The 60948-nt window shown below is 46.3% G+C and overlaps 1 long non-coding RNA gene across 9 annotated transcripts; it reads right to left on the bottom strand.

The window, feature by feature from the left end:
- Nucleotides 1-32561: 32561 nt before the first annotated feature.
- On the bottom strand, nt 32562-60572 carry LOC114214248 (uncharacterized). Of its 9 annotated transcripts, none has more exons than XR_003610381.2 (6): nt 60507-60564; nt 58646-58708; nt 52888-53932; nt 52064-52137; nt 41603-41699; nt 37562-40562 (listed from the first exon to the last, which is right to left on the bottom strand). It is a non-coding gene; the product is annotated as an uncharacterized LOC114214248 (long non-coding RNA). The 9 variants fall into 9 exon arrangements; XR_003610378.2 differs by having other exon boundaries at nt 58624-58708; XR_015768105.1 differs by having other exon boundaries at nt 57504-58708.
- Nucleotides 60573-60948: the final 376 nt, after the last annotated feature.

Below are 60948 nucleotides of genomic sequence, written 5' to 3' on the forward strand. Positions count from 1 at the left end.
CCTCACACAAGTTCAGTGTCTTACCTACAAGTTCATTGACTCTTTCTTTTGCCTGCTCAAATCTTTTTTTTTTTTAAGATTTTATTTATTTATTTGACATGGGGCGGTGGGGAGAGAGCAAGCACAAGCAGGGGGAGTGGCAGGCAGAGGGAGAAGCAGGCTCCCCACTGAGCAAGGAGCCCAATGTGGGGCTTGATCCCAAGACTCTGGGATCATGACCTGAGCTGGAGGCAGCCACTTAACTGACTGAGTCACCCAGGCGCCCCAAGCCTGTTCAAATCTTCTGTTTAACCTCTCTAGTGAGTTTTTCATTTCAGTTGTAGTACTTGCCTCCAAAATTTGTTTGGTTCCTTTATTTAATTTCTATATCTTTGTTGATATTCTCATTTTGTTCATACATTGTTTTCCTGAGTGAGTTTAGTTCTCACTGAACATATTGAAGACAGTAAATTTAATGTCTTTTACTAATCTTTCCAATGTCAGGGATTCCTCAGGGATGATTTCTATCAAATTCGTTTTCTCCTGTGAGTGGGCAATATTTTCGTGGTGTTTCTTTAGATTTTGTCTGTTTGTTTGTTTGTTTTTTAGGGGGGTTGTTTATTTGTTTGTTTTGGTAGATTTTGTATGTTGTTGTGAGAACTGAACACTGAGTATTAAGTTATGGTAATTCTAGAGATTTAACCCTCCTACACCTCTGGAATCTTACTTGTTGAAAGCTAAAGCCAACTGTTTGTTACTTTTCCAAACTATTTTTGCAACATGTTGTATTCCTTCCTTTGTGTGGTCCCTGATGTTTCTGTTCTGTTCTATGTAATCAGCCAGTAACCTGACAAAGACTTCCTTAAATGTCCACCTTGCAAAAGGGGTGTAGGGAAGAAAAAAAGTAGTTCCTGTCTGTTTAAATCCCTTCAGAAGCTGCTTTGGTCCATGAATGGGCTGACAGTTCCTGCCAATTCAATCATTGTTTTGGTGAAGGGACAGATTCCTAGAGCTTCCTACTCTGCCATCTTTTTGTGATGTCATCCAGTAGTGATTGATTTTAATTTAGAAACAAGAGAGAGAAAATAATAATTAACTCAAAGTTCCCAAACATGAAAAAACATTTCATCAATGTGGATCTTGACTGTCTCATGGTCTCTCATGAGAGATCAAACAACACAGTGATTTTTGTCTGCCATCTTTAAGTCATAGATATTCTAAACTTTTTTTTAAGATTTTATTTATTATTTATTTATTTATTTATTTATTTATTTATTTATTTATCTATTTGAGAGAGAGAAACAGCATGAGAGGGGAAAGGGTCAGAGGGAGAAGCAGGCTCCTGGCTGAGCTGGGAGCCCGATGTGGGACTCGATTCCAGGATTCCGGGATCATGACCTGAGCCGAAGGCAGTCGCTTAACCAACTGAGCCACCCAGGCGCCCTAAGTCATATATATTCTAAAAATCCCTTTAGGAAGCAGGCAAGTATAAAATTTGCTGGAAGCATGATGTAGAAAAATCTTTGACCTAGAAGAGTCTAGGAGGGTCAGAATTGAGAGATCAAAGTGATATTGCTAAATAAAAGAGGCATCTTCTGGAGCATGAAGAGGAAAGCCAGTTCTCAGGATCAAGGAATGTTTGATGAAGAGAAACGTTGAGTCTGACCACCAAAGAGTCCCTGACCTCCCTGTCCTTACATGCACTCTACACGTAACACTCAGCCACCTGGTGGCTTCTGGCATCCCCGTCTGACGGTCCTGTTTGGTCACTTGACTTGGATGTCATATGCTCTCACACAATTAGACCTCTCTTGAGAAGAAGAAGAATTTCTTAAACGTTATAATTAAGCTAAAGGAGGAAGAAGGAAGAGGGTATGGGGAAGGGTGTATTCATTTCCTGGGGCTGCCATAACACACTACCACAAACTTGATGGTTCAAAACAACAAAAATTTATTCTCTCATGGTTCTGGAGACTAGAAGTCAAAAATCAAGGTCAGGGCTCCCTCCAAAAGCTCTGAATCTCTCTTTGCCTCTTCCAACCTGGGGCCTGGTGACTCTAAGCATTTCTTTTCCCATGGTAGCATAACTCCTCTGCTGTCTCTTGTCTTCGCATGGCCTTCTCCTCTGTGCGCCTCTCTCCATGCTGGACCTCTCATACAAATACCAATCACTGGATTTAAAACCTCCCCTAAATCTCAGATAATCTTATCTCAAGATCTTTAACTTAATTGCATCTGCAAAAACCTATTTCCCCAAATAGAATCACAAGCACAGGTATCATGGGTGTGGTATAATATGAAATATATTTGGTCTTTGTCCCAGGTTCCTGACACAGGGCTGTTAAAACCCTTGGGTTTTCCTGAGTGATAGGAGTGTCTTTTGTTATTCATAATGTGCCCCTTTCAATGACACTGGAGTTTATGCTAATGAGGTAACTTAGGAAATCTTGATACCCTCAGGAGAGGGCTGGTCACCAGGAAGACAAAGTAATTAGAGGGTTGGAAGTTTCAGCCTCACCCACCAATCTCTGGGAAGGGGAGGGTAGGAAGCTGGAGATCCGAGCTCTGTAAAAACCCTTGACCAATGCAATTCAGAGTTTCGGGTTGCTGAACACACTGAGGTGATGGGAGGGTGGTGCTGCTAGGGAGAGCATGGAAGCTCCATGCCCCTGCCCCATACTGCCCTGTGCATCTCTTTCATCTGGCTATTCCTGAATTCTATCCTTTCTAATAATCCAATAGACATAGGTAAACTGTTCTCCTGAGTTCTGTGAGCCATTCTAGCAAATTATCAAACTTGAGGAGCGGGTTGTGAGTACCCTTAATTTACACCTGGTCAGTCAGAAGTCTGGGTGGCCTGAGACTCATGACCAGCATCCAAAGTGGGGCAGTCTTGCGGGACTGAACCCTTAACCTGTGGGGTCTGGGAGTGCCTGGGGGGCTTAGCTGGTTAAGTGTCTGCCTCAGGTCATGACCCCAGGGCCCTAGGATCGATTCCCCGATCCCCAAGTCCGGCTCCCTGCTCAGCAGGGAGTCTGCTTCTCCCTTTCCCTCTGCCTCTCCCCTTGCTTGTGCACTCTCTCTCTCTCTCTCTCAAATGAATAAATAAAATCTTTAAAAAAAAAAAAAGAAAAAAGCCTGTGGGGTCTGCACTAACTTTGGATAATCCATATCAGAATGTAACTGAATTGTTAGACAACCAGTTTTGGTGTTGAAGAATTAGAGAATTGGCTGGTGCCAGAGAAAACACCCCACAAAGGTTATGATTTGGATGTGGCCTTTGACGGGGTTACATAATTCAACTCCCTGTAAAGGGGAAGGGAAAGAAGCAAGATTCTCGTATTCTCACAAAATCTGTAGTACTGAGTATATATTAATTAAATGTATAAAGGTGTTACTTATGGAATCAACTTAAGAAGGCAGAGCGGTTAATGGTGCTTCATGACAGAGACTTCTTTTGCCCCTAGTTAGACATGAGGTCTTTGCACAAACTTTACAGAAAAGATTATAAGCCTCCTTCAGTATCTACTCCCCCTGCCCACTAATCCTGAGTTTACATTACAGGTGGTCTTTTGGGAGGATAGGCAGGAAATACAGATAACATTTAATGAGGGTGAAATCTGTGAGCTCATCACTGGAATTATGACCACTGATAGAGTGAAGGAAGCATTCAAAGATTTGGAGCCCAAATTTAGGTACCTTTGACTCCTTTCCTGGAATGTCCCCGACAGTTAACTCACCATTAAAAAGGAAGTGATTTCAATTCACGCCAAGTCCAACCACCAGTGGAAGGGATACCATCCATTGTTCTCAATCTTACAAATTTTTCTTTTCTTTCATGTCACTTCTCTTCCTTTTCTAGCACTATATTTTCTCTCTTTTTTTTTAAAAAAAAGTAACAAACATTTGCTTTCACAAGCATGCAGTTTCGTCTTACTTCAATGCCATGAGGCAGGTATCATTATTGCTACTTTATAGAGAGTGAAATGGGGCCTCAAAGAGGTAATATAAGGTTAGGCAGGCACTAAAACCCTACGATGACTCCCTTTCTACTCCTATTTCCTTTTCCTCCTTTTCCCCATTCCAAAGGGCCTCAAAGGCTTAGCACAGGCACCCAGTATTCTAAGATCCATGGTTTTCAGCCCTCTGAGTATCAGAACCACCTGGGGAGCTTTTACAAAAGCTGATGACTGGCCCCATCCCAGGTCATAGGAATCATAGCATCTGGTGGTGCAGCCTGGACATCAGCATTTTGTCGAAGCCCCCCAGGCGATCCTAATGTGCGGCCAAGATTGAGAATCACTGCTATTACGTTTGCACCTCTTATGAGCCAGAGAAAAGAAAATAGTCACTCTCAGGCAGAAGCAAATCTTCGGAGCATGTCCCAGTAAACCTGGTTGATAAAAACCAAGGACAAAGTGACCAGTGAGACTTACAGATGACAATCCGAGCGGACACATTTAATGCCCCTCCCTTCCCCAATCCCACTGGAAGAATCATAGAATCATCCTGAGCAGGGAGAAAAGTCTTTAACATTCATGTAAAATAAGGAAGAATGGTATTGACACGCTAGAAACTTTGAGGAGGTAGGCGCGACTTGGTGGAGGTGAAAGCAGAGGGGTCAAAGTACTAAGAAGACCTATGCAGCACTGACAAAGGCCACGTTGGGAGTAAGTGAGTGAAATTTCCCGCAAAGACCCGGGAAATTCTCACCCGTGAACTACAAGAGAATAGGACTGTGAGACGGTCGGTGGGTGGAACTTAGGGCAGTTTGAAAATTACACCAGTGCCTCACACACAGAACTGCTGGCCACCTGGAGGGATTTGGGGAAGGCCCCCATCAGTTACCAGAGAAATAAAAACTTAAAATTTTCCCTCTGGGACTCAGAGAACAGAACAGGAACAAACACAATCACTGACAAAATCATCTCAAATTTCCAAGCCAGGTAAATATAGATCTCCTTTTGAAAGAAAAAGCAAATCAAAACAAAATAAAAATCCCAGAATACAGGAAAAGAATTGGTACACAAAAAAGGAAAGAAAACTACTTTGAAGAATCAGAGCAAATGGCTCTGATTTGGAGTAGCGTGGAAGCTCCAAAAAGCAGGGATTTTTGATTTGGATTTTCAACATGTTGGAAGGACATTATGGAGAAGGTCTACAAAGAAGAAACAATTGATAAATATTTCTATTGGCGAAAATCATGCTCACTAGAATTTTGTTCAAAACGACTTTAATCTGGGCAGGGTGGCAGGTTAAAACTTCCAAAGATGGCAAATTTCCCAACCCACAAGCTCATATACAATGTGACCTGCCTCTTTCATCAGGAAGAGGGGTCTATTGCTCCACATCTTTGAATCTAGGCAGGAGGCAGGAGGATCAGTGTGACTTCACTGACCAATAGACTATGCTGGAAATGACACTATGCCGGGTCCGGTCACAGCTGGCCTGAAAGCTTTTGCTCCTGCGTATTGGAAGTCAGCAGCCATGTAAAAGGTAGGACCACCTAAGACAACCAAGCTGGGAGAAGCCCAAGCCATGCAGAGAGACCCCAGAGAGTGAGACACCATGGAGAGAGAGAGAAAGAGAAATTGAGAGAGGCTATGCCTGGGGAGTGAGAAGACAGAATGGAAGTGGGCCACCCATCTCAGCTCCACCAGCTAAGGCCATGTGATCAGAGATACACCACCCAGCCAAGCTACCAAATTCCTGACCCTCAATATTATAAGCAAAATAAAATGGTGGCTCCAAGCCACAAAGTTTCAGGTGGTTTGTTAAAAAGAAATCAAGAGCAGCAAAGGCAACCCACAGCAGCCTGGAGGGCATCACAGAGACAGCAGGGTTTGGTGAATGTTGAAATCCCAAGCCATCTTCCCCAGCTCAGCTCCCAGAATTCTGGCAGCCAGGACATGACCCTAAAGGCAAGACATGGGCAGATTTCCTCTGCGAATTCTGACCAGCTCTAGGGGAAAGACCTAAAGCAACTCACTGGAGAGCTCCCCACAGTAGCCCTACGGAGAAGTTGCCTTTCATTAGGACCCTGCCCACAGGCAGCCTCCAATCACCTTTCGGTCCCCTGTCCTAAACACACACAACCAACCCAGGATTCCTAGGCCTGTGACAACACCTTTAATATGAAACACACAGAGGAAAGGAGATTTAGAGGAAACATTATGAGGGGAGGAGAAAACTAAAAAGCAAAATGATCATTTTTGTCCATAAGGAAGGAGATATAGGAGAAAACATTGCATCCATAAAACAAGAACAGGATGCTGTTAAAAAGAACGAGTAGTCCAAAAACAAAAAAAGAGCTTTTGGAAATTAAATAAATGACAGCATGAGTGAATAACTCAGCAAAAGGGTGGGACGATAAGTTGGGGAAACTTTCTGGAAAAGAAAGCAAACGTCAGAGATGAAAAATAAAAGAGGAAAGACAAGAAAACCAGAGGACCAGTACAGACCAAAAATGAGCTGTTCCCTCCAAATAACAAAGAGTTCCAAAGAGAAGGAACAGAGAAAATGAAGTGGAGGAAATCACCAATAATGTAATTCAAGGGAACTTCCCACACTTGAAGGGTATGACACACACCAAGTCACATCATCACGAAACCTCCTAACATTACTTAGAAAAAGAAGATTCTGCAAGGAGGGGGAGGGAGGAAAGAGAGGGACAGAGTTTGAGAGAGAGAAAGGTCCCATACAAACGAGAAATCGTGGAATGACTTAGAACTTCGCCATAGCAACACAGGGCACGAAAAGACAATGGTGCAAGGCCTTCCAAATTCTGAAAAATCATCTCCACGCTGAACTTATCCCACCAAATTATGAACATGTGCAAAATGAAGACATTTTCAGACATATGAAACATGACTCTCCCACACACTTTTTTTTAGGAACCCCTGGGAGAGTGTGCCTCATAAAACAAAGGAATGAATCAAGAAGGAAGAAAATATGAAATCCGGGACACAGGCTTCAACCCAGTCGAACAATAAAGGGAATTCCCAGAACATTAGTGAAGGGGGTTCTCAGAACGACAGCTGCCAGTTCAGACAAGAGCTGGTCAGAGGACTTCAGTAAAGATTCCCCCAGACTACTGAAGAGACAGAATGTCTGATGTGAATGCACACCTCAAGAGGCGATCTAGAACACTGGGAGAGAATCGGGGCTGACACGTGTAATGCAGATCCAAGAAAGACACAAAACAACTATAATCCAGAGCAGCACTCTCCAGTAGAAACAAAGTGTGCACCCCACATGTAATTTTACATTTATTGCTAGTCACATTTTAAAAAGAAATAGCTGGGGCACCTGGGTGGCTCAGTTGGTTAAGCGACTGCCTTCAGCTCAGGTCATGATCCTGGAGTCCTGGGATCGAGTCCCGCATCGGGCTCCTTGCTCAGCAGGGAGTCTGCTTCTCTCTCTGACCCTCTTCCCTCCCGTGCTCTCTATCTCTCATTCTCTCTCTCTCTCTCTCACAAATAAATAAATAAAATCTTTAAAAAATAAATTAATTAATTAAATTAAATTAAATTAAAAGAAATAGCTGAAGGGCACCTGGTGGACTCAGTCAGTAGAGCATGTGGCTCTTGATCTCGGGGTTGTGAGTTCGAGCCCCACATTGGGAGTAGAGTTTACATAAATAAATAAACAAACAAACAAATAAATGAGTTGAAATTCATTAATTAGTATCAATAATTATTTTATTTAACCCAATATATCTAAAATATTATTTCACCATAAATCAATACAGAATTATTAATGAGACGTTTTACATTCGTTTTTCATACTAATTCTTGGACATCCAGTGTGTATTTTGCATTTACAGCCCACCTCAATTTGCTCACTAAAATTTCTCAGAAATACTTGATTTTCATCTGAATTTAGTTTTCATTAAATTTGCAGCTGAAAAGGTTATTCACATACCAAATGTGTTCCAAACATACTTAAAATTTTTCCAAAAGCCATCAGTTATTAAAATCAGATGTAAAATTAAATAATATTAAAAATTGATTCCTTAGTTACACTAGTCACATTTCAAGTACTCAGTAGCCACATGTCCCTATTGGCGAGCATATTGGACAGCTGAGATCCAGAGAGATCAAAAAGTTACTTGGAAAAGGAAAAGTAATCATTGTCACTATATAGCTCAGCTTCACATAACATACTCTGAGTATTCATTTAATCAAAATTATCATATGAACTCCATTGGGAAGATGGGGATGGGAAACATCCATTGTGTCAAGAAGGAAGAAGAAAGAAAGCTAAATCTTAAAACGTCTGAAACTGAAAAACAGTAGCAATATAAATCTATTAAATAGAAACAGAAGTAACACAATAGGAATCTATCAACATCACTCCAGGTGAATGCCTCTGGGTAAGGAGAACCGAGGGAAAATGGGCTTGGGACTTGTGTTTCTCTGAAACATTACAGTATTGGTTAACTCTTTAAACTCATGCATGCGGGGCGCCTGGGTGGCTCAGCTGGTTAAGCAACTGCCTTCGGCTCAGGTCATGATCCCAGGGTCCTGGGATCGAGCCCTGCATCAGGCTCCCTGCTCAGCCAGAAGCCTGCTTCTCCCTCTCCCACTCCCACTGCTTGTGTTCCCTCTCACGCTATCTCTCTCTCTCTCTCTCTCTCTCTCTGTCAATTAAATAAATAAATAAAAATCTTTAAAAAATTAAAAAAATAAACTCATGCATGCATGATTTTGATTTTTGAAAAGATCTTGACAAATGATCAGTGGACAGTCTGTCCACAAGTGTGTGGGTTAAGAATTTTCTATCTAATATTCTCGCTCTCTCACTCTCTCCTTCTCTCTATAAAATAAATAAATCTTAAAAAAAACGGGGGGAGGGTGCCTAGGTGGCTCAGTCAGTTGAGCATCTGACTCTTGATTTCGGCTCAAGTCATGGTCTCAGGGTCATGGGATTGAGCCCCATGTTGGGCTCCACACTCAGTGGGGAGTCTCCTTCTCTCCCTGCCCCTCTCCCTCTGCCCCTCCCGCTACTCTCACATGCTCATTATCTCTCTGTCTCTCTCTCTTTCTCTCTATAAAATAAATAAATAAACCTTAAAAAAAGTTTTTTCTTTGTAATATTGCCCATGTAAGATTGTCACTTTAAAACAGGCCCCCTTCCCATCGTCCTCTGTAAGGAGGCGAAGCTAGGAGGCAGCCCCAAGTGTCAGATGGAAAAGAAAGCTGACAGAGAATGCAGTGCAACACATGCGTCCCTGTGGCCAAATCTCAAGTCCCACTCTCAAGGCACAAGAGAGGCTCTGAGGAAGTCACACAAAATGGCCTCCTGAGGACCCCAAGGGGACAGAAGAGCCAGGGGAAAGGAAGCACAACTCTCAAGAGATGAATGCCTGAAGACAGGGTAAGGGTGCAGCACTTCCCACCTTCTCCACACCTCAAACCTTCCCCTTTCAGGGGGGTCTAGCTACACCACTTGTGGTTCCATTGGCACCTCCTCCAAGCCAAAGTCTACCGTCCTTCATGGCCCAGGGCAGAGGTTCTCCCTCCTTTAAATGTTCCCTGACTATTCTTGGCCTCACTTTTTTTTTTTTTTTTTTAACTCACATGGTAGGTCTCAAACACCTTGGGCCTTAATTATAAACTGTGGAATTGCACACTATAATTTCATGCATAATTTCCAAGCTGCATGATAAGAACAAGGACAATACCATATGCTTCCGCATGCCCCATCATACTGAGCATAGGATTAAACCCATAGTATAGGTTTGAAGACTATTTGATGATTGATTGTTGACAGTGATATTGAAATGTGTTTATGCATTTCTGTAGTACCTGTTATGTCAGAAGCTATGGTATTTTATAGGTAGGTAAGAGAGGATTTTTAGACATAGGAACTCAGGTACAGAGCTGAGTTCATTTCCCCTTCAGTTCATGACACAAGATTGTAATTGGTCAATACAAAACCTCTCCCTTCAGAAGAGATACGTAACCTACAATGGTAGAAACATTAGATGGGCAACAGACCTGTCCACAGAGACCTGGCAGGCCAGAAAGGACTGGCATGATACCTTCAGAGCACTAAATGAGAAAAATATGCAGCCAAGAATACTCTATCCACCTAGGCTGTCATTGAAAATAGAAGGAGAGATAAAAAGCTTCCAGGACAAACAAAAACTAAAGGAATTTGCAAACACGAAACCAGCCCTACAAGAAATCTTGAAAGGGGTCCTCTAAGCAAAGAGAGAGCCTAAAAGTGGCATAGACCAGAAAGGAACACAGACAACATACAGTAACAGTCACCTTACAGGCAATACAATGGCACTAAATTCATATCTTTCAATAGTTACCCTGAATGTAAATGGGCTAAATGCCCCAATCAAAAGACACAGGCTATCAGATTGGATTAAAAAACAAGACCCATCGATATGCTGTCTGCAAGAGACTCATTTTAGACCCAAAGACACCCCTACATTGCAAGTGAGGGGGTGGAAAACCAGTTACCATGCTAACGGACACCAAAAGAAAGCTGGGGTGGCAATCCTTCTATCAGACAAATTAGATTTTAAAACAAAGACTGTAATAAGAGATGAGGAAGGACACTATATCCTACTTAAAGGCTCTATCCACCAAGATCTAACAATTGTAAATATCTATGCCCCTAACATGGGAGCAGCCAATTATATAAGGCAATTAATAACAAAAGCAAAGACACACATTGACAACAATACAATAATAGTGGGGGTCTTTAACACCCCCCTCACTGAAATGGACAGATCATCTAAGCAAAAGATCAACAAGGAAATAAAGACTTTAAATGACACACTGGACCAAATGGACTTCACAGACATATTCAGAACACTCCATCCCAAAGCGACGGAGTACACACTCTTCTCTAGTGCCCATGGAACATTCTCCAGAAGAGATCACATCCTAGGTCACAAATCAGGTCTCAACCGGTACCAAAAGATTGGGATTATTCCCTGCATATTTTCAGACCACAATGCTTTGAAACTAGAACTCAATCACAAGAGGAAAGTCGGAAAGAATTCAAATACATGGAGGCTAAAGAGCATCCTACTAAAGAATGAATGGGTCAACCAGGAAATTAAAGAAGAATTTTAAAAATTCATGGAAACCAATGAAAATGAAAGCACAACTGTTTAAAATCTTTGGGATACAGCAAAGGCAGTCCTAAGAGGAAAGTACATAGCAATACAAGCCTTTCTCAAGAAACAAGAAAGGTCTCAAATACACAACCTAACCCCACACATAAAGGAGCTAGAGAAAAAACAGCAAATAAAGCCTAAACCCAGCAGGAGAAGAGAAATAATAAAGATCAGAGCAAAAATCAATGAACTAGAAACCAAAAGAACAGTAGAGCAGATCAACGAAACTAGGAGCTGGTTCTTTGAAAGAATTAACAAGATTGATAAACCCCTGCCCAGACTTACAAAAAGAAAAGAGAAATGACCCAAATCAACAAAATCATGAATGAAAGAGGAGAGATCACAACCAATACAATACAAACAATTGTAAGAACATATTATGAGCAACTCTATGCCAGCAAATTAGATAACCTGGAAGAAATGAATGCATTCCTAGAGATGTATCAACTACCAAAATTGAACCAGGAAGAAATAGAAAACCTGAACAGACCTATAACCACTAAGGAAATTGAAGCAGTCATCAAAAATCTCCCAACAAACAAAAGCCCAGGGCCAGATGGCTTCGCAGGGGAATTCTATCAGACATTTAAAGAAGAATTAATACCTATTCTCCTGAAACTGTTCCAAAAAATAGAAATGGAAGGAAAACTTCCGAACTCATTTTATGAGGCCAGCATTACCTTGATCCCAAAACCAGACAAAGACCCCATCAAAAAGGAGAATTACAGACCAATATCCTTGATGAACATGGATGCAAAAATTCTCACCAAAATACTAGCCAATAGGATCCAACAGTACATTAAAAGGATTGTTCACCATGACCAACTGTGATTTATCCCCTGGGCTGCAAGGTTGGTTCAACATCCACAAATCAATCAACGTGATACAATACATTAACAAAAGAAAGAACAAGAATCATATGATCCTCTCAATAGATGCAGAAAAAGCATTTGACAAAGTACAGCATCCTTTCTTGATCAAAACTCTTCAGAGTATAGGGATAGAGGGTACATACCTCAATATCATAAAAGCCATCTATGAAAAACCTACAGTGAATATCATTCTCAATGGGGAAAAACTGAGAGCTTTCCCCCAAGGTCAGGAACGCAGCAGGGATGTCCACTCTCACCACTGCTATTCAACATAGTATTAGAAGTCCTAGCCACAGCAATCAGACAGCAAAAAGAAATCAAAGGCATCCAAATCGGCAAAGAGGAAGTCCAACTCTCACTCTTTGCAGATGATATGATACTTTATGTGGAAAACCCAAAAGACTCCACCCCAAAACTGCTAGAACTCATACAGGAATTCAGTCAAGTGGCAGGGTATAAAATCAATGCACAGAAGTCAGGGGCATTCCTATACATCAACAACAAGACCGAAGAGAGAGAAATTAAGGAGCCAATCCCATTTACAACTGCACCCCAAACCATAAGATACCTAGGAATAAATCTAAGCAAAGAGGCAAAGGATCTGTACTCAGAAAACTATAAAATACTCATGAAAGAAATTGAGGAAGATGCAAAGAAATGGAAAAACATTCCATGCTCATGGATTGGAAGAACAAACATTGTGAAGATGTCAATGCTACCTAGAGCAAGCTACACATTCAATGCAATCCCCATCAAAATACCATCCACTTTTTTCAAAGAAATGGAACAAATAATCCTAAAATTTGTATGGAACCAGAAAAGACCCCGAATAGCCAGAGGAATGTTGAAAAAGAAAAGCAAAGGTGGTGGCATCACAATTCTGGACTCCCGGCTCTATTACAAAGCTGTCATCATCAAGACAGTACGGTACTGGCACAAAAACAGACACATAGATCAATGGAACAGAATCGAGAGCCCAGAAATGGACCCTCAACTCTATGGTCAACTAATCTTTGACAAAGCAGGAAAGAATGTCCAATGGGAAAAAGACAGTCTCTTCAACAAATGGTGTTGGGAAAATTGGACAGCCACATGCAGAAGAATGAAACTGGACCATTTCCTTACACCACACACAAAAACAGACTCCAAATGGTTGAAAGACCAAAATGTGAGACAGGAGTCCATCAAAATCCTAAAGGAGAACACAGGAAGCAACCTCTTCGACCTCAGCCACAGCAACTTCTTCCTAGAAACATCGCCAAAGGCAAGGGAAGCAAGGGCAAAAATGAACTATTGGGATTTCATCGAGATAAAAAGCTTTTTCACAGCAAAAGAAACAGTCAATAAAACCAAAAGACAACCGACAGAATGGGAGAAAATATTTGTAAATGACCTATCAGATAAAGGGCTAGTATCCAAAATCTATACAGAACTTTTCAAACACAACACCCAAAGAACAAATCATCCAATCAAGAAATGGGCAGAAGACATGAACAGACATTTTTCCAAAGAAGACATCCAAATGGCCAACAGACACATGAAAAAGTGCTCAACGTTGCTCGGCATCAGGGAAATCCAAATCAAAACCTCAATGAGATACCACCTCACACCCATCAGAAAGGCTAAAATTAACAAGTCAGGAAATGACAGATGTTGGTGGGGATGCAGAGAAAGGGGAAACCCTCCTACACTGTTGGTGGGAATGCAAGCTGGTGCAGCCACTGTGGAAACCAGTATGGAGGTTCCTCAAACAGTTGAAAATAGAGCTACCCTATGACCCAGCAATTGCACTACTGGGTATTTACCCCAAAGATACAAATGTAGGGATCCGAAGGGGTATGTGCACCCCAATGTTTATAGCAGCCATGTCCACAATAGCCAAACTGTGGAAAGAACCAAGATGTCCATCGACAGATGAATGGATAAAGAAAAGGTGGTATATATACACAATGGAATATTATGCAGCCATCAAAAGGAATGAGATCTTGCCATTTGCAATGACGTGGATGGAACTGGAGGGTGTTATGCTGAGGGAAATAAGTCAATCAGAGAAAGACATGTATCATATGACCTCACTGATATGAGGAATTCTTAATCTCAGGAAACAAACTGAGGGTTGCTGGAGTGGTGGGGGGTGGGAGGGATGGGGTGGCTGGGTGATAGACATTGGGAGAGTATGTGCTATGGTGAGTGCTGTGAATTGTGCAAGACTGTTGAATCACAGATCTGTACCTCTGAAACAAATAATGCAATATATGTTAAGAAAAAAAGAAAAAGAAAAAGAAGAAGATAGCAGGAGGGGAAGAATGAAGGCAGGTAAATCGGAGGGGGAGATGAACCATGAGAGACTATGGACCCTGAGAAACAAACTGAGGGTTCTGGAGGGGAGGGGTGTGGGGGGAGGGGTTAGCCTGGTGATGGGTATTAAAGAGGGCACGTTCTGCGTGGAGCACTGGGTGTTACGCACAAACAATGAATCATGGAACACTACATCAAAAACTAATGATGTAATGTATGGTGATTAACATAACAATTAAATATTTAAAGAAAAAAAACCCTCTCCCTTCTTTAATTTTATTGGGATTTTTCTCCTTTATCCTTGATCCGCATGACCTGTCTCCTTCCTCTCTCCCCACCCAATAGATAGCCATCTAATGTATTAGGAATTTGCCCTTGGAGATGTACATATCTTAAAAATAAAGTGTTTGTATACATGTGCTTTTCTTAACTTTATTAAAATAATATCAGGTTATAGATGTTCTTTTTTTACTTTTTCATTTAGCATCTTTCTAAAAACCTGTTTCCAGGGGTGCCTGGGTGGCTCAGTCGGTTGGGCGTCTGCCTTTGGCTCAGGTCATGATCCCAGGGTCCTGGGATGGAGTCTCGCATCGGGCTCCCTGCTCAGTGGAGAGCCTGCTTCTCCCTCTCCCTCTGCCGCTCCCCCTGCTTGTGCTGTCTCGCTCTCTATCAAATAAATAAATAAAATTTAAAAAAAATAAAAATAAAAATAAAAACCTGTTTCCATTGCTTCAACTGCTGCATAGTATTCCACTATCAGCTTCTATCATATTTCATCCATCCGTTCCCCAAAGGATGGATGCCTACATTGCCTCCAACTCTCTGGGACCCAAAATAATGCCATGAGGAAAAACATCCCTACACATCTGTTTCCATATGGACATATGCAAGAGTTTCTCTGGCATATATTGGGATAGCTGTGTTACAGAATATAAAAATATATAAGCTGGCTAAGGATTTTGGAATTGCTCTCCACAATGGCTACACCTATCTCACTTCTACCAGCTGTGGATGAGAATTCGCTGCTGTGTGATTCAGAAACAGCTATCTAACGACATGTGACAGAAATAGCTTCGGGAGCAGAGTTGAGGACCTCAGCAGATGTGATTCTCATCATCTCTATGAAAAGGAGAAGACAAAAGAAACACAAAAAGAGGCAGTTGCGTGCACGTTCATTTACCTGGTCCACTTCCCTTTAAAGTGGGGGGGACAGGACTAAGCTCTGTTTAAGGGATGCTGCCTCCCTAATCTCCCCATTCTCTGTTTCTGACTCTTGGCTGTAGTAGTTAAGGAACCACTTATTTGAGACAGTTCTTTTGATTTGTATCTCAAAAGATTTTCTACCTTGGGAAAAGAAAGCAAGAGGAGGGAGAAATAAGGCATTAGTTAAGAAAATGGAACCCACAGATTCTGAAATGGTAAACACACACGATTAACTAGAAGTGATAAGCCTCTGAAGTTGACATTTATTCCTATCAACAGGGGAATTGATGAATCCCTTTGCCAGTGGGACTGAGTCAAATATCTCTTGTCTTTTCCTGCCCACATCCTTGTGTTTCATCACCCAGGGCTGCAGGGTCCCAGGACATGAGCTCTCTTGTTCACCCTCTTCCTGCCCTGCATCCGGGGGCTACCTAACCGTAGCTCCTCGTAGGACTTCCCTACTGTTGTCTATCCTCCCCAAGTGTGTCCATGTGCCCACAGACAATGTCAGGTCCCCCTTCCCGCCCCCCACCCCCCACCATTGCCTCAGCTGCCAAACCTAGAACGCTGGGTGGCAGGACCGCAGACCAGACATGGGGACGGGGGAAGACCAAGTGCCCCAGAAAGGGCACACAGCCTTCTCCCTCCCCGGCGCCTGTACCCCTCCACGTGCCCCTCCCCTTCCTTTGCCGGATTCCCACCATCTGGGGTCCACCTCTGACTTGACAGACTCCTGTTGGTCACATCTGGCTTCAGAGAAAGAAACAAGGAGTTAGAAGTCCTAAACTAACAGGCAGCACTTGGCACACACAATAGAAGCAGCTGCTGTTTATAGCCCTTTTTAGGGTGGCCTCAAGCTGGACCTCACACTTCCCCTCCCTGGCTTCCCCCTGTGGGGCATTGTTTTACACCGAGCATCTGGAACCTCACAATCTTGCAGCTTGGAAGGTGGAAAAAAAACAAAAAACAAAAACGCACAAGTCCCATTAATCTGTGAAACTCTACCGAACTCTCTTCCTGGGGAAACTTCCCCGCCGGGCTCCTGGCTTACCTCTCCGGTAAGGCAGGGCAGGTCCCTACCATTCCCGACCCTCAGACCCTCACCTCTCTATCCATTACGTGGCAATCCAAAGACCAGCCGGCCAGCTAACCAGTAAACAAGCTAGCCCTCGAAGTCTTTTTTTCTAAATAGCAGTCTAGGAGGCCTGAAACACTTCCAATTTCTTAAAGGCGAAAACACCCAGCCTGGACTCAGGGGTCAGTTCGAGACCAGCATCGCATCGAAGGAGGCCAGTAGCAAGGCCCTTGCCAGAGCCTTCCTGCTTGGTACCATCATCCGTGTGCCTCTTCTGACCCCAGGGCTTCTCTTCTCTGGTCCTGTCCCCATAGAAACAAGCGCGGAGCTGGCAGGCGCCTTGAAGGCTCCGCACGCACCACCTGACTCGGCGCGCGCCCCACCAGTATGCACGCCTGATTTCAGCCGCCTGAGCGGGCTCCGCTGGGCAGGGTGGTGCCTAATTACCTCCCTTCTGTTTGTTCCTCCTCTTGTCCTCTCCCCTCCCCACCCCTCAGAGGACAGACTTTCCAAGAAATAACACACGCACGCACCTGGCACAGTGCGATAGGGAAGCTCACCATGGATACCGGGCTACCATTCCCACTCCGGCGGTGGCTCCTGGGAATAAGTAACTATCTCTAGAATGCTACGAACTCCAGATGTGCACCGACTAATGCCTCGAGACCCGGCTTCCTTGTCTCATTATGCCTCGTTTTTTCCCCAAGTTTCATATATGCATATCGAGCCTTCCAAAGGGGGGAAAAATGGGAAATGGTAATCTTCCTTTTAATATGCTACCACATGCCAGCCCCTAACAGCTGTGCACACACAACACGATGGACTGGACATGAAATATTGCCCAGGACCATTTTTTCAGCATTCATTCCCAGGGCTTACAAAACACATTTACTTGGAGGGAGGTCACACAGTCTTCCTTCTGCATAAAAAGGTGGCTTTGAAATAGGTACAGCCATCTGGAAACAGCCTCCTCTGCCATTGATATGTAAAATGCACATATTACACCATCTTGCTCGGGACTCCACAGCCGGACACAGAGCCACACAGAGGCCCGTGATTGTTCAAATAGACAGTCTCGGGTTCTCCACAGTGCTTACCTTGCTCTGCAAAACCATTTGCCCGCAGTCTAGGTGACTCTGGACAGGCTGGGGGGCATTCATCTGTGGGCAGGGGGAGTGTCCTGGAGTCCAGATTTGGGGGGGAAATGATTTGAACACTCTCCGCCACTGCTGCAGCCTTGCTAATAAGAGAGAATATGTCAAGTGTGTGACTGGGAGTAAATAGCAAACACCCCATCGAAATAATGACCTCTGCTCTTTGGCTCATTATAAGCAGCGTTTGCTTCCCTCCCTAAAAGACTTAGATCCCACCTTTAATAACTGGTTTTGTCAGGCATTTAAAGGAAAAGAGCGATGGGTCTTATTTCACTAATTGATCTCGGTGTAGTCAGGGGGTTGCTTCTGTATGTTTATTAACATTTGCTCCTTAAAATGAGTACACCCCCCCACACACACACACCCAGAAAGACCTTCACAAATAAATTCTTATCCAGATCTTATCCAAATAAATTCTTGACCTCTCAAGCGATTGAACTTGGTGTTGTTTCTTCCATTTTTATTTCCTGGGCTTGGTTTTCATCTCTGTTTATTTTTTTTTAATATATACACGATATGGAGAATATAAATCAGCTGCCTTAAAATTTAAATGCCAACCCAAAGCTAAACGCTCTCCCTCCAAAAAAAAAAAAAAAAAAAAAAATCCCTGAAAGAATACAGAGCTCTGGAGCAGCTCAAAGGGTTAAGCTGTTAAATGCACAAATAGCAGAGCTCCCGTTACTGAGAGGAGAGCGAGCCCACTGGAAGGAGGAGATCACTCTAGGTCAGCCTGTCCTTTACATTGTGAAGAGCTAGAAAGGGGCTAATAAACCCAGCAGCCTATGGCAAAGGTAATTTATTTTATATTCCTAGTCATCACATGCAATATTTTTTGGAGGGGGAGAGCAAATATAATTCAAAGAAAGTGATAAACAATAAAATAAAAAAAAAAACAATGTCTAGTGAGGCTTCCACCCCCAAGTTAAGAGAACACTTGCCTGTCTCTGCTTTTGTGGTGCATTTCTCATCCTGTTTGTGTGTCAACATCTTCAAAGTGCCTAAGCGGCTGGGGTGGGGGATGGTGGCTCTGCCTAAGCCTGGGGTCAGGGGTCCTTCCAGGGGAGGACAGGAATCCCCCCCCCCACCCACATAAGCAACTCCCAGGTGTGGGCGCACACATTTCCGCACAGGCACCTCCCAGCCCCACTCCCAGGAAGAAGCATCCCCTTGACTTATGAATCGGCTCCTTGCCCCGGAGTAATTACCAAATGGACAGTTCTCCGGCTGATTTCCTGAGCCAGCGTGGAGGACAGATTCTCCTGGGGGTGCTCCGGGTGAGGAGCTGGGCCCTTTCTGCTCCCGTCTCGTACTTGCCACATTTTACGTGGATGAGGTCATTGGACTGCAGATGAGGTAACCGTGCAGCCTGCCCAGGAGCTGGGAGAGGTTACCATGTGACCGTGCATGTAAACACAGGGAGGTTGGGGGGGGGAGGGGGGCTGCCGACAGCTGGGCTCTGCTGCTGGCTGCTGAGGGGTGGGAGCCACAGGACTCTGGGAGCTTGTCCCAGGCTCTTAAAGGAGCCAAATCGCTGCCTGAGCTGGGGTCACAGCCACCTTGGACAATGGCCTCCGGGCAGAGCAACATCCTGCAAGAGGTGGGGGGTGGGTGCTGGTCCTGTGGCAGGTTTGGGTGGGGTGGAATAGACAAATAAGGAACACTGCCCTGAAAAGAGGAGCTTCCCAAGGCAGAGACAGATGCTGCAGACAGGGCTGTGGGGTGCTCTTGTGGCTCAGCTCTAAAGCCCTCTGCCCCCCGCTGGTAAAGGTGGTTCCACCATGTGAACATTCAGCCACATCTTCTAATAGTCTCTAAGTTAGAAACATGGCTGGAAAAACAATCATTTTTTAAAAAACAGTATAGAGGGGCACCTGGGTGGCTCAGTCTGTTAAGCATCTGCCTTCAGCTCAGGTCACATCTCAGTGTCCTGGGATGGAGCCCCGCATGGGCTCCCTGCTCGGCAGGGAGCCTGCTTTTCCCTCTCCCTCTGCCCCCCCCATACTCACGTGCGTGCACTCTCTCTGTGTGTGTCAAAAAAATAAATAAAATCTCTTTAAAAAAATATGGAAATACATTTTTTTAAGCTCTTCTGTACTATAGAATGACAGAGTGCATTTCCAGATGTGGAGCTGTCCTGCTCAGGTATTACACAGTCCCGTGATTCTCCGGGGCAGAAAGTTCTTTCCAGATGTCACATCAGATGAACTAAATTCTGCATCTATCCCATGCATTCCTCAGGTACTTTTTTTACTGGGCCCTACTACATACCAAGCTATACTGCACTGTGTACTATACTGAACACTGGGAATTTTTAGGAAACAAGAGGTTGGTCTCCTGCTCACAGTGTTCACACACCAGCAGACAATTACTGTTACTACATACTAGCACCCATCAACGAATGACCACAAGAAAGGAGATGCATGCGTGAAGGGGAAATGTGCGAGCCATGAAAACAGAGGGCTTCTCAAGGATAACCTCCCTGAGAGCCTCATTAAGCTGGGACCAAAAGCGTGAGAGTCGCCGCTGAAGTCACACCCTAACAAAGATGCACTCCTGGGCAGGTCACATGTCTTGTAACAATCTGTGAAGTAAGTTCACTGTGTTCCCCATTTTACCGATGCTCACGTCAGTAGCTTAAGAGAAGCTAAGTAACCTGCCCAAGGAAGTGGCAGAATCAGGATTTGAACCAAGGGGTGGACCTGAGGCCTGCATTCTATAATCACTCTGCCCCAGTCACAGTCAAGAGGACACCAAACCAAGCAGACGCTCACAGCCAAGTGTGAGGCCCATAACCTGCCAGCGACACGGGCAGCCGAAGTCATGGGAAGAATGGGAAGACCCCAGGAGAAGAGAGCCAGGTGATGGGGAGAACATTCTGGAAAGAGAAAGCAGCATATGTGTAGGCTCATGTGTGTTCATGCTCATGTGTGCATGCGCACACACACGCCTGAGAGAGAGAAAAAGAGAAGGACTTCCTCAGCCACACTGAAGAGTTTGAACTTTTTCCTAAGGGCCACGGGGAGTCATGGACGGGCTCCAGGCAGATTAATGAGATGATCGGGTTTGTTTGTGTGAAATGTTGCTCGGGCTGCAGTGTGGAAAATGGATTGGAGAGCAGGGAAGGGTGTGTTGGAATAAGCCAAGTGAGCAATAGTGGCCGGGACTGCTGCAGAGCAGTGGGCATACTACCAATGTGGGGAGTTGCATTCTGCTTAGAAGGCGGAAGCAGCAGGGTGAGGTACCTGATTGGACGTGGGGTGGTGTGTGGGTGGATGAGGGAGGAAGATGTTTTCTGACAGAGCTGCGGGATGTGGAAGATCAGGTTTAGATATGCTCATTAGGCACTCAGGCATGCAGATCTCAAGCTCAGGAACCAGATCTGGTCTGAAGATAAAGTCTCAGGAGTCACCAATATATACAAAGCAACTGGACCTTGAGAGTTGCTCAGCATGACTGACTAATATGCCATTTCTTTAACATGGGTCTATTTGATCCTTTTAGAAAGGCACATTCTCCCTCACTGTAATATAAGCTACATGAGGACAGGGACATTTTTTGTCTTGTTCTACAATTGTTACCCAGTACTTAGTGTATAGAATACAGTAAATATTCCATAAGTATCGTGGAATAAAGGAACTGAAGGATAACTCTTTCTAAAATAAGTTATGAGGGACGCCTGGGTGGCTCAGTCAGTTAAGCGTCTGCCTTCGGCTCAGGTCATGATCCCAGGGTCCTGGGATCGAGCCCCACATCGGGCTCCCTGCTCAGCAGGGAATCTCCTCCCTCTCCCTGCTCCACACCCCACCCCCACCCTCCCCCAATGCTCCTTCTCTCTCTTTCTCTCTCTTGCTCACTCTCTCAAATAAGTAAAATCTAAAAATAAAGATAAATAAATAAATAAAATGCCAAGTCCAAGAGAGCAGGACTTTTTCTGTCTCATGCACTGGTAAATCTCAGCCCCTAGAGCAGTGAGAGACAGATAGAAGCTCAATAGACATGGCTGAAAGAACTTTCGGAAGGCCACATCCATATATAACACCCAAATTTCTGCTACTCTATCCTCCGACAGGACAGAAGAGAGGTCAGAATCTTAGTGTAACTCTTCTGAAATCTTTTTGTCTGAGACTATAAGCTCTCAGACAGAAGAGGAGCTATAAATCGGTGCAACAAGACTCGAGAAAACTGGGGCAGATGCTTCTGAAAAAAATCGATGGTTGTCTCTTGTCAACTTAAACCAGCTTTTGTTCAGGTGAGAGCACATGTAAGCTAAAGGGGAGAGAAAAATTGTTGGGTTTTGCTATAAGAAGGCTAGGTATTGTGAAAATTCTTCCATTGCAAAACACTGATAGGTTGGATAAACTGCACTATTAAATGAATTGATTAACTCGCAAGATACTAAGGAAAATTCCTATATGTAACATCAAGGAAGATAAAACCAAACAAAATAAGCATGAACAAAAAAGTAAGACGTTCAGGAGCTGGGGCTGCTCAGGAAACAAAGGCCAATACCAGGAATGCTTTAGGATTCTAAAGCAGAGGTTGACAACCCATAGTATGAAGTATGAACCCATACAACCCATAGTATGAACTACCTGTTTTAGTAAACAGTTTTACTGGCAAATGGCCACGCCCATTTATTTATGTATCCAGCAGAGTTCAATAGTTGCAACAGAGGCCATATGGCTCATAAGCCTAAAATATTTACTTTCTGAACCTTTTAGAAAACCTTGAATGGGGGCTCCTGGGTGGCTCAGTCATAAGCGTCTGCCTTCAGCTCAGGTCATGATCCCAGGGTCCTGGGATCGAGCCCCGCGTCAGGCTCCCTGCTCAGCGGGGAGCCTGCTTCTCCCTCTCCCTTTGTCTGCCACTCTGCCTAATTGTGATCTTTTCTTTCTCTCTGTCAAATAAATGAACAAAATCTTTTAAAAAGGAAAAGAAAACCTTGAATGATTGTGCAGGGAAATGGGTTCTCTGGGCCTGCACAAAGTAGAGAGATGAACCTGAGTCTCACATAAAGCTTGAACCTTCTTGAAAGGAGCTCACGTTCCAGGAAAAGTGAACTAGAAAAACATACCTGCTGGCAAAATAAGTCAGAGGGAAATCTGTTCCTGCCACAGCTCCAGGTGGAAAATACTATCAATAATAGTACTAATAATAAAAACTTAAAATAATAATAATGGTCTCCCTGGAAATTTGTAACTACGAGCCTCCTGTCACATGAATCTCAGGTTCACTATCTCATTACCCACCTAATCTTTAAAACCCCAAACAAAGAAAACAAATTAAAATGGTCCCAGTTTGGTAACACCTGTGTGCCTGGCAGATAAAAATGCAAATCCACTCCAGAGCAAAGCCTTCTTAACCCAGGCACGTGGGTTTAAATATGTTTTTAAAAAGAGAAAAAATATTTCACACCACGAAGTAACCAACCCCCATAAGTGAAAGTCAGCAAAAACAATAAGCATGATTTAAACCCCCAAGAACTTCAAATATTGGAATTATCAGATATAGAACATAAAATAACTATAAATAAAATGTTGAAAGACATAAGGATAGAAAAGGAACAAGGGAAAAGGGAGCTATCAAAAGTGACCCCAAAAAAAGTTTTGACAAAGAACCAAATAGAACTTATAGAAATCCAAATAAAAATATATTTAATTAAAGGCATAGGTATTAAAATGTGTGTGTATGTGTACACTAGTGGCTAGGTGAACCGGCCAAATAAACATGGGTAAAGATAGAATTAGTAAACTGAAGACCAATCAAAAGAAAATACTTAGAATGCAGTACAAAAAGATAAGAAAATAGAAAACAGAAAGAGAAAAGGAGGAAAGAATAAGAATTTCTAACATACATCCAGAGTTACACAAGAGTTACGCAGAAGAGAATGAATGAAAGAGAGAGGCCTTGTTTGAAGAGATAATAGCTAAGAAAATGCCTGATCTGATGAAAGACATGAGTCCTGAGAGATGGGAAGTACAATATCTCTCAAGCAGGGTACATTTTTGTTAAATGAGCACTGATGCGAGGCACATGATGTGAAACTGCAAAACACCAAAGCTGAAGAGAAAATTTTGAAGGCAACAAGAAAGAAAGGACAGCTCACCTCCCACAGAATGACTGTGGTCTGACAGTGGACTTGCAACAAAAATGAGGAAGCCAAAAGACAGTGGAACCATGTTTTCAAAAGATGAAAAGAAAGAACTGTCAATCTAGAATTGTATTCTCAGAAATACTATCTTTCAAGAATGATAAGGAAACAAAAACATTTTGGCCAAACAAAAGCTGAGACAGTTTACGATTAACAGACTCTTATCAAGGGAACATTTTAAGGACAAATATCTAGGGGCACCTGGGTGGCTCAGTCGGTTAAGTGTCTGACTTGATTTTGACTCAGGTCATGATCTCAGGGTCCTGGGATCGAGCCCCTCACTGGGCCCTGTGCTCAGCGGAGAATCCGCTTCTCTCCCTCTCTCTCTGCCCCTTTCCCTGCTCACTCTCTCTCTCTCTAAAATAAATAAACCTTTTTTAAAAATAAATAACTAAATAAAGGATGAACATGTAGAAGAACAAAATGATCTTGGGATAGAACAAGAAATGCTGAGCTGAATTGGTCCAGAAGATAGAGAGGATTTTGAGGCAAGAGAAAGAAGGAGACTAGAAAGCTGGCCAAAAAAAGAAATAATTTGTGGGAGTCAAAATTAATGTCTCAAAGGATGTTTTATTATGCTTTCGCAGTACGGAATACATTGTGAATTCCTCCTCTTGAATTTCTACAATATCTTCACTAAAATATAGATTTCTCTTAAGTAGGGCTGAATTTATTTCCCAAGATAGGATGAAGAGCCAGATATACGCTCAACATACGTGCAAGGCAGGAACAGGTTTACACACGAAGTGTTGGCAGGGGAGAAGTCACTCTAGATGTGTTCCCCAGCTCTAATGACCTCAACCTAAGTATTTGCTGGAAGAATCTAGTGGTATTATTTCCACAGTGCACTATGGTAGCTTTTTTTCTCCATACCACTCATCATAAGCACAAGGGATGGCTTACCAGGACTGGGAAGTCAAAGCACTCTTCTTATCTCAAAAGTTAGGGCAGCACCCCCATTTTCACCACACTCAGGCCTCAGTGTTGTAGATGACAGGTTCCAAGCACAACCTGAAGTGAAAAGGGAAATCAGAAAAGGCACATTGACTGAGTACTCACATGACCAGGCACTGTGCACCACTCTGTTCCCCTATTCTGCCATTCAACCCTCAAATATAAAGTATAGGTGGCCTACGAGCTATGTGTGGCCATTACATGGTGGTACGGGGCGGGGCATGGAGAAGGGTGCAGCCACAGGAGAGAGGCCCTATGAATTTGGAAATAACTTTGCACCTGATAATTACATTGTAAAATCAACACATAATGGATGAGATCAATGATCGAAGGAGTTTTCTAAATTGTGGCAAACTATAGCTTGTATGGTTTTACATTTTTTAAATGTTGGGGGGAAAAGAAAGAAAAAAAATACATTTTTTAAAGATTTTATTTATTTATTTGACAGAGAGAGAGAGACAGCGAGAGAGGGAACACAAGCAGGGGGAGTGGGAGAGGGAGAAGCAGGCTTCCCGCCGAGCAGGGAGCCCAATGAGGGGCTCGATCCCAGGACCCCGGGATCATGACCTGAGCTGAAGGCAGATGCTTAACTGAGTGAGCCACCCAGGCGCCCCAGAAAGAAAAATATTTTGTAACAAATGAAAATTATATAAGACTTGCATTTCAGAATCCAGAAGATGTTACTCGAATACGGTCATGCTTGTTCATTAACACGTAGTCTCCAGCTGCTTTTGTCCCGTAATGGCAGAGTTGAGGCATTGCAGCAGAAACTGCAGGTAGGGGACATGTAGGAAAGAGGGAGGATGGGACTGTTACTTCAGAGGAAATAGTGTCCACATAGAAATGAGGGTTCCCCAACACCCACTGGGATGTGGATGCCCCAAGGCCCCACCTTCTCCTGTTGCTTCTGCTCCTTTTCCTTTCTGCCCCAAATATTTCCTATCAGATTCTTTACAGAAAGTGTTTGTCAACCCCTGGCCTAACCAACAGTACTAACATATTTAAAGGGGGAAAAAAATGTAATAATCAGAAAGGTCAGTGGATGTTTAAGAGGAAAAAAATCAAGAAAATTAAAGCCAAATGTACCCCTGCAAGTACTAACTTAGGAGATTAGCTTGATGAAGACCCAGGGTTAGCGAATCCCGGTAGAACCTGTTGCAAAATGGATGCATTGAGCTAAAATAGTATATCAATGGTTGTCATAGCACCATTTACTGAGCACATCTATATGCCAGACGTTGTACTTAAGCATGTTACATGCATTATTTAATACTCAACACAAGACTATGAGTGAGGTGGGTACTAACTCCATTTTAAAGATTCTATTTATTTATTTGAGAGAGAGAGAGAGAGAGAAAGAGCATGAGCAGGGGGAGGGGCAGAGGGAGAAGCAGACTCCCCCCTGAGCAGGGAGTCCCACTCAGAGCTCGATCCCAGGACCCTGGGATCATGATCTGAGCCAAAGGCAGATGCTTAACCAACTGAGCCACCCAGGACCCCCTATCTCCATTTTAGAGGTGAGAAAATATGAGGTTCAGAGGGGTTAAGTGACTTTCCCAAGTCTCTACAGTCAGTAGAAAAGCTTGAGTCTAGGACCATCTGCCTCCAAAGCTCTTAGCTACCTATCCTATATAGTCATTAATATTCTGCTGTTTTACCCAACAAAGAAACGTCAATTTGGTTAGCTCTGCATGTGCAGCACCTAGCCCAAAGCCTAGCACATCTTAGGTGACCAGAAATCATTTGTTGAATATGTGAAAGATCCTTTGTTCACCCAGCAAAGGTTTTATTGTAGTTTGGCTTCTCATGTAGTTGCTCACATGGAAAGAATGCATCAAAGGGAGAACTCAATCCTTATGCCTCTTGCCCGCTCACCATACTCCACTGTCAGGTAAAACTAAAATGGAATTTAATGTACACGAATCATTTACGAAGTTGGTTAGTGTAAGTCAATCCCTGATCCACTCTAGGATGATAACAGAATCAAGATCTTTAGCCCACAAAGCTGTGGGGACCAAGCCCTGTCCACACATCAGCACTAGTGAACCTCAGGAACCTTCCAGAAGACAGTTGGTCTCCTTGTATACTGCCATGAGCCCTCAAGAGTGGGCCTAAGAAACAAGATTCCCCGGGGGGCAAAGCCATCTCCCTAATAGGAGCAAAGCTGGGATGCAAAACCAGATCTTTCTTACTCCAGATCCAATGCTATTTTCTTCTGCCACGCCTTCTCTTTTGTATGACGAGATGTTTACCATCCTTCATTTTCTTTAACTACTCAAGAAATCCATATTCATTTTAGGAAAAAAAAAACAACATAATACATTAGAAAAAAGAAAAAAGTTATACATAATCTCTCTCCCAGAGATGATCTATTAATATTCTAGGCTATAGGGGTGCCTGGGTGGCTCAGTCGCTTAAGCGTCTGCCTTCAGCTCAGGTCATGATCCCAGGGTCCTGGGATCGAACCCCGCGTCGGGCTCCCTGCTCAGTGGGGAGTGTGCTTCTGCCTCTCCCTCAGCTCATGCTCGCTCTACCTCCCTCTCTCTCAAATAAATAAATAAAATCTTAAAAAAATATATTCTAGGCTATATTCCAGATTTTTTCTTATGCATGTATGTTTTAAAGATTTTATTTATTTATTTATTTGACAGAGAGAGAGAGACAGTGAGAGAGGCAACACAAGCAGGGGGAGTGGGAGAGGGAGAGGGAGAAGCAGGCTTCCCGCAGAGCAGGGAGCCCAATGTGCGGCTCGATCCCAGGACCCTGGGATCATGACCTGAGCCGAAGGCAGACGCTTAACGACTGAGCCACCCAGGCGCCCCTTATGCATGTATGTTTTAACCAAAAATGCAACTGTACTGTCTTATGATATGCTTTGGCCTCTAATAGAGTATGAATATTTTATAACAATCTATGTACATATAATCATTTTTAATGTCATCTTTTATTGTATTGATATGCCCTAATTTAGTTCACCAAAATCTCACTGTCAGACACTGAGCTTATCTTGGTTTTTAGCCTATAATCTAATGTGTCTACCATATACTCAGTAAGCAATTCCCCCAACTCCAACCCTAATCCTCACTTGACCTCTGCCTCAAATGTTGGTATGAAATCCTATAGCGTCCACGTATTAGCAGTGATAAATACAACGCCTCCATTTCTGAGTTCAGAATCAATTCACAGTAGACACAGTTACTTGAAACAGCAACTTTATTACTAGTAAGTCAGAACAGTTTAGTTAAGGCCACCGATGGGTGTTCCTAACGGAAGACGGAGTCTAGACCTTAGGACAACCCAAACCACCGCCTCGTACCCTCTGCCTCATAAGCACACGGCAAATAGCAGGCCTGGCCTCTTAGGACGTGGAGCAGAGAGAGGGCAGGACACACGGTATCTGCAGGCTAGCAAATCTTCAAGAAAGGAGAAGAGCTAAGATGCCTGTTAGAAGGCCATAACCGCAAAGCTACGCATTTGCTTTGGCCATGGCCATGGGCTCAGTGTGGCTGCCCCCAGCCCTGCTGTCTCAGCCCTCGTCAATCTGCAGAAAGCACTCAGTTTTGCCTCGACATGAGTCCTTCTTAGTAATTATATGAGCTGATGAACTCTGCAGGAGCCTAGCTCTCTCCTGTAAACTGAGGCACAGAGGTCCCAGCCTCTTTCGCTTGGAGGTGGATCCCTAAAGGTTCTGACCATCTCGGGAGCTCTCCAGGGCCTGCAGCTCATGGCCTTCTGCTCTCTCCAAGAGACCACAAATACACCTACCCTGAATATGTACTTTCGCTGCCGTGTCTTCCTGAGACAGTGAGGTCAGCGGGTCCCAATCCTAGCTCATGGCTTTGGACAAGGCACCTCGCTCCTCTGAACCATGCTGCTGTCATCTGCAAAAGAAGGTGAGCAAGCCCCTGTCAGAGACCGTCGAAGTTGGCACGGCAGGCAGGCCCACCCCTGCAGCCTCCCCAACGCCCCTAGCCCGCTCACACTGGCCTGTACCCCTGCTTCTTTTCCACGGGGCTCTCTGCCCGGGCCTGTTATCCCTGCTTCCTTTCCACCTGCCCCTTCCTCCAGGCAGCTGGCCCTTTAAGTTCAGCTTCCCTGGGAAGTTTTCAACACCTGGCTTGCTCAGATGCCACTCCCGTGCTGTGGGCTTACCTCTCTCATACCCTTATCCGCACACCTGCCTGCCTCGCCTATCCATATGCTCCCCAAGCAGGAAGCTTGAGTCTTTGGTCCCCTTTCCGTGCTCAGTATCTGGCCCATTGACCAGCCTCTGCTGAACAGTACGGGGAATGGGCAAGGAGAATGGGTTCAAATCACAGCATCCCTGAGTTCTGGAACTCCATAAGCTTTATCCTTGTTAGTGTCTGTAACTCTCTAAACGCAGAATCTTACCTCTTAGACTGAAAACCGCCCTTTGAGGGTACTGGGACCCACACCATGGCAACTCAGCAGGAAGCTTTGTGTGTGCGAGGCCCCATTGGCGCTGGATCAGCAGCTCCGTGCCCAGGATTACTGAGAATCTGGAGCGGGAGCGTCTGCCCCGGAGGCCTGGGTCATGTGTGTTCACAACTGGTAGCCTCTCCAACACAAACAACCCCGGAAAGACAATACCAGTTTGTTCCAGAGAGAGGAATTCTGAGCAGTTGCCATTTCCTGGATGACTGAGTATTCTTTACCCCGGAAACATGAACGGTCTGAACAGAATTGCTTCAAAAACAGCTCTCCCCCCGGTTTCAAATTGAGGAGGTCAATGTTACCTCTAACCAGTTTGTGATAGTGATACTGGAAACAGGGAGGCTTCTGTTTGATACCTCAGTACCACCCGCTCCAAGGAAGATGCAAATTCCAGCCTAAAAACCAGAAAGGGGAGTACACAGAAGGCCAAGTACATGCACTGGTTTTCGGGGAGAACTGTAGGTATAATTACTACCTCTGATCAGTCTTGTGTGCAAATGATTCTGCTTATAACATACGGACATTAAAAAAAAAAAAAAAAAAACTTGACTATGGGGCTAAGGAGGAAAACACTGTGGCCTTTTATAAGGGAAAGTGTGTCCCTAAGGAAATAATGAAGGCCCCAGTTGCTCACATCTTACAAAAGAGACTGTACAAAGCTCTCTCGAAAATACTGCGGGGAATAATTCTATGTTAGCTGGGGAATTGGCTAGATGATCTAATAGGTCTTTGCCCTCACTCTAATTTCTATGATTCATGTGTGACTTATTTAATTGTTACCATCTATTGCAGATATATAAAAGAATGCTTTTATTCTAAAAAAAAATCTAAATTCAAATCATCTTTAATATCACACTAAGTTCTCACTCCCGTCACCCTTCAGAACATTGACATATTAACTTTTTGACCTACCCTGAACCCTCCTGCTACCTTCCAGGATCCCGAAAGTACGTCTGCTATGCCTCGGGGTGTAACACGGAGCCCCCACCCCTCGGGCGCACTGAAAACAGGTTCGGGAGAACTAAGGGTTAAGGGGAGTCCCCCAGGAATTCCAATCTGTTGCAGGCCGCTAATTCAGAAGCTGCCCGGGGCCTAGGTGTAACCACAGCTAGGAAAACAATGCCTAACTGCCTTATCCTCTACAGCATTTAGCATTTATCATGGTCAGAAAACCACCTGTTACTTGGGAGCGATTCAAAAGAATTCTGAGCCATCATTAAAGCAATAATGAATAAAAACATATTGTGAATCGCTACCTAAACCCCAGGCAGATGTGTTCTTTAACTGTGGGCTTGATCTGTGCTATTAATTTGGAATTAGAAATAACAGACAACCGAACATACCCCAAACCAAGACCCTGCCTGCCCCTCGGTTTTGTTTTCTTTCAAGTCCTTGACCGTTGTCGCGAGTAACCCATAGCAAGCAGACCTGACCGTTCTTGCAAACCTGAGCTGGCGTCCGGTATCTCGCAGCCAATCAGAATCAAACAAACCACTAGATCACTCTGAACGCCCATCAACGAGACTGAAGGAGATAGGCTACTGGCAGGGGCGGGGCGAAGGGCCGGGCTTTTAACCCCACCCAAGGCGACTGCGGATCTCGGACCCCAGAAGAAAATACACCTGACTACTCGGATCCCACCAGGAGATGCGTCAGGAATTTCACTGGGAAACATCTGAAAACACATTTCTCCAGCTGTCAGCAGAATTGCAATTAAACACAGAAACTCACATGGAGGGGTCAGTGGCAGGGAGGGGTCAGTGTTGACTTGCAAGTTCTCTTTGGCAGCTCTTGGTTTGTTTTTAAGACTTTGATTCCATCTCTTCAAGCTCCTGTGAAATCTTCCAAGAGAAACGTGCTCCAGAGAGGGTGACGGGAAGGGCAGTGGGGGTGGGAAGTGAAGAAGAGAGGGGCAAAGCAATTTTGTGGTACGCGGGTGTTCATAACTTTGTATTAAAGATTACCCTTAGAAGAATTCAGAATTCGGTTGACAGATCTATGCAAATGTACGAAAAGTGGAAAAAGACAAGCTGGCGTTCATTTCAAAAGTTGAAAGCATCACTTTGATTTGCAATGATCTTCAATCTACCTCTCTTACCGCAAAGAAACAGTGCAAAGAAAGGAGCCCCAAATGTCATGAAATAAGGCCTGCCAATGTTCTGTTGGCATATATTTTAATTCTTGAACAATTACCCTGCCATATACATTTATTCTTGAATTTTATATATTGACACACTAAATTTTGGAGCTGGAAGAGAAAATGACACTTGTAAATACCCCGAAATGGAAAATCGACTTAGTTTAAAATACAGTCTGCGCGCACGCTACTCTAAATCTGTAAAAAGTGCAAGGTATTACTGCTTTATTGCAGTTGGCTTAATGTTACTCTCCAACACTTTGAATATACATGTTCATGCCCTGAAAATGTTTTGATTAAGTATTTTCTGGGATACACTATCATCTATATTTAGGACATGATCTCTAAAATAGCTACAATAAGTTTAATTAATATGAGTTTGTAGTTGACAATGGCCTTTATGTGGCTGCTATCATATTATTGCCCTTCAATGGCTCCCCTTTGCTTTTCAAATTAATTACAGACTATTATTCAAAACTGCCCGAACATGGCCCCAAACTCCTTTTCTGGACTCATCTTCTATTATTCTACAAACTTCACACCAGCCACAGATGACTCCCGAATGCTCTACACAGCCTGCTTATCTTTTGTTTTATCTCTATGCCTTTGCTCGCCCTATTTCCTCCTCTTAAAATGCCCTTCCTAACCGATCCCAGTTGAAATCTCAACCCAAAGACCATGTCCTGGAAGCCATATCTTCATCATCGCCATATCCCCAGCATCCATCACAATGACTGGCAAGGACAGAGACTCAACATGCCTTGAATGCATGGATTTTCACATCCTTTTCAATACTTAGTCTTTTATTTATTTATTTATTTTTGCAAAGATTTTATTTATTTCTTTGAGAGAGAGAACCAGAGAGAGAGAGAGCATGAGAGGGGGGAGGGTCAGAGGGAGAAGCAGATTCCCTGCTCAGCAGGGACCCCGATGCGGGACTCGATCCGGGACTCCAGGATCATGACCTGAGCGGAAGGCAGTTGCTTAACCAACTGAGCCACCCAGGCATCCCTCAAAACTTAGTCTTTTAATTAAGCCTTTTCCAATCCCTTTTCCTGATGGACCCCAGAATGCGGTGTTGGAATTCTTTTGTGCGACTGCCTTTATTCTATCTGTATCACGGTTACCAGGCATACTTCATTTTATTACATTTCGCTTTATTGTGCTTCATAAATATTGCATTTTTTCACACACTGAAGGTTTGTGGCAACCCTGGGTCGAGCATGTCTACCAGCATCATCTTTCCAACAGCATTTGTTCACTTCCTGTCTCTGTGTCCTGTTTTGTTAATTCTTACGATATTTCAAACTTTTCCATTATTATTATATGATGCCGATCTGTGATCAGTGATTGCAACTCACTGAAAGTTCAAATGATGGTTAGCATTTTTAGCAATATTTTAAAATTATGTACACTTTTTTTTCTAGACATAATGTTCTTGCAAACCTAATAGACTGCAGGATAGTATAAACATAACTTTTATATGCACTGGGAAACCAAAAAATTTATTTAACTTACTTTGTTGTGATATTCACTTCATTGCCACATTCGCTTTATTGCAGTAGTCTGGAACCAGCCCACATACCTTCGAGGTATGCCTGTACTTATCTACTCCTCCTTTCCCTGGCCCCTCTTTCTAGCGCCAACCTCCCCCCCCCCAGCCCCGCCCCGCCACGATAGTCTCCTTGTCTTGCCGACTATGTGCTAAAGCTATTAATTCACATCCCTTCCATGTACCCTACACTCGGTGTTTAATAACGACATTATCGAACATTCGCACAGCGCAGAAAATTCTACAAAGCACTTTCACATTCATTAGCTCCTTGTCCCCACAATAAGCATATAAAACAGAAATCTAAATCTATCCACCATTTGATAGATAATAACAGGTAACATTTATTGAGGGCTTCCTTCAGACCAAGCCCGTTAAATACATGAGCTTGTTTAACGCTCACCACCCCTGGAGGACAGCCCTGGTTTTGTGCTCATTTCCAGAGGAAAAACCTGGAGCCCTAGATGGGCAACGTGAAAAACCAAAGGCACCGGGCTGGGAAGCGGCCGAGCCGGGTGTGGGAGCCCAGCATGGTCTGGCTCCAGCCTCCTTGCCTTCAGTCACTGCCCCAGCCAAAGCTTAGTGAGGCTGTCTGGAAATCGCAGAGCTTAGAGAAGGCACAGCCAGGGCCGGAAGTCTGTTCTTTCCATGATACTGCCTCTTCTGTCTTCTCTGGAAAGGCCTCTGAAAAAAATAACTGAATTCAGTTTGCAAGCTGAGTCTCGATGGGTCAGACAGCAGCGAAGAGCACTGATTCTGCACCTGACTCCCTGGGGGCGGAGGCCAGCCCCACCCCCTACCAGCGGCAGGGTGCTGAGCCCACCAGCTGACTTCTCTGCACCTCCTGTCCCCATCTGTGCAATGGGGGCAGCAAGAGTATCCACCCCGGGAGGGTGTTGTGAAGACAAAATGATAATACACATCAACATACAAAGAGTGTGAGGAAAGGCGCTTGCTTTATGCACGCTTGGCATCCTGCCCGTTCCGTGGGGTTCACAGGCCAATGGGTGGGCCAGAAAGGCTTCACTTGGGCTTCCAGCATCTCTGGGTGTTAGGGCCACCCCTAAAAATTCAAGAGAATGATTTGGCGCCAGGCAAAAGAGGTCCTGCCATCTTAGCAGCGGTATCAGGACTTGGTGGGCCCTCCCATCTGCCCAGGCTCCTGGACAGAAGAGCCAACCAGGGCCACGGGTACAGCATCCTGCTGTGGAAACCCAGCTCTAATCTGATCCCACTCTAATCTGCCCGGCCCCCCCTCCTAGATTCACTCCCGGCCCATTAGCAAGATCCTAACGACCCTACAGATGCTCATTTTGCCCTTCTTTCACACATGGTCCTCCAGATGGGACTGACATTCTACACTACCCCGTTTTCCATTTGTGTGCACTTAACCCAACTAAAAGGCCACCAATGGTGTCCGGCTGCAGACTCCCAAGCCTTCTTATCTGTCCATCTCTCGACTCCCAGCTCTCTGCTTCTCTGTCTCCTTCTATTTCTCTGTCTCACTTTCTCACTTTCCCTGAGTATTTTTTTCTTTCTCTTTTTCTCTCTTTTTTTCTGCCCCTCTCTCTCACTCTCACTCTCTCATACACACACACATTCTCTCTCTCTCTCTCTCTCTCCACCCCCCAACCATCCAACATGACAAACTAATTGGGCTCCCAAGTGAGTTTGCCTCATCCCTACAAGGCAGGAGTGAACGGAGATGGGCTTCACACCTGTCAGTTAAGCTCAGTCACTTGTTGTGTGAAAACAGAGCCGGCGCCCAGGAACAGGCCGACCTGGCTGGATTGGGTCCTGCCTCAGCTGTCCTCCAAAGTGGGCTCCGGGAGCAAATGCTCCTTCTGTTCTCAGTGGACGAGGGCGTCTCCTGGAATGTCCCGGGAGCAGGTGTGGGCCCCTCCATAGGGTGGACGGAGGGGGCCCGTTCCCAGCGGGTTTATGGAACTATACGTACTGCAGTTGGTCAGCTATTTTTACAAAATTCCAATTACACAGCAAAAGGACAAACATCACATAAAAAGGAAATAGGTGATCTCCTAGCACTCATGTCACTGGAGTACATCAGTAGCAAGGAAATGTCTTGAGAGCAGACCAGCCATAAGAGGAAAGAAATATTACCCAAAACAAAGGTGCCTCTATTAATATATTACTTTCGATTTAAAATGGTCTGCCAACTGGAACAGAGCCCATCAAGAGTGAAAGCTAGATGTTGCTGTGAGGGAAGGGTGGGAATATTTTTAAGGGTAGGCTGCCATCCAAGTCTCCATCTATCATGTTACTCACTTGACAATTATTTAAGGGCTTCCAGGATGGAAAGCATGGTGCTAGCCACAGAGGACGTCCCCAGCCACACAGAGCTTACAGTTTAGTGGAAAACGAGGACATACTCTATTCTGTGTGCTAAGCGTTGGGAACATGGAAGCCCAGGGTGCTAAGCATGGAAAGTGAGGGGCTGCGCATGGAAAGTGAGGGGATGGGGCACACTAAGGAGACAAGCAGTCAGGAAAGGCTTCCCAAAGGAAACGACAGGGAAGCTATTGACTGATGCGTAGGACTAGCAAGGATTGAGTGTTCCAGACGAAAGGACAGAGGGGCGCCTGGGTGGCTCAGTCGGTTAAGTGTCTGCCTTTTTGGCTCAGGTCATGATCCCAGGGTCCTGGGATCGAGCCCCACATCGGGCTCCTTGCTCTGTGGGAAGCCTGCTTCTCCCCCTCCCTCTCCCACTCCCACTGCTTGTGTTCCTTCTCTCGCTGTGTCTCTGTCAAATAAATAAATAAAATTAAAAAAAAAAGGGGGGGTACAGAGCGTGCCCAGGCCAGAAAGGGGAGAAGTTGGAGACGTGAGAGAAGTTGGATGGCAAAGGGTCTGATGGGCCCCACTAAGGAATCGGGGCCTCACCTGAGGTCAATGGAAAGTTATTGGGGGTTTTAAGTAGGGTACAATGTAACCAGAATTGCACTTTAGAAACATCACTGGCTGCTGTGGAAAGAAAAGAATGGTAGCGAGCAGGAGGCTGTTGTAGTAAACATGGTAGAGGGAATGAAGGAATCAAGTGGGGTTTAGGAGGCAAATCCACAGGGCTTGATGACTGGTTGTTTGAGGGTGTGGTTAAGAGGAGCAGTCAAGGATGATTTGTTGGCCTTTGGTTTGGGGGTGGTGCATCTCCTACTGTAGCAAAGATGGAAGAAGAGCAGGGTGGTCAGGAGGGGATGTGCGTGACAAGGAGACAGCCAAGGACAGAAACCTGAGGATCCACCAACATTTAGTTGGAAAGTAGATAAGAAAGAGTCTCAGGGGATTCGGAAAAAGAGTGCCCCGCGAGGCAGGAGGAAAACTAAGAATATGGTTGTATTAATAAGAGCCAACATTTAGTAAGAACTTTCCGTGCACCAGGTACTATTTTAAGTGGATGACAAGTATAAGCCCCTCTATGAGGTATTATCATGGTAGTATTCTTATATTACAAATGAGGCAGCTGAGGCACAGAGAAAATGAGTAGCTTGCCCAAGGTCACACAGTCACACATCTAGTAAATGGAAGAGCAAGGATTCTAACTCAGCGCCTGCCTCCAGAGTCCGGGTTCTCACCCATTTATGCTAAATTGACTCTGTTCTGAGGAACAAAAACCCAGTGCAAACCAACATAACCATAAGTGCAGATTTATTAGTTCACCATAACCAAAACTATGAGGGGTAGAACACAGGACATATTTTAGGCACACTTGGGGAGACTGAAGCAATGCCATCAATCTCTCTCTCCTCTCCCCCCCCCACTCAGCTTCCCTTATGTTGGCTTTATTGTCACACACACTCTGTTGACATGATGGCAAAGAGCTGCCAACAGCTCCATCCTGACATTATCTCCATAGGAGAGTTCCTCTTCCATCACTTGCCAAACCAAACCAATTATAGGACACAGGTGGATGGGTTTCCCCTTTTTTACCCCAAATATAGAAGCAATTGAGAGATGGGGGCAAGAGCCAGACAAATAGGGCTCACATATCAGATTTAAGATGGTGGGGGGGCGGGAAGAGGGTGCCAGAGGGAAGACATGGTTTATGTGTTTGACTATCTCGTATTGCACCTAAGAATGAAAGTTACCCCCAGTCACACCCAACCCTGGACAACTGGCAGCTACCCAGCAGAGCACAGTTTGGGACACACACAGCCTGCCCAGCTAAGCTTGCCATGTGGCAGCATAATGCACTTTCTCTGCAGGCAGAAGGAGAAAAGCCTGCTGAGTCATATAGGCTTTCTCCCAAACTCACCTATCAGATGAGTCACCTCTCTACCCACCTTCCCCTCTTCCACCATCCCCTACAGAATAATGAAAAAGAAAGAAAAAAAAAAATCCCAGGCACACACCTCTTAGAATGGCTAAAATTTTAAAACCTGACAAGACCAAGTGCAGATGAGGACATGGGACCACTTGGAAGTTTCATCCATGGCCAACGGGAATGCAAAATAATACAGCCACATTAGAAAACAGTTTCTTATGAAGTTAAATGTACTTCTACCATATGGCCTAGAACCCACCCCTAAGTATGGATCCAGGAAAAATGAAAACACATGCCCACACAAAGGTCTGTACATGAATGTTTATAGTTTTATTCATAGTTGCCCCAAACTGGAAACCATCCAAATGTCCCATCAACTAGTAAACGATTGAACAAACTCTAGTATCCACACAAAAGATACTACTCAGCAATAAAAAAGAACACAGCACTCATACAACAATGTGGATGAAGCTCAAAAGCACTGTGTTATGTGAAAGAAGCTATCTCAAAGGGCTACATACTATATGATTCCATTTATACAATATTCTGGAAGTGGCCAAACTACAGAAACAAAAACAAGATCAGTAGTTGCCAGGTGTTGGGGTGAAGGGAGGGATTAAATACCAAGGGGGATAAGGGAACATTTTGGGGTGATAGAAGTATTTAATATCATCTCACTGATAGTGATTACCCAACTGTATACATTTGTTAAAATTCCTAGAACTGTGCACATAAAAAGAGTGAACATTGCTGTTTGTAAATTAAACTCCCGTAAACTTTAAGCAAAAGAAACGACAAAACCAGGGGTGTTACGCTCATCCTCAAACTTCAACGTGTGTCAGAATCCCCTGGGGAACTGATCAAACACAGATTGGTGGGGGAGGCTGAGGGATTTCTTTTTTTTATTTTTAGGATTTTATTTATTTATTTGAGAGAGAGAGAGAGAGCACGCAAGCATAAGAGCACGAGTAGGGGAGAGGGGCAGAGGAAGAAGCAGACCCCCAGCTGAGCAGGGAGCCCAATGCAGGACTCGATCCCAGGACCCTGAGATCATGACCTAAGCCGAAGGCAGACGCTTAACCCACTGAGCCACCCAGGCGCCCCTGAGAACCTGCATTCCTAACATGTTTGCAAGAGATGCTGATGCCCTGGGGTCCAGAGAGCGCACATTAGGAACGGCTGCTCTCGTGAAAATCCCTCCATGTGCACAGGAGGGGCAGGACACTGGCATTCCTGCCCAGCTGGGTATTTAAGCCAACCCGGAGCAACCGGTAGATGGCTGAGGGAAACTAGCTTTGCCATGGACAGCCCCACAAGCAGGGTAGGGGGGTTTCCAAAAGGACACGAGGTGTTCTTTTTCCAAAGGAGGAGGAACAGAAAGTCAGTATCCCCAGACACCTCCTGTGGAGGTGCATCAGAGCAACCAGAAGAAGTACGTCTGTAAGGAAGGAGTGGGGAGCACCATGACAGAGCTCAAAAAGATACGGACTAAGGTGTGTTCGCTGGACTGAGCAGCACGGAGGCCACCATGACGTCGGAAAGACCACATTCAAGTGGCTGCTGAATTGCAGATGAGAAATGAGGCAAGGGGGACAATAAATGTAGGGGTTGCCATCACCCAATCAGTAAGCATGGAACACATATGTATGTATGTGACGAGCTGTGATGGACGGCATCCCATTTCTTTGTCAACGTGGGAGATACTTCAGGGAGGGAAGGAATCAGTAAGTGACAAGAGGTTGAAAATATAGGAGAAAGAATGGGGTCACCAAGGACAGTCCTTAAGGAGGCAGGTAAGCGTGGGACCCTAAGCACAGAGGGAGCAAGAAGCTGAAGAGAAGCACAAGGCAAATAGGCACAAGGAAGGAAGATAGGGTGCACATGTCGGGGGGTGTAAGTTTAGTGGAGGGAGACTGAGTGTGTTCCCATCTGATCAAGGCTTCCATTTGCTCTGAGGAGATAATGAGTTAATCAAGGGATACCCTAATCCATTGGGTTGAGAGCTCAGTCCAAAGTCAGAGTTCAAACTTGCCATGTAACATTGGATGAATTACATGCTTAACCAACGTCTATAAAATAAGAACGGTAACAGGACCTTTCTCACTGTGAAAGTGATGAGAATTGTGCCTGGGACATAGCGAATGCTCAGTGTTTGCTTGCGGCGAGTGACCAGTTTGAGGAGTGAAGAGAGTATCGGAAGGAGACACCATTAACCATAAGACTGCTAGGAGGTCACAGCTGTTAACGTTTAAGTCCAAAAGAAGTAGCACCGTCAATCCAGCCGGCCCCGGGTCCAAGAAATCTGTACTGTCAGAGATCCTCTTTGACCTCTAAATAAGAGCCTCCATGTTTGTAAAACTCTGGGAGCCCGAGTGCCCACTGGAGAGGGATTCAGAAGTCTTAGGTTCCTCTACCAGCTGTGGGAACACGAGCATCTCGAGGCAAGGCCACTATTAGGGTCACCTCTGAAGCTCCATCAAGACCTAACAAGTTGGTGTTTCAAAGGTTCAGAAGTGAGTCACTCGCCTACAGTTGGAAGCTTCAAATGGGTCCGTTGTGTAAGACGCCCAGAAGGGTAGAGGTAGCTGGACTCGGTTAGCCTGGGCAGACCTAAGGTGCCTCTTTTCCCCACTCAAACCACTAGCCACCAGCCCAACGCCATGCATGAGTCAAAGGTACTGTTCCATTTCACGTGATAAGTGAAAAAGAGCTTTTTTTTTTTTCTCCAAAGCATTTCTTCCATTCTGTGTGCCAAAGTTGAGCTTACATTTCCAAAAACTTTTTCTGTCCTTGAATTCAGTGAACGTGAGTTGGTAAGAGAGATTCCCCAGGTGTGGGTCCCGACTGAACCGTAGGAGAAAGAGAACTACTCTGCTTCCTTCCTTCCTTTTCCAAAAAGATGAGGCTTTTCCGAGCTTCCGTTTCTCTCTTATTACCTTTTACTTAGGAACTCACCAAAAGGCAGTTACTGTATTCCATCCTTTCTAGGATGCACACTTTCCTCACATGTGAACTTCTGGGAAATGGGGATGCATTTTACAGTCGATGGCACTGTTGTTTTGTGTAATGGTTAAACTGCCTGACAGTCAGTCTTTTTGTTTTGATGAAGTATGGAGATTGTCTTTTGAGGAGTGCCTCAGTGCTGGGACTTTAAGTGTTTTCCACAAGTCTAACCACAGCCCTGTACATTTGGTGTGATGCGCCATACCATACTATGGCAGAATACGAGGATTCGCCAGATTCAGTGACTTGCTCGAGGCCACGTGGTTAGTAGGTAGCAGAGTGGGATGACTCAAAGTCTCACTGCTTCCTGAAATAGTTTGGCAGGATCAGAATCATCAACCAACTATACCCATGAACAACATTCCAGAGGAGATGAACAAGGCTCACAGGAGGATTTTAACTTGAACTATATCATAATATATGGACATATAAAGAGAGCCACGTACAGAGAAATTTAGGACCAGCTATGGGAAGAAGCTACCAGACTATGGTTATCTTCTCTGGGCTTCAGAGTTTTGTAAATATGGTCACAGTAACAACAGTGGCCACCGCTTTTTAAGGACCTGCCTGTAATTGGATCTGGGCCAAGCATTCTACCACATTGTCTTATTTATTTCTCACAACAGCCCCAAAAGTAGATATTGTCCCCATTAGAAACTATTGCTTAGAGGGTTTAACTTATTCACCCAAGATTACAGATCTAGCAACTATCAGAACTGGAATGTACCTCTGCCTGGCTGGCTCCAAGAGGCACTTCCCCCTGTGCAATTCTGTCCCATCTATCAAAGGAAGTGGGTGGACCAGTTGGCCTCTGAAGTCTGGTCCCTAAGATGCAATGGTTCTGCTTTCACAAATAAGTACACAGTGGCACTCGGGGAGCATGCTCTATGATGTCATGTTCAAAAGTGATCTGGGGCTAGTGGTTCCTCAAAAAGTTAAACATAGAATGACCATATGATCCAGCAATTCCACCCCAAGGATATACCCACAAAGAACTGAAAGCAGGAACTCGAACAAACGTTTGTACACCGATGTTCATATCAGCGTCATTCACAACAGCCAAAAAGACGGAAACAAATCAAACATCCATCAACAGAGGAATGGATAAACAAAATGTGGTATGTACATAAAACAGAATATCATTCCTCCTTAAAAAGGAATGAGATACTGATCTATGCTACAAGACGGATCTTGAAGACATAATGCTAAATGAAATAAGCCAGCAACAAAAGGATAAATACTAGAGGATTCTACCTTCAGGAGGTACCTAGAGTAGTCAAATTCATAAATACAGAAAGTAGAATAGAGATTACCAGGGGCTGGAGGGAGGAGAGAATGGGAACTTACCGTTTAACAGGGACAGAACTTCCGTTTGGGATGATGGAAAAATTCTGGAGATGGATGGTGGCGATGATGGTTGCGTTTAATGCCCCTGAACGGTACCCTTTAAAATGGTTAAAATGGCAAGTTTTATGTCCTGTATACTTTACCACAATTTTTAAATCACCTAAGAAAATATCTGGGACTAATTAATCATGCTACCCCAAATCAAGAACAGGACACCTTTGGAGACCCACGTTGGGATGGAGGTGAGGAATCGTGTTCCCAGAGTACGTCGTGCAGGACCAGGTGAGGGTGTGAGAGGGAGGACTTGTGGGTTCTGGGAAGAGGAAAGATGGGAAAGGCAGCGGATGTGAGTTCTGCGAGACAATCCTGGGCACAGACCCAGAGTATCTCAGAGCAGATGGCAGGCTTGGTCATGACAGCAAGGAACGGGCCGAGGGATTCCATGTCATTGAGAAATAACCCATCTATCTCAGGACTCTGGGGAATTCCTTGAAAAACAAAACACACTAGCCCCTTCACATATCAAACAATACCGTATCCTTCCTCACACCTGTAAATAAACCTCCAAACATCTTTGCTTCCTAGTTTTCATGGCAATGGGGAAACGAGTGACTTAGGAAGTCACTCCTTGGCCTTCAGGAGACACTCAAGTATCCCAAATGTTTGCTCACATCAGGTGCCGAATATCTGGATGATAGAGTGTTTTGCTGCTAGTGATAAATGTGTGCTGACGTGCGGTTCCTGCCTTTCGGGAAGGGCTTCCCATGTGGCTCCAGGGAGCTCTGTCCCCTGCCGTGAGGCTGAGGCACCAGCTCACAGCCTTACTGGGAGCCGCCGCCCCTGCCTCGTGCTGAAATAAGCAGCACCCCATAGGATGCTTTCATATTGTTTTTACAGAGAAAGGAATAAAGTACTCTGTTCAGAAGAATCAGAAAGGATTCGAGTACTCAACCCTTCTCCACTCTTGTTTGTGTGGGTGTTGTGGGTGGAGATGAGAAGGGAGATGAAGCCGTGCATGTCTCATCTGTGTATCGTGGGGGCTGCGGAAGAGTCTGCACTGGTTTCAAGATTTATCAGAAAAACAAACAAAGGAAAGTATTCTCTGAAAAGGTAGCAAAAGTCCCAACTCAGGATCAGAGGATGATTGAGTTAATACCTCCAGTCTATTTCCGTCAGCCTGTGTAAATCTACGAACCAACACAACTACCTCCGTGCAGTCAAAGCTTTCTCTGCCCAGTGGGGCACTGGGGGGCCTGGGGGGCCAGGGGGCAGACCGGGGGGGGGGGCCTCGCTCCATCTTCCATGTCTCAGTCCCCTTTCTCCCACGTGAAGATACTGGAATAGGCTGCTTCTGAGGGCAATATATGCACAATGTCTCTATTCATCTTGCATTTATAATTTTTAATGATAAAGGCAATACAACAGCAATAAAATTCATGAAATGGAAACAAATCTAATCATCTCCGATCCCACTATCCTAACGTAAGCGGCTTGGTTTGATATTTCAGTGTTTTAAATCTTGCAGCATAACTGGTTCTGAAAGGCACACATATGTTTCAGCTGGTTTTTTCAGACCAAAAAAAAAAAAAATCTCATTAATTCATGTGATTTTTTTTTTTCAGAGTTAAACCCTTATAATTTTTAAACTCCAAAACCCTGTTGTAAGCTACAATGACTCTTTGGTGAATGTTCTGGCTGAATCGTGCCCCCCACCAAATTCATATGCTGAAGATTTAACTCCCTGTACCCAGAAAGTGACTGTCTTTGAGGCAGGGTTTTTTAAAGAGGTAATTAAGTTACAATGAGGCCATTAGGTGGGGAGCTAATATGACTGGTATCTTCATAAGAAGAGGGGATTAGGGGGGAAAGGGGAAAAGGGGAAAGACCTGCGGCAAGCCGAGGAGAAAGGTCTCAGAAAGAACCCGCGTCTCAGAATGCTGGCTTCCAGAACTGTGAGCAAGTAAATTTCAGCTGTCTGAGCCCCATTCTGTGTGGTCCTTCGCTATAGCAGCCCTAACAAAGTAATGCAATGAGACACGATTCTCTTTCTTGGTAAACTATACTGATCACACTAAAGGGCCACTGAGGAAGGCCCTCCATATCCTAATACCCAGGAGGACACCTGTACACCTACACACACACACACACACACACACACACACACACACACACTGTTTTAATGGCCACGAGTTTATTAAATTGTAACATGAGTGTGTTTGCAACAATTTTTTTTGATCCTGTAACAGAACAGGGTTTTGCAAAGTAACCACATCCTCTCCCTCAGCTGCTTCTCCCTTCCTGCCAGCCAGCCACCCTCACATCGTGACTTTGAGAACGAGCCCAGGACCAGGGGTTGGGTGGAATATCTCCCTCCAACCTGGCCCGCCTCTTGAATTCTTTCTGAGAAGTTCTGGTGAACAGTCTATCCACTCTCTAAACAGGAGACGAGAAACCTCCCCTCACACACTGCAGGTGCCCGGGGTTTCTTCAGAGTGGTTGTAAGGACGAAGCAATGTCTGGGGACCAGACCTTTGATGGCTCATTTCTACACCTCGAACCTGATAAACCCTCCTGGGACTTGCCAGCCCCATTCACCCCGGAGGTGGGGAGGTTGGCTTCCCAGCAGTACTATTGTTTGCTTTTCAATTTAAAGCACCAGCTTCCCGGGTCCAGACCCAGCCGTGCACGCTTAAGGAGTGGTAGCCACACAGAGACCCGTTTCTGTTGTGACAAACCCAGCTTTAAACGACAACAACAAAGAGAACAGAGTCGGGTTGTTCCATTTCAGGGGAGCAGGGCACTGCACACCTCAGTTTTGAGTCAGCATAACCAAGAACCTCCAAGAGTTGAAAAGGTAGATAATGCACCTGTTCCACATTCCCTACAAGGCTTTCAAGAGAGAGTGGTGACTAAAAGGGACATGGCCATCTCTAGACCAAACTGCAGCCCAGCCCCCAGGATGACCTCACAGGGGTGGGAAGTAGGACTAAGCATTCAACAGAAAGGCAGCCTGAGGACCACCCACTACGTGCAGAACCGTGTGGGGCCCGGACATCCCTGAGGATCTCTGGTCTATCTAACAGCCAGGAACACAGCACCTGGGACAACTGGTAAAAGGCACGGTGACTTCAGTGAGTTCCACCAACCCACTGCTGTAGTTACAACCTCCTTTCAGCTCTCTCACCTCAGCCAGATAATTCCTCCTTTTTCTCATGGGGAACTCTCCCATGACCACGGTCCCCTCCTCTCATTAAAGACCAGCCTCTGCATTATCACTTCCTTTGCATCTGTCACCAAGGCCACAAAAATGTAAGGGAGAGAGTGACACCTGCATAGCCCTGCCCATGGGTGCTTCCTCCAAGCTCCCCTGTGCCATCATCTTTTGCAGGGACTTGCCTTTAGGAAGAGACTAGCCCAGAGGCGCACCTCCAGGCCAGGGATGACCTGAGGTGACAGGTAACGGGGACAACAGTCGCCAAAACCATCAGAAGGGCTCCACCTTTGCACTTGTTCGCAGTAGATTTTAACGACAGCAAATTTCAAAGACATTGACAAGACCAAGCCCAGAGGCTCTGTCTCTGTGGGCACGCTTGCCACAGACATCATCCCACTTACTGCTCATGAGTTTGTGAAATATTCAGACCCCCATTCTGCAGATGAAGCTCGTTTTATTTGGTTTGGTTTGCTTTGCTTTGCTTTTGCCCTTTCAGAAGAAGGCACCTGAAGTCCCAGGGTTGAATCCAGCAAGACAAGCTATCAAAAGGCAGAACCAGTGCTGGGACTCCAATCTTCCGATCCCAAATCCTGCCCCAGCACCCTGTATCTTGGTCCTAGTGGGAAAAGTGCTTATATCAGCTGGCACCACGGTTGCTGCACGGCCAAACAAAATTAGGTGCAGTAAGGACCCAAAGGGGAGCAAACACATGCTGTTTGCATTTTCTTCAGGAAGGCTAGAAAAGCAAAGGCAAGTTGAAGGACCCAGGAGAAAACAGAAAAGTGACAGCTGATTCCAGGCTGACAAAAGCAGAAAAACATAGGAAAATGAGGCACAATGAAAATAGGAACAGAGCTCTGGGGTGGAGGAGCCTACTCCATCCCCAGGGCTTTGTTTTGCAGCAGATGGAGAAAGGAAAAAATTCCTATGGCCTCCTGGAGAGTCAGGAAAAGAGAAAAAAAAACAAAGAACAAGCAACATATAAGAGAGTGAACTTTTGAACAACCTAAGAAAGCTCTGAGTGTGGGGATGGGACTGCAGGGGGTTTGGGATGAGAAAGTGGCGGGGGTGGGGGTTCTAACTGGGGGGAAGGGGGCTTCTCCTGGAGGGGCCTACAGGAGGGTTGAGTAGCCTAGGTAGAAGACTAGCGCCACCCCACCGCTGTGGTTCAAAGCTCAGTCCTAGGGGAAGGTGCCTCGTTAGGAAAACACTTGAGGTTAAATGATGGTCATGGGACTACATGACAAGACAGAATAATGACCAGGAAGCTGAGAGTTGGGGACTTGGCTCCCCAAACCAGGCCAACGTGCTGGAAAGGCCTGCAGAGTTAAGCGAACCTGACAAGTTTTGCAGGTGAGGAACTCCTGAAGGGTTCTCTCAAAACCAAGGGAGCCTGACCTTCTTGGAAGCATATGAAGGGTTTTCCAGTACCTCTCACAGCGTTCAGGCCTCTTGGCTTAAGTAACTACTGAATTAAAAATCATCCATAGGGGTGAAATGACATATGTCTGGGATTTGCCTTAAAAGTCTCCAGCAAACCAGAAAGCTAGGAGAAGGAACAGAAGAAAGAGAGGGAGGAAAATGTCCCATGGACTGAAGCTGGGCGGGTGAGGTAAGGGAATTTATACCAGCGGACCTCACGGTGCCCTTTCCGGACCCGCAGCATCACCTGGGGCCTCTCACACGTTGCCAGTTCGCAGGCTGGAGCAGGAGACCCCAGATCTACCAAATAAAAAACTCTGGGGGTGAGTCGCAGCATCCTGTGTTTTAACAGGCCCTCCCGAGGATTCCGCTCTGTGATTCGGATGCTTGCTCAAATTTGAGACTCACTGCATTAAACCATTTTTCTCTCCTTCAGTGTTTGTGCGATTTCCATAATAAAGGTTTTTTTTTTAAATCCCTGTGGGCATTTTTGTTGTTGAGTTGTTTATTTCTTACACCACTTGTCTTCAATTGCTATTTAACCATTGTTTTGATCTTTTCCTGGAGCCAGAACAGAAAGCCAGGAAGCAGATGCGACTACGACTCTCTCCCTCTCTCTCTCCCGCCCGCAGTCCGCAAACGAAAACTTCCCGTAAAAGACGCCCAGCGGCGTGCACAGCACTGGCACCTGCCCGACGGCGTCAGCACAGCAGCACGGGAGCAGGCCCCGCGCGACGTGCAGGGCGCACCTCGGCGAGGCCTTCCCCGCGTCTCCACGCCGTGCGCTCCGCGCCAGCCGGGCCCCGAGGGTCCCAGTCCCGACGGCACGGCCACCCGACGATCCGGCTCGCTAGGCACATCCCCCCAGAAACGGCATCTCGCAAGACATGGGTCCCCTTGACCTTTTCCGTCCTCCCTTTCAGAGGCTCTTTAGAAAGCCGCCCGGGAAGGGAGGGAGGCGAGCCGGAGGCCGGGTCGCGGGGAGGCCCCGTCCAGCAGCGTCGCCTCCCCCTCGCCGTTGGGGTTCGTGGGTGCGAGCGCGAGGCTCGGGAGGCCTGCGCGGCCGCGGGAGGGGAAGGGTTAAGAAGCCGGGGGCCCCTCCCCCCTCCCCGCGCGCCGGTCTTCCCCCCCCCCACCACCACCACCCCCGCCCCTCCCCGCCAGTGCTGTAAAACAATCCCTTTGTTTCCTCTTTAAGACGTTAGCCTCAGGGGCCATTATAGGAAAGAAAGGTAGCCAGGCTCTTTTATCTGCAAGAATCCATTAAGCGTGGCCTCGGTGCAGCGGCCGCTCGATTATGGGCTGCCTCACGAGGGAACCCTGGGGGACCCCTCCCAAGCACGGACCCAGACGCACCTGTACCCCATCTCACCACCCGCCCCTAGGGAACTGGAATTTGGGGGATGGGGGAAGAATGGAGAGTAAGGAGCCCCCATCCAAACGAGTTAGAAGAGCGTCGTGGAGCTCCGCCGTTTTGGGGAGTGTCTCCAAAGTACCCAGTTTCTCATCTTCCTGCACCCCCCGGCAGGGAGAAATAAACTTTCGACCGCTCGATGGGAAATGACCCTGGCCTCGCCCTCCGCTACTGTCCACTCGGGGCCGCGCACATTTCCCCCGGCGGTCTTGGGGCGGCCCAGGGAACCGGACGCAGGAGGCGACGCGCGCAGCTGCGCCTCTGGGGCGCGGGACGCATTGCACGTGGGTCTGTCTGTCCGCGCGTCTGTCCACCCCGGGGTGCGCAGGGACGCGTCCGCCTGCTGCGCAGCGCGACCCGCGCACAGACGGCAGATGGTCCCTCCTGCGCGCGCTGGGCTGTGGCCCTGCGGGACGGCGCGAGTTTTTCCACTGGGGACTGGAAGAGGACCCTTTACCTTTCTTAGGAAGCTGTGACGCAAAATGCCGGCCGGAAAGCACCGGAGAAGGCCCTAGAGGTTTCATGTGGCTCATCAGAAAGTAATCTAGCACCGATTAATTATTTATATCCCCCCCCTCCCCACTACCGGAGAAGCAGTTGCCCCAAATGCCCACTTTGCCTGTGCGCTCGGCTACCCGATCTACAATCAAAACAAGGGAAGAAAGGCCGACGGGCCCAAGGCACCAGCGCCCAGAGAGAGCGGCTTTGAGTTCTGGCCTTGGGGCGGGCAGAGGCAGAGGGAGGAAAGGCGGCGGCGGGAGCCAGGAGGGCCCTGGGAAGGTCCAGTGTGATACTTTCCGGGAGCTTAGGGGGAGGGATATTCCCTTTTTGAAACTGCCAACAATTCAGATTGTCCAGAGAGCACAGGTGGTCGGAATGCCACAAAACAAAACAGAACTCTTTAAATTCTCTGTTGTATCCAGGCCAAAGACAGAATATCAAGTCTGCGGGTCTCCTGCTTGAAATCTCTGTGGAATGACCTTCTTTGGATCTTCTCCTGCTCTTTCCCCATGAATATAAATATTTTCTCCACTTACCATATGTTACCCACGCACTTCCACAGACCCCACCGCCACTGCCCTGCTGGGCTGCTTGCAAAAGGAAAGTCTGTCCTCCTCTCAACCGGGAGGGCAGGGGGAGGAGGGAGCAGTGTTGTTTAAGGGACAATGTCACTTTCCTCTTCGTCAAGATTCTTTGTCAATTGCTGGGGAAATAATTGACCTCAAGCTACTTCAGTCACAACCAATAGAAAAATGGAACGGTGATGTGTCCAGCTGGTAAGGGAAGGCAGGCACACAGGCTGGGAAACAAAGGTGCCAGGGAATAGAGCTGACATGAAAAATATGTAAAGCTTCACGTTGGAATTCTTGGGAAACAGAGGAATTTCACTTATAGAGCAAACAAACAAAACCTAGTATTCTGTTCATTTGCCACACCTTCAAGTTTACGGTCCTTAATTTATGCCATTGGATGGCTTAAAAGGAAAATCCAGCGCAGAAGCCCTTTAATGCAGCTGAATCTTTTCAGTTCTCTGACCCTTTCCTTAACTTACACAATGGTACTTTTTCCGTGCCACCCCCCCCCCCACCCCGCCCCGACATCCTCCACTCAATCAACAGCCAGAATAACTCAGTTCTGTCTGATTCAGGGGCCCAGGGAAGGATTTGAGAGTTCAGTGAGTATTGTTTGGGGGTTTTTGTTTGTAAGCAGTGGGAGAAAGTGCAGGAGGGAAACGGGGCACCAAGAGGAGTGAGAAGAGTCACCGGAGGGAAAGACAAGAAGAAACTCAGCAATTGCTGATCTTGGGTTCCACGGGAGAAATGATGGTTTAAGAGTGGTTTGTTAAAACAAATCTCGTATTTCAGACCACAAGATGTCCCAGTTGTGAAGCTGATCCTGTTCCAGGTTGGACCAATCAGGAAAAAAAAATCAATAAGGACATTTGATGCCACCAATGTGGTAAGGAGCAGGAACAATATCAAACAGCAGCTCAACCTAGGCCTCAGACATGAGCTCCTGAACGATGCAGTCTTACCAAGAGGACTTAGAACAAAATCCGGATGCTACAAAGAGCAGCCTGAAAGCTTCAGAGGTGCACATTTTCTCCTCTCATGTGAGACTAAACTGGCATGGTGGGTGGGTGTTGATGCACAAGCCACCATAGAGAAAACTGAGGTCCCTTCCTTAGCATTGAAACACAAAGAGTGAGGCATAATGTCAGTATGGCACAAATCCGTCATCAGAGCCCACACATGTATTTCTCAATAGCTTACGTCTTCTCCAAGGACTTGCAAGGAATGGTGGGTACGTGAGCAAGTCATCTTGAAAAGAAGGCCCATCAGTGCCAAAAAGTGCATCATGGTAGATCTAAGGCTGATAATGCTCAGTGCAGACCTTCAGAGACAAAATATTCAGTAGCATGGTAGAAATGTCCCCCATGGCGTGATGCATTTTCTCAAGCAGAAATTTTGAAAGGTGTGTGCCTGCTCTAAGACAACCTCAGGTAAATAGGTTAATGGGGATTTTCCAAATCTCTCCAACCTCTCACAAGTGCTTTCCAGAATCTTCTCTGAGGTCCATTCAAATCTTTGCACACTTGCTAGCTATGCTTCACTTCTCTGGGATCTGCTAACCCCAACCAGCGGCGTGGTATTAATTTGAAGAGAGCCTACTGATGGAATTCTCGGGTTTCCTTCATTGTTTGAAGCTGTGGACCCCTGTTTTATCTGAAGTAAAGAGATTTTTTTTTCACATACCATTCTTGAAAAGAACTGGATCTGGACTAGTGTTGTTCTAGATGGATCTAGAGCTTTCATTCTAGGATCCAACAATTGCTGAACACGCACATTCTAATTGTGCCTATTAAGCATCCCTCCCCCATGCAATTTCACCTAATGGTTCAAAGATGGAGCCTTTGAGTTGGCTGTCTAGTAATGGTAATGGATTTGCATTGAACTGTTCATGTTCTCCCTGGTCTCCCTGGTGACCCCTGCCATTCATCCGCAAGGTGGGAAACCAAGACTGGGGTGAAGTCTGTGGCTACAGTAGTTAGTAAGGCTAATTGGCTTGCGTGAGAATGAAACCTGTGGCTTGGCCTCATTAGCCCTGCATTAAATCTAACATACCAAAGTACAGTTGAATGGACATTAACTCTTGCCCAGAATATATTTGTAATTTGGTAGAATTAAATAAGATTCTAAGTGAACACTGCCCCATCTGCAAGATGTTCGGGACAAAACAGAGGAAATTAGGGGACGATGCCAATCAATATTCTAGATTTACGAAAATTAAATGCTTTTAAAGTATATCGTCTTCATTCTGCAAATAATTTATGTTTAAACATCTCAAAACACTGCATTTTATTGTGTGTAAAGTATGATCCTATTTATGTGAAAACAAAAAGCTGAGGAAAAAGCTGATAAGAAATAAATCATAGTTTATGTGTTGTTATTTAGATGGCATGATTATGAGCAAATGATTTTTCCTCATCTCAGTTTTCCTAAAACGTTATAGAGTGGCTACAACTACTGTTTAATGGAACGAAGATATATGATCATTCTAAAAACATTTGTTAATACTCATGCACCGGGGCGCCTGGGTGGCTCAGATGGTTAAGCATCTGCCTTCGGCTCGGGTCATGATCCCAGAGTCCTGGGATCGAGCCCCACATCGGCGGGCTCCTGGCTCAGCGGGGAGCCTGCTTCTCCCTCTCCCCCTGCTCATGCTCTCTCTCTCTCTCTCTCTCTCTCTCTCTGTCTCTGTTCCTCAAATGAATAAACAAAAAAATCTTTAAAAAAAAATATGCATGCACAGAAATCACTATAAAAAAAGTGACATGGGGGTGCCTGCGTGGCTCAGTCCGTTGAGCGTCTGCCTTCCGCTTGGGTCGTGATCCTGTGGTTCTGGGATCGAGCCCCGTGTTGGGCTCCCTGCTCACTGGGGAGTCTGCCTCTCCCTCTCCCCGCCCCCCACTCCTGCTCTCTCTCTCTCAAATAAATAAATAAAAATCTTTTTAAAAATGTTTTTAAAAAGTGACATAAGTACCATTCCTGTTTTCTGGGCAAACAGTGACTTGCACAAGAATTACAGATAAGTAGAAGGAGGACAGAAACAGTCAACCAGGCCCCTGGGTGGCTCAGTTGGTTAGGCGTCTGCCTTTGGCTCAGGTCATGATCTCGGGGTCCTGGGATCAAGCCCCGCGTCGGGCTCCCTGCTCAGCGGGGAGTCTGCCTCTCATACTCCCTCGGTGCCCTCCCTCTCTCTCTCTCAAACAAATAAATAAAATCTTTAAAAAAAGAAACAGTCAACTGAGAGCGAGCATTTCACAGTGGTAGCTCATGCAGTTTGCTCTCCTGGAGAAGCAGGCACTGACTTTACAGAGTAGGGACCAAAGCTCTGAGAGGACAGTTACCTGCAAACTGCCCGAGATCTTCCTTGTAAAGGAGACATTCAGACGGTTTTGTGTGTCCATGCCCTTTCTTCCTGCTACACAGAACACACAGAAGCACATTTAATAGGTTAGACAGGTAGATAAATGATGTATCAACATTGTGTCTCATCAGAAGTTCTGTACTCAACAGTATAGCCATCCTGACCATTCTCCTTACCCAGAATCACCCTCCCATATACAGACACACACATTCACGCACACACATACACATACACACGTGCGTGCACACAAACGCATACACATAAGCATGCACACACGTATACACATACACACCCATACATAGCCACACACGCACGCACACATATACAGACACACACATCGCTGTCACTGCTTGGACCAAGGATGAGCGCCTGACACAAAGTCGCTATACCATTAACTTCTGAGTGCCAATCAGATACTCTCTTCTCAAAAATTTGAATAAAGAGATGTAGATATTGTGGTGAAGTCCCTAATAAGCTTTTCAATGCAGCTGTGAAGACTTTTGGCAGGTGAGAGCAGGAGTCCACTCCATAAAGGGCAGATATGGAGGCTGGAGGCCCCACGGATGAGCGGAGAAGACTGGTCTACACACAGGGGAATGCAACATAAGGGCAGGTTCAAGTGGCAAGTGGCCACGTTGCCATGTGTAGGCCAGAAGAGCTATTCCCATCCTCAGAACCTCCCTGTGACCAACACATCCCATGAAGCTCTCTGTACCCTAACAATTCCATGTTTTAAGTTAGCTTGAGGGCATTTCTTTCCTTACAACCGAAAGATCTCAAGTTACAGCAGAAATAAACACACACCTTATCGGAATGATTTTCTCAAGTCTCTTCTGGCTTTCCCAATGATGAGCGGTGTCGGCAAACTCACATCTACTTGCAAGTCTCTCAGGAACCTCCCACCTATAATGCACAAAAGCAAACCCATCCACTTCCCTTCCACACTTCCCCAAGTATTCTCAAACTCGGCAGGGTCACTAATGCCTTCCCAGCCATTCAAGTCAGAAATTTGGGGACTATCCCTGACCTTCCCCTCTCTGGTGCCTCCTGTATCCAACCCATTACAAATCCTCCCAGATACTGCTCAAATCCGCCCATTTCTCTGGCCCTCCTCTGCCCTGCCCCTGGATCCCTCAGAGTCTGGCTCCTCTCCAACTCCATTCCAATGCTAAGCCTGATCCTTACACACACACACACACACACACACACACACACACACACACACACACCAGCATCAAAACCCCTCCCGTGGCTTTTGGCTTCCCTTAGCCTTTTAGGGTAAAATAAAAACTCATGTACACCGTCTACAATGCCTTGTGCATTGTACCCTCTCCAGTCTTGTCCCTCGGCATCCTGGCCATGCTCTGCCCAAGCCAAAACCCTTTCCATTCCTCAAAAATGTCGTGCTTCTCTGCCCCAAGAACTTTTGTGTACCCTCCTCCCCTCCACGTGGAACTCTTCCTCTCCCCACTGACTCCTGTTCTCCTCTTGTGTCTTAGCTTAGATTCCGTGGCCTCCACAAAGCCTCCTCTGATTCTGTAAGCTTAAGGTGAAGCATCCCTAAGATGTGGTGCTGCGACCTTCTGTATCTGACTACCTGTAGCACCTACTGACATTCAAGGTCATTGCCTGTTTGTATTATCTGCCTCCCTTGCTTGACCGTGAACTCCAGGCAGGCATATTCCCAGTGTGGAGCCCACAGTACGTGCTTGGGAAGCAGTGGAGGAATGAATGTATGAATGCCTCAAAGCAGTGCTCATGCTCAGGAAAATACATGGACATTTTCGTGAACCGGCTCTTCTACTCATTTTGTCACAGCTTGCACTCTTTTAGGATCTGGTACAAGTCCCTGAAACAGAAGTTGGGAAATGGGGCCAGAGAACAACATTAGTAGTAATATTTACTGTTACCACTATTAGAACACCTGACATTTCCCCTCCCTTTCTACATGAGGCCTGTAGCTTATACTCTAGTTAATCTGACCACACTTTGACTCTCCACGCCCTCATGGTGAGTCCTTACCCAGGACTCTCTTGGGTCTTCATGCAAATCAATCTCAGAGGCCTTTCCTGAAGTCCTTCCTCCTAAACATCAAACGTAAGCCAAGAAATCTCCACTACATACGTGCAGGAGCATCTCATTAAGATGGGGAAACCGAGTTCTGGGACACTGAGGCCAAGCTAAGACACCAGGCCCTTCTCTCTCTCCCACAGGCTGCCCATGGGGCCCAAGCAGCCCACTGCAGGACACATCACAGGGGAGAACTTGGAGCTCGGGGGGGCAGGTCGAGTAGCGACTAGACCACCACAGTGCAAAGTGCTCAGCAACCAGATGTGTATGTATGATGGTCTTGGAAAGGAAATAGTTACAAGAGGGACACGTTGTGAATGAAGATGCTTTGGACCCAGAGTGTCAGAAGGTGGAGGCAGAAGCTGAGAGGAAGGGTATTCAAGAGAGGATGGATCCAACATGCCTCAAAGAATGGAGTCATACATTTGCAAGCTGGGAGAGGGTCTCTGATTTCAAAGGAAGGTGGTAATTTGGTTTTCAGACAGATTGGGTTTATGATGGAACCTAAGAGGAAGTGAAAGTCATAAGACGTCAGCTGCGGAAAGGGATGACAATTTGGAGGTGACCTATGCGGAGGCAATGTTTGCAGGATGGACGAGGGAGATTCTACAACATGAGCCAAATACAGGGCCAACAAGAGCTCCCCTGTTCAATCAAGAAGATCTGGGGAGACGGGGAGAAGAACCTCAGGGAGACAGAGAAAGCCAAGATGTGTGGCCATCCAGAACATAGTGTAAGGTTACAAGGAAGGAGACAGTAGGGAGTCAGTTTGCAATATTCAATGCTGATTGTATTATCTGAGTCTTTACCGTCGGTTAGGCATGTTTCAAGGAACTCTTCATCAGTGAGCCCATTTAATTCTTGTGGCAACTCCATGAGTTGGGGGCTTATTTTACAAATGAGCTATCTGAGACTCTGCGAAATGGTACAGCTTATCAAGGCCATATGGCCAGTAAGAGGCAGCGCTAGGATTCAAACCCATTGTGTTGGAACCCATAGCTGAATCGTGGAAGATGAAGAGGAAAATGGAATGGGGGATATATTGGTTTTCTGTGGCTCTAGGTAGCTTGACAAGACAAAACCAAAGCCTCTGTTCTGGATGAGAACAGCCGGAGGTTGAAAAAGATCAAAGCCTAAATACTCCTCTGACTCAGCGAGTCTAGGACAGGGAGACAAATTGGTGAGGGAAGGAGCCCGGGGCCGTGAGACTCAAGGGCCTGCTTCTCTTTAGCTGCTGCCTCTGCCCGGGCAAGAGCAAGGGAGCCTCCTCCAGAGCCTTCTCCCCGGCCTGACTGGAATCCCAGCCCCAGGGTCGCCATTCTGGGTGCTTTCCAAGAGCCCAGGAGCCAGCAAGAGCAGGCAGCGCCGAGATGGAGACCAGCTCGCCCACTTCCTAGAGGCCCTGTGGCAGAAGTCCCTGCCAGCCCAGAAGAAGGTAGAGGCCCTGAGAGGAGTGGGATGTAGGGCAGACCAATCAACATCCAGACACCACCAAGGGTGGTGCTGGGGGCGTGGGGAACACCAGCAAGAAGGGGGCAGGGAAACAAAGGACCCCATCTCCCAGTGCTTGCCCTGGATGCTGGGACAGACCAGAGGGACCTAACAAGGGACGTCCTCGGCCTCCTCAAACTTGAAGCAGATCTAGGGGGCTGGATATTGGGCCCGTGGGCAAAAGGAGGGCCACTCCAGGCCTCAGGGGACTGCCTCTGGTGGGCACAAACCTCCCCTGAGGGGAAATGTTGGTCTCGCTAGTCACTCATGGGATCTCTCACCTCAGAGCTACGTCACCCAAGCCTGTCCTCACCAGTTGGCCAACTTGACGGGACACACGCGGCTACACCTTCCCCTCCGCTACCTTGGACACGAGTTTATGCTCCACAATAGCTGTGTCCCTGCCTTGCATTCGGTCAATAGGGCTGGCTTTTAAGTCTAGGCAAAGAAGCCTCCCAGATAAAGGAGACAGCATCGGACCTCTCAGCTGCTTTGCTGCTTTGCGTGTGGAAGTGAATCAGGGCGGACGCTCGCTGCAGGCAGGCTGGAAGTGAGGACAGCACCCCCTGGAGTTGTGCAAATTGCCAACTCTGACAAGCACGGAAGAATCTGCAGGTGAAGGAACCCCAGGCCTCCTCTCCACCCTATTTCTTTCCAGCCCTGCGTGACGGGCCTTCCTTCTATCTCCATGGCTCAGGCAACCCATCCCAGCCTCAGGCCTTTATGAGTCTCTCTGCCTGCGTTATTTCTCCCAGGTGGCACCACGGCTGTCTTCCTTTTGTTCCTAGATCTTGACTCACATGTCAACTCCTCAGAGAGGCTCTCTCTGTCCTGTTTCATTATTTTTAAAGCACTTATCCTTATGCAAAAGTTATTTTAAAGTTATGAACTCGGGCGCCTGGGTGGCTCAGTTGGTTAAGCGACTGCCTTCGGCTCAGGTCATGATCCTGGAGTCCCGGGATGGAGTCCCACATCGGGCTCCCTGCTCGGCGGGGAGTCTGCTTCTCCCTCTGACCCTCTTCCCTCTCGTGCTCTCTCTCATTCTCTCTCTCTCAAATAAATAAATAAAATCTTTAAAAAAAAATAAAGTTATGAACTCGACCCCCCACCCCCCACTCAAATATAAGCTCCACAAGAGCATGGCCTTGGAGCGTCTTGCTTCCTCCTGTGTCCTCCTCACCTAGGAAAGGACCTGACTCTTACTGAGGCTTCTCAGTAAATGTGTGTCCAATGGAATCCATTTGAGGGGTGCCTGGATGGTGCAGTCAGCATCTGACTCTTGGTTTTGGCTCAGGTCGTGATCTCAGGGTCATGGGATCCAGTGGGCTCCGTGCTCAGCGGGGAGCCTGCTTGAGACTGTCTCCCTCTGCCCCTCCCCACCGTGCGCTCTCTCTCTCTCTCGCTCTCTCTCTCAAATAAATAAATCTTGGGGGCAAAAATGGAGGTGACCAAATATTTAAAATGATTTGACTATAAGCAATTAAAATTTAGTTACAAATCATTATTTCTGCACATCCCCCAAAACGATCGTCTGTTTTCTCCCTAACGGTTTGCCTCTTTCCTTTCATCCTGCCAGATACTACCCTGGGAATGTTGGGAATACGTGTCAACCCCCAATGGTTTCAGGGAACCTATGACTTTAAAAAGACGGTCATCACTGAAGATTGTATAAAACATGCTGTAAAAGGAAAATCTCCAAAGGAGATAAAGGGCATCAGGAGTAGGGCGTCTCCTTTTTATGAACAGTTCCTAGGTGTTGCCTGGCCAGCTGCTCCAACCCCCCCCCACCCCACCCCCAGTAAAATAGGCCAGCAGGGAAAGCTGCCTGTGGCCTAGCTTAACCCTTCCCTGCTCCTCACCTCAATAAGATGCTGGGAAAGATCAGAAGAATTCAAGCACTACTTGCTGACTGGAAGAAAACAGCCAAAGGGGGGAAAAAAAGACTGATTCCAATGTCACTCCCCACCCCCAAGCTTTCTTCTCCCAAAGAGCCTTCTGTTCGCAGAAATTAAAGGGCTCTGATAGCAGATCACAAATTCAGGACAGAAAAGCTTCACTATGCAGCTAGAGACCATATTGTCGGGAACCCGACGTTGGACACTTTTTTTGCTTATGAACTTTCGGAGACCATTCGAATAAAAGACTATTTGTTCCTGGACAAACACCAGCAAAGAAGCCTTTAAGAGGAGGGGACATTTTTGTTTTGCATTTTCTCTTTATAAAAAAGAGAGAGAGAGACTTACTCTACTTGTTTTTCAGATAAAAGAAGCAAATTTGTTTACTCTTGCTGGGGACTCATGTTTACAAGTTCCTATGCCATTGTGGTAAAAAGAAATGCTATTTTTAAAAAATAAAAAGCCACACAAGCCTTCATATGTAGGGTTCTTCTTCCTGCCTCCCCACTTTCATTTTACATATGGCTGTGAGTATACAAGCCAAGTCAAAGCTCACGAGGTAACTCTTTTCTATCTTTCCCAGACTCCTTTCAGAAAAAAAGGCCGTACCTGAACTTGAAAAGCAATCTCTCGTCAAAGTTCAGTGAAATCCTAGCCTCAAAGATCCCACCCCAGATTTGCTCCTTTTCGAAAAACCCAGCTCCTGGCAGATGTGAACACATAGCCTAGGTTTTCAATGCCCCATTCCTTGCAGTATTCATCTTCCTTGTATCCATGGAACGTTTCTGAAATCAAGCTAGCAAGATGTTGAATAATGTCCTTTTAAAAGAGGGTGTGCCATAACTGGGTCACTAACTGTGTGACTAATCACGGTTGCCTGTAACCACAGAGACTGTGGCTTCAACCTGACTTGATCATTTGTAAACCACAAAATGACCCAGCCATCTGCAGGGGCTGCTGGCTCTGGGAGCTTGCAGATCTTCCCAGGCCTGCTCCCTCGTCAGCCCAAGTGGAATGGGAGCCGCCCTCGGCTTGGAGCCCCTGGGCATTTGCAGCAATCAGAACGGATCTGACCAGCTCCAACCTTTGCTTGTTCAAGTCTTCACCTGCTCCAGTCTCAGCAAGCAATTGCAACAGTTGCTCTCTGCTCTGAATTCCATTTAGCAATTCTGAGTGCAGAAGAGAAAAAGAAGGGGACTGGAATAAATTTGTTTCCAAGAAAAAACAAAAAAACAAAAACAAAAGAAGGTAACAAGAAAGAAAACTTCCTCCAACTTAGTCTGGGGTCCTTGGTTGTGTCTATCATGGACTCATGCATTGCACTAAAACTTAATCAAATCCATACATCCTTCCCCAAGCGGTGGAGCAATGTAAGGAATATGGGGACAGAGCATCCTTGCCAAGGGTCCCTGGATGACGATGGGGCCTAAGTTGCGCGCACCCAGGCAGGGATCAGCGGCCTCGGGCCAGCAGAGGAGGAGCGTTAACCCCTTCCCTTCCTGCCACCCAAATCATAATTTTTGCAGGACTGCTGTGCTAAAAAATACCACTTAGGAGGAAGAAGTTTATTTATAAATGAGGGAAACGACTGCTCTTAGTCGCAGGGGAAGAGCTGTTCTCACTACCTCTCACCACAAAGCCCCCACCCCAACTGTCTGGAAATAAGGTTATTTTTTCCTAAGAGTCAGGGCAAAGTTAGTGGAAGGTACACACCGCGAGCTAAGCAACGTCTCAGCCCCGCCGCCTTACCTGTGTTCCTTTCAGCCACCCTCCCCCTGCCCGCCCCAGCAAGCCCTCAAGTAAAAACCCACCCTTTTTTTCTTATCACCTTAATTCAATAGGGCAAGTGCTACCGTCTGGGGTTGGGGAAGACGAGGTTTTCACCAAAAGGACGGGCGGGAGCAACAAATGGGAGGGAAACGGGCAACGCTTGTGAAATCCCAAACCGGACTGGTAAGAACAACATCATAAATTATGGATCCCTCGAGCCGCCTCTGGCCTGTCACGGCGTTATCCGTCTCCATGGACTTGCCCGGCGGCGGGCGACACTGTGGTCCGCGAGAGCGGGTCGCTGGGGCCCGGGTTGCTCCCCCTGCCCGGCCGGGTCCCGGGTTGCTCCCCCTGCCCGGCCGGGTCCCAGCGCTCTCCTCACCCCACCCCCCGCGGCGGCCTGGTCTGGGACCCCGGGGACAGCTCGGAGCTCCGCGCTGCGGGACGCGCCAGCTGCGGGGACCGGGACCCGCCGCCCCCCCCCCCCCCGCCCCGCTGGCCGGCCGAGGACAGGCTCGCCATTGTTCCCGGCACCCCACCCCCCACCCCGCGGGAGCACCCAGCGCCGGGCTCCGCGGTTCGAGCGGGGTCGAGGCAGGGGACACCAGGGGCGCGCGTGGACGGCGCGGGGTGCGCCTTCGCGGGCGGCGTGGCTGGGGGCCCCCCAGAGCAGCGTGCGACATCTGCGCGAGAGCGCGGGGGCGGGAGGGGAGTCGTCACACTCAGGACGCCCATCTGGACTAGCTTTCCTCCCGGGCCAGACGCAAGGAGGGAGAAGTCAAGGTTAAACGCCGCGGCGGGGGCTGCGGCAAGCGCGCAAAACCTCAGCCCCCGCGCCGCGCCCTGCGCCCAGCTCGGCCTGCAGGCCCTGCAGGCCCGCAGGCCACTGCAGCCCCACCTTGCCCTTTGTCTTTCCTCCCGAGCAGATGTGCGGTGACCCCCTGGTATTATTCGTGCTGTCGAGATTAAAGGAGCCTCCGCCCTGTTTAGAAACTGCAATTCTTGTCCCCCCCACCCCCACCCTCAGCAACCCCACCAATTGTTTTGTTTTTGTTTTGTTTTTTGGCAGCGAGTCAACCGCTCATCATAAGGTGGGCAAACCCCTCGGTTCACATTTAAATATGTTTGTGTGCCAAATTGGCCTGCTGTTCCGCCCTTTTAGCTACTGTAACCGGCACCACAGAAACAATGAATTACCAGATTAAAGTCACCGAAAACCGACTCATCCTGCAGATGTTGTCTGCTGAAGGCTGCCTATTGACGAATGTGTAAGGGTGTGTGTGTGTGTGTGTGTGTGTGCGCGCGCGCGCGCGTGCGCGCGCGTGTAAAGCCTAAGCCAGCAGCCTCACATTTGTTTTTTGGTAATTTGTCTTCAGTATGCCCCCCACCCCTTATTTAATGATGAAAGGTCAATTATGAGACCAAGAAACAAGCCACCTTCTCTGGCAAGCCCGCACTCCCAGAAATGAATGGGAGAGCTGGGGTTTCTCATGGGGCAGAGACAAGGGAACTCCGAATCAAGCTGAATTGTGTGTGAGTCAGGCCCTGGAGAAACTGTGGGCAGAGGAAATGTGAGTGGTGGTTTCCTGGATTTCTTCTGCAGGAAGAAACCAGCGGTGGGAGGGAGGGCAGTGAAGGG

Source organism: Eumetopias jubatus, unplaced genomic scaffold, assembly GCF_037043125.1.
Source record: "Eumetopias jubatus isolate StellerSeaLion01/CBP00866 unplaced genomic scaffold, mEumJub1_p1.0 scaffold_4, whole genome shotgun sequence".
Classification (NCBI taxonomy): Eukaryota; Metazoa; Chordata; class Mammalia; order Carnivora; family Otariidae; genus Eumetopias; species Eumetopias jubatus.